Raw genomic sequence first — 69733 nt, forward strand, 5'->3', positions numbered from 1 at the left:
TCCAGTTTCCACCACTGTGAAAATGGAGAAGCTCTCTGTTGTATTCTCCCCTCCTCCCTGAGTTGCTTGCTCGCTTACTTACTTGGGACCTGCAATTCTTAGAAAGTTCTTCAAGCTCCAGGGAAAAAGTTGTGGAAGGAAGATGGGCCAAGGGGGAGAGGGAAAGGTCTCAGCCCACTGGGCTGTGTTTGGAAGGAGAATCCAAAGGGAGGCAGGCTATGGCCCGCAGCCACAGCTGCACCTGCTCTCCTGGGCCTTGCCTGGCCCTTTGACCCCCGAGGACTGGCATCCACAGAAGTCACTGCATTTCTTACCCTGCTTCATGTGGTTCTTGTCAGGGGTGGAAGAGAGTGAGGAGGGCTTAGAGCCTCCTTCTCACCCTCCTCTCACTTCCCCTCCTGCCTAGAGCTGCCTCTTCCTCCTTTTCTCTGCTTTTCCACCCACCATGCTCTGTTCCGTTTGCCTTGGAATCCACCCCCACCAAACCTCGCTCCATGCAGACCCCCCACAACCTTGACCCAGCCCCCCACCCCCACCCCGAGTCCCCCCGCAGACCTGGCCCGCAAAAGATCCAGCCTTCAGGGCTGTCTCTCTGACAAGTGGCCGCCCCATTGGACGTGCATTCACATCGCTGGTCTCATTTTGTCCTCACCACATTCCTGGGAGTGAGGAGGAGGCCGGAATTGGTCTTCCCATTTTACAGAAGAGGAGACAGAGGCCCGAGGAGGTGAGGTGATCTGCCCAAAGTCACACAGCCTGCCAGGGGATGAGCTGGGGCTGGTCCCGCCACCTCCAGGATTGGGTGGAAGCAGGCCCTAGTTCCTGGGGTTGGTATGGCTCCACACCTGCTCCCTGTGCCCAGACTCACTTTCTATTACTTTTAGCCTCCCGAGACCCACCCACTCAGGTGGCATTTTATTAAGCTAGGTGGGTGGGAACCAACCAAACCCTCCATCACTGCTCGGGGTACAAACAGAAGAAACAAAAGAGACACAATCCCTGCCCTTGAGAACCTCACAGGCAAATGAGGGAGGCAGTGACAAAAAATAATGAAACAACAGCTTGCAAGAGCAACTATAAATAATGAGCCCAAATGGATAAATATGCAGTGATGGTATATATCAAGTACTCACTATGGGCCAAGCACTGGGGAAAACACAAGATAATCAGATTCAACACAACTTCTCTCTCACCGGGCCTCACAGTCTAAGAGGTGTTTTATCCCCATTTAACAGATGAGGGAACTGAGGCGCAGTGAAGCTAAGTGACTTTTTTGTGGATTTGTTAAGTGCTTACTAGGTGCCAGCCATTGTACTAAACGCTGGGTAGAAACAAGATAGTCAAGTTGGGCATGGTCCCTGTCCCACATAGAGCTCAAAGTTTTAATCCCCATTTTACAGATGAGGTAACTGAGGCTCAGAGAAATCAAGTAATTTGCCCAAGGTCACACAGCAGGTAAGTGACAGAGCCCCTACACGGCTAGTGGAGCCAGGATTAGAACCTGGGTCTCCTGACTTGTAGTCCTGTATTCTCTCCATTCGGTTACAACAAATGGACAGCTAGATAAAGATACAGAAGCAGCATGGCTTAGTGAAAAGATCATGGGCCTGGGAATCAGAGGACCTGGGTTCTATTCCCAGCTCTTCCACTTGTCTCCTGTGTGACATTGGGGAAGTCGCTTCTCTGTGCCTCAGTTTTCTTCTCTATAAAATGGGGATTAAATCCTACTCTCTCCTACTTAGACTATGAGCCTCATGTTGGGTAGGGACTGTGTCCAACCCGATTATCTTATACCTACCCCAGCACTTAGTACAGTGCTTGGCACATAGTAAATGCTTAACAGATACCATAAAAAAGCACTGTACTCATTGCTAGGGTACAGACAAGATCATCAGGTTAGACACAGTCTCCGTCCCACACGGTACCTTGATAAATCCATAATCAGTTAATCAGTGGTATTTACTGAGCGCTTTCTGTGTACTGAGCACTGTGCTAGGTACTTGGGAGAGAACAGTGCAGAAGAGTTGGTAGTCACGTTCCCTGACCACAAGGAGCTCACAGTCTAGAGTATTCGAGTGTTGTTGTCACACCCTAGAGTGAAAGTTTGCCCTCTAGACTGTAAGGTTGTTGTGAACAGGGAATGTGTCTACCAACTCTGATATATTGTACTCTCCCAAGTGCTCAGTACAGTGCTCTGCCCATAGTAAGTGCTTAATAAGTACGATCAATTTACAGATCGATCGATCGAAGCGGCTGAGGGGGAGGCCTGCCTTGTCCGGAGGAAGGATTAATCAGGGCAGGTCTCCTGGAGGAGATGATTTTCTAGAAGGAAGTAAGGTTTGGTAAAGTTGAAGGGGAAGGGAGCTCCTGCTGGGGAAGAGGCAGGAGCCGGGGTCAGAGGTGGGAGACTTTGAGAGAGGAGCAGTTCGTGAGCAGCTCCGGAGTAGGGAAGAGCAAGAGCCGACAACGGGACTGACTGGGCTGGGTGGAAGGAGCGAAGAAGTTGGAGGAGGGTTGCTTGTCAGATTCCCCCAGAGTGGGGCAGGCAAGACTTCAGTATGGGGAGTCACCCTGTTGCAGGACTGCGGGGAGGGCCGGGGGGGCGGGTCCCTTGGATGCCACGGGCCTGGGCTGGGATCCCCTCCGTTATCTGGTCCAACCCCCGGTTTCTGAGACCAGACTTGTAGCTCTGTGATCCAGTTTGCTCTTCCAATAACTTCCAAAGGTGGTATTGAGTGGTTTGGGGGGCCACGGGGTCATGACTTTTCCCAGCTAGCCTCCAGTTCTTGCAGCACCTCCCCCGCAACCGAGTCCCCTCTGGCTGCATTCAGGGTGGGGTGAGGGGTCTCAGCGGCTAGCCAGTGACAGGCTCACTGCTCCACTATCTCCTGTCTACCCCACTGCTGCTTTCCCCTGGTAGAAGAGGGATTTGGGGGGAATCCCCCGGTCCCATTTTGGTGGGGTGGGTAGATGGCCAACATTTGGAAGTGTCCTGCCTTATGAGGGCCTCCTGGCCACCTTCCTCAATGGCCTGAGAAGATTCGCTTCCCACTGCCAAGGCCGGGGAGCAAAGGGCTCTGGCCTGGGTCTGGTGCCTGGGAACACTGAAGGCCCTCCTGCTCTTACACTGACTCGGCTGCCCTTCGGAAGGTGAGCCCACACGGCAGCAGGGGCTTGCTCTTGTGGATCTGGTGGAGGGCATCCCCTGGGTTTCAACTGAGGGTCTATGCCTCTTGCAGGTCCAGCTGCCCAACAACACCAGCCTGGAGGCCCTCAAGGAATTGCAGTTGTTACCCCGGGGGGCTGCCGAACGGCCCAGGGGATCACAATGGGAGCCCAGGGGGACATCTTCCCATTCTCCGGCTCAGGGGCACATGCCAGGGAGAGGTTCTCTTCTGTAGCTCCAACGAATCCAACTCGGTGGTTAATTGCAGTGTGTACTCTCCCTCCTCATTGGGAGCCCCAGGGGAAGCTGGGTAATTAATCGATGAACATGCCAGGACAGCACCTTCAACGTCCCGCCGGAATGGGGGTGTTCCTGCCAATGGCGGTGGATTGGGGCATTCTGGCTCTGGGGAGGAAACCGATCCTCCCTGACCCCATGGTCCTGTGGCACAGAGCAGGGTCAGGGGCCGCTGCCAGTCCTCTCTCTCCTCAACTGCTTCACCAGCTCCCACACTGGTTCTGGTCCTGCCTGCCCCACTCTGGGGGAATCGTCAACCCCATCATCATGCCATGGCCAGTACCTCAGCCCCGGTGGGGGTCAGGATGTGTGGCTGCCAAGAAGGAGGAAGTCCCTTTGTGGGGACCAGGGGGTTCAGCCACTCTGTGCTGCCACCAGGCATTATGGGAACCATTCGAGGCCCAGAGAGGGAAGGGCACGTCCCCACTCCCCACGTCTCACCCCCCCATGCCCGGCCCTCTTTTGCCCAGGCAACGGGGGATGTCAGACAACCCCGTGACTGCCTCCTTATTAAGCTGCTTGCTCATTGTCCCCGGGACAATGGTTTCCGGCGGCGGCTTTGTGTGGGGCTGCCAGCCGGCGTTATTAACCAGAGGGACTGTCTTTGAGGGACATCCGAGCCAGAGGTGAAAGGTCGCCTAGGGCAGCAAGGGGAGCGGAAGTGGGAGGGGGAGTGGGGACAAAAGAAAAGGATGAACAACCCCCTTCCCTTGCCCCCCCACCTTCCTCCTGGAAGTCCAAACAGAGGAGGATGGGTTGTGGTGGAGGGGTGTGTTGACTGGGGGAAAGGAGAGGTGGGTCCCTTCAGGCCCGTATTAGCAGGTCCCTGAGAGCTGGTAGTTCAGGCAGGTCCCTGGGGAATCAGGTGTCCGGGACCTCCGGGGAGGAGGGCTTGGGTAGGGAAGGGACGTTAGAGCAGGGGGTCCCGACTGATAAAGTGACTTCTGCCTGGGAGGCCGCTCCCGGCTCCACACCTGGGGCCCCATTAGCTCGGTCTTGGGGTGGTAGAGGGACAGCCCAGGTCTCAGAGGGGGAATTGCATCCTGGAGCCTTAGGGACCCCACTGGGAAGGGTCTCAGATTTCCCTCCCTCCGGCTGGGGACGCCAAAGAAAAATTGGGGGGCAGATGATACACCCCCGCCCCTCCTCATGGATCATTCAAGGGTTCCAGGGCCGATGAAGAAGGCAGAAACCTGGGCGGGCGGGTGGCCGGGCAAGTGCTGCCGGCAGAGACGGTGCTTGACTTTACATCCGTGATGCTGGAGGTTGTGGAGCTAAGCTTAAGGTGAAGGTCGGGGGTGCCCAGAGCCATGCTCTCTCAGAGGCCTGGGGCACTTGTTCATGCTTATTGACACCTCTGAGCTCACTGTTGGCTTGGCATGACCTGAGGTGCCGTGGCCCCAGGGGCTGGTACCAGACTGGGTCCAAGACCAGACTGGGTTGGCCCACACCCAGGCTCTCTGGCCCACGAGCAGATGTAACCCAGTGGTCTGGCCCAGCCTCATAAGTCCCCTGCAATGGCTTGGGGTGATCTATCTGGAGGTGACTGCTGGCTGGGACTCAGACCGGCCCAGCCCTGGGAGCATCCGAGGCGGCCAGTCATTGAGGTTGGAGGTCTGGAAGAACACGGACGCTCCCAGTCCCTTCAGGCTCAGGGCCACAGGAGGCGAGTAACATAAAGCTGGGCACTTCTTTGAGAACTTTTTGAGTCATATGGGGAGTCCCACAGCTGGGGCCCGGCCACCCTCCCAGGCCAGGGAAGTTCAGATGGAGCATCCATTAGACTGTAAACTCCTTGAAGGGACATGTCTTTCCTTCTTTTGCACTCTCCCAAGCCCAAAGGACAGTGTTTTGCATTCATCAGGGACCCAGCATGGCGCCCCACATATAGTAAGTTGTTCAGCATCTCAGGGGAAATGTCCTGCTCAGTTCCTTCAGGGTCTCCTGGATGCCTCTCGGGGGACGAGATGTGCTGGGTAGGGTCAGGGGATTCAGGGCCTTGTACCCAGTAATTGGTGTGGGGCACAGGTCCTCAGGAGACCATGGGGGGCCACCACACCTCAAGGTCTCAGTTGAACTGTCCCCAGGGGTTCCTGTGTTTTGGCCCAGAAAAGGGGACGGGGCCAAGGGGTCTTCCAGGCACTAGCTGGTTGAGTTCTGAAAATACGGCACCCGCCCTCCACCCAACCTCCCAAACCCCACTTGGGCTCCCTTTGCTTCCTTGTGTTGAGCTGTGGGGTGCTCCAGAAAGGGTGTTCAGACAGGTGGAAAATCATGGCTGTGGTTTCCCCCTTCCACCTCCCAGAGACCAAAGTTTCAGAGTCTGCCCTGCTTCTTGGCCCTAGGACTCTCCTCTGGAGTTGTCTCCATCCCCCACCATGCTCCTTCCTTCCCTCCCTCCCTCCCTCCTTCAATCAATAATCAGTGGTATTTATTGAGTGCTTACAATGTGCAGAACACTGTATTAAGCGCTTGGGAGCGTACAATACCAGAGAATTAGGAGACATATTCCCCCCCTCCCTCTCTCTCCCTCTCCCTCTCTCCCTCCCTTCCTCCTGACTTCAGCCTTTGTCACTGAATTTCCCTAAATTGTGACTTACCTACTGCAAGTCTTCCCAACAAAAACCAGCAACCTGAACCTCTAAGAGCTTGAGTGAATCCAGAGCTAATGCCAAGAGGGAGGTGAGCTAGGGACAGGGAGGAGAGTCTCTCTCTGTGTCTCTGTCTCTCTTTTTCTCTGTCTCTCCTCTCTTGCTCTCCTCTCTCTTCTCTCTCTGTCCCTCTATAGATGTTTGACTCTGACTCTCCCTTCTTTATTCTCTGCCTCTCACTCTCTCTTTTCTTTCTGTCTCTGTTCCTGTCTCTGAATTTATGGTTATATATCTCTGCCCCTCACTCTCTTTTTCTCCCTCTTTCTATCACTCTCCTTCCTTTTTCTTGCTCTATCTCTGTCTCTCTCCCTCTTTGTCTCTCATTCTCCTCTCTTTTCCCCACTCTAGACTGTAAGCTCCCCTTCTAAACCATGAGCTCGTTGTGAGCAGAGAATGTATCTACCAACTCCGTTGGATTGTAGCCTTGTACCATGTTCTGCACAAAGTAAGTGCTTAATCAATTCCATTGACTGATTTGGTGCAGAGCCCTCCTCACAGTACTTGTTTAAAACAGTTTTCTGCACACAGTTGATGCTCAGTTCAGTGCTCTGCACCCAGGAGGTGCTCAGAACAGTACAGTGAATACTATTAATTGATTGAGTGGTTGGACCCTGGGACTAGGAAGCCCTCGTTGTGGAGGCCGGCAGGAAGAGTGGCCCCCAGAGGGCCGGTGGAGACCCCAAGGATCTTCATGCACACTGATGCCGGGCCAAGAAGCTGAAGTAGAGTGGGAAGGCGGAATGGTCCCAAAGAGCCTCGGGTGGTGTGATGTCTGTGAGTTCTAATTCTCCCCCAACCCCAAAGCTTCCTTTCCTCTCTCTACCCCCCATGGGCTCCTGTCCTCTTGCCCCCGGCAATCCTCCAGCATCCCAACTCCTTTCTCTCTGGCTCACAAGCCACTTTCCCCCCTTCCCTCTCTGGCCCTGACCCACAAGTCTGAGTGAGGACTTTGGTGGGACCCAAAGGACCTGGCAGCTCCCCATTCTCATTTCAGTCCTGCAATCCCTCGGCCCCTTGGGTCAGCTCACCGGACAGACATCCCGGAAGCCCAAACTTACCGTTACTTCGGACAAGATTAAAATCCAGGCAAACAAGGGGGTGGGTGGGATGCCGATGAAATGTTAAAAAAAAAAAATTTGAGCAATACTTGCATTCTCATTAGCAGGAACATGTGAGATGGAGCGCGTTATGTTATTAGGCATTCTCTCGATTCAGTAAACACAAGCTGAATAAATTTATAAACATCAGCATTAAGTGAGATTTAACGGAGAGCTGTTTATCTTCCGACTGTCAGGCCCAGAGGAACGCTGCCTTGTATCACTCACCGGCCACACAGTCCACTACTACTCCTGGATGGGGCAAGGCGGGGCGGAGCCACCAGCTGGGACGGAACAGGGAAAAATGGGCATTGGATCTTCGGTGACCACAGTTGCCTTCGTCACTCTGGGACCGGCCTCTTCTGTGTCTCACCCCTTCCGCCCTGGATGGCAGGAGAGGGCAGGGAGAGGGGGGAGAAGGGGAGAAGTGGAGGGGGCCAGGAGGAGAGGTGATTTGTCCAGAGTCTAAAGTCTTAACGTATATGGAGGCTGGGATACTCCCAGGCCAGCACCCACCTCACTGGGCATCAGACCAAAGAGACTATAAGACCGTGGGTGATTTCCCCCAGCTCAGCCCCACCATCCTTCTTGTCCAGGACTCCGACAGTGGCACCAGAACTTTTGTAGGAATGGTATGCTGGGTGCTCTCCTGGACTCCCACCTCATGGTTAAGAATGGGACCTTCCAACACCCCTGCCTCTCCCCACTCCTCTGACTCTCCCTCAGTGACCCAGCCCAGACCAGTAACACTGTCTATTCCCTCTCCACCCAAGTGACCCAGCCTGGACCATCCAGTGCCCCCGCCTCTCCTCTCTTCTCCCCACCAGTGACTGACCACAGACCATCCAAAACCTTTAATCCTATGAGCCACAATAACCCATCATGGCCAATCCTCCAGGGGAGCTCTCTGCCTGGGTTTCCACTATTGCAGATTAGTGGGGGGAACAGAGGAGAAGGCAAAAATGTGGGAAATGGTGGGAAATTGGGCAGTCAATCTGAACTCCTTAGTTGACAGGGTTTCTTCTGCTCTTCCAGACCTGTGACAGCCTGGTGGAGTCCCCATCCTGATTCTGGCTAAAGGAGAAGCCAAGGGTTTTCCCGCGGTCCTGCTACCTGCTGCCTGCCCTGTGTCCACTGAATTCTGTACCTGTTTCATCCACCCAGGCATGGGGAGGTGAGAATTAAACTGTACCCACTGGCCGGGGGTGGCCGAGGGCAAGTAGGGGGCTTTCAGGGAGCTGCTGGGGCAAGATTGGCCCATCTGGTATCTTTGCCCAAGGTGCCCATGCTCACATTTCTCCCTGATGACCTCCCAGAAGATCCTTTTTCCAGGCACCTGACGGCTGCTGTTGGTGGTGGTTCAGGCGTGGCCTAGTCCGGCCCAACCTGGAGAACCTGAGGTGTTGGAGGTGCTCCGGGCCAGTCTGGGAGCCCAGGGTCCACTGAGAGCCCTGGGAATGTGGTGAGCTTAGAGTCATGCTAAGTCTCTGCTGAGGTGGAGGGGGAAATTTATAAAATGTGGAGATGTGTGAGCCTCCAGAGAAAATCCATCTTAAACCCACAGTCCAATCCAATCTGTCAGTCAAGTGTATTTATTGAGCACTTATTGTGTGCAGAGCACTGTACTAAGCCCCAGCCCCGGCTCCAGCTCAAAAGTTAAGTGGTGGCCAGGCCGGACCATCCAAGGGGCAGACCCACCCTCCACTCATCAGGTGTTGAGTGGAGGGGAAGGGAGCCGACAGGGGCACAGTGAGATGTGAGGGGCCAGAGGGTTCCATCGCCATCCATCCCAGTGTCCTGAGCACTGAAGCTCCGGGCCTGTGTGGCACTCCAGAGAGTGGTGTGGAAGCAGTAGTGATGTTTGTGATGGATGCTTGGAAGAGTACATCAGACAGAACAGAGCTTAGAATAATGCCTGGCAAATATTAAGTGCTTAACAAGTACCATAAAAAAAAGACCCATTCCCTGCCCACAAGGAGCTTACACTCTAATGGGAAAGACAGACTTGAAAATATTTACGGAGAGTGATCAAAATAATTGAATATACAACTCTGTTGTAAATACTTTTATGTGTCCCTCTCCTATTACAGTGTCAGCTCCTTGAGGTCTGGGAATGTGTCATTTTCTTGTTTTGTACTTCCCCAGCCTGAGAACGGCAAAGTGCATCCAGAGGGCACTCATACTATCCACTACCACTAGTGGAAACGTGTGGGACTAGGAGTTCATGTTCTAGTGCCTGCTTTTGGGGGGGTATTTATTGAGTGCTTACTGTGTGTAGAGCTTGGGAAAGTACAGACAATAATAATGTTGGTATCTGTTAAGCGCTGACTATGAGCAGAGCACTGTTCTAAACTCTGGGGTAGATACAGGGTAATGAGGTTGTCCCACGTGAGGCTCACAGTTAATCCCCATTTTACAGATGAGGTAACTGAGGCACAGAGAAGTAAAGTGACTTGCCCACAGTCACACAGCTGACAAGTGGCAGAAATGGGATTCAAACCCATGACCTCTGACTCCCAAGCCCGGGCTCTTTCCACTGAGCCATGCTGCTTCTCTAAATTGGTAGAGTTGGTAGTTTGAGATATCTGTCCACAGGGAACAAACAGTTCCCAAGGTTAAGAGACATTAAAGTAGATTCTGGATGAGGGAAATAATAGAGTATAGGAATATATGCATAAATACTGTGTGGCTGGAGAATCAAAGTGCTCTGCCACCAGTCTGCTGTGAGACTTGACCTCTCTGTGCCTCTGGTTTCTCATCTGTAAAATGGAAATAAGGCACCTTTTCTCCTTTTCTCTTAGGTCATGAGCTCCATATGGGACAGAGACTGTGTCCGATATGATGATCTCAAATCTATCCTAGTACTTAGAACAGTGCTAGGCTCCTAGTATGGACTCCATAAATGCCATAACTGATTCTATATCCCCTGCATTTCCTTGGAGGGTGCATTGGATGGAGAAAAGACCTCTGTAGAGTGTTTTTCCAGGTAGAGGAAAGAATCGCTGGAGGATGGGCTGAGCAGGAGAGTGGGGTCAGGGCCTGGATAGCAGGAATGAAGGGATTGAAGAGCTCGGAGCTGGTAAAGATGAGCCCATTCCAGGTGATCAGGGAGCTTTGATCCTGATCGACGTGGCTATCCCAGGCGGGGAAGGTGGGAGTTAGACCCAGGAGTGATCTTGGGAGGGGAGGAAGAGGAGGAGTGCCTGGGGAGAGGAGGTGATCCCTCTGGATGTTAACCCCAACTTCCTGACTCCTTTTGGGGTCAGGGCCAAGTTCCTTCCATCCCCTGCCCCATCTGGTTTCTGGTCAGTAAAGTGAGGTCTTTGCCCCTTTCCATCCCCCTCCCCAATCCATCAGTCACCCCTTCCCTCTTGTCAGGAACAGTTTCTCCCCTTCACTTCACAAAACCACATCCCTCTCTTTCTTCAAGACATGCCTACAAAAGTCACCTCTACCAGAAGGCCTGCCCTGAATAATCCCTCACCTTTCCACTCATGCTTTCTCATCAGCCACCACAAATCTCTAATATACTTACATGTTTGTTATTGGTTGACTTACCCACTTGGGGTGATTATTTCAATCTCCTCTCCATCAGTTATAACTTTTATTTTGTCTACTTATGTCTGCTTGTTTTCTCCATTAGACTGTAAACTCCTCTGTGGGATAGACCACACTGCCTCTCAGTGCTGTTGAGGATGATAGTGATCGCAATGAGTTCTGACTTTCTTAGGAGAAAAAGACCTTGGGTAAAGAGGAACTAAAATTGTTTTGTCTCTAAGTCTGGGTCACAAGGATCAATCTCGCCTTTGGGAGTTTTCATTCTCCAGAGTTTCTCCTGGGGCCAACTCACAGTAGAAAAATCACCCCATAGGAACAGCAATCAGTTCCAACCTCTGGAAAGTGGCAGGAACAAGTGATGGCGGTGGAGGAGGAGGATGGTGTTGAGGAGAGACTTGGGTTTGGAGGCACGTGGTCATGAGGAGAACCTTTGGACTGCTAAGAAATTGGAGTGACCTTTGAATTGCCCCATGGGCAGCCCGGCCCTTCAGAGAAAGACGTCACTGCAGAGAGGGCTGCAGAGGCTCGGGGTCCTGCTGTTTGATCCTGGCCCACGGGGGCAGGGCTTGAGGGAAAGGGGTACGGTCATTATGGGGAAAAGTTGGAGGTGGGCATCCTGTCCCGGTCCTTTTGCCGCTGAACCCTAAGTGCTCTCTTACTGGGCCTCATCAGGGCTGCTGCTGCCAGCCTGCCCTAGTCTGAGCTTTTGGACAGTGAGGCTTTAAAGGAGGCATCGTCACCAGCAAAAGAGGTGTGGCTTGGCCGAAGCCCAGCACGGCATAGCACAGTAACTTGATTGTACTGTTTTTTCCAACCCAGTTATCCTGAAATGGTCACATGATTCCCGGGCATGAAGGGCATGACCTTTGCCCAGTGGCTCCAAAATGGAACCTGCAGGAGGCATCCCTTGCTGGGGAGAATAAGGGGGTGCTCAGGAATGAGGTTTCCAGAACTATTCTGGACAAGTTCTTTGTAGTTGGAGATCTAAGCACTACCCTTCAAGTGGCCTGGTCCCCTTGGTATGGACCCCCAAAGTACTGCAGGTGGACTCTAAACTGTGAAGAATGGGGTGGCTCAGGTCATCCATAGTGTCAGGGTTCAAATCATCTGTCCCTCTTTCTTCCTCCTTTGGGAGGCCCAGAGCCAGCCCCAAACTTTCTCCCAGGGCCCCGTCCATCCTGAGCTGGGTCCCATGACTCTGGAGCCCGGACCAGACCCAACCCCTGACAAGGCTGGCCATATCCCAGCAGCACATGGGAACACCTGACTATGTGCACAAGACCCAACAGCCCAGGCTCAGGGCAGTTGTTCACGTTCCTTTGGGAGAGTCTCGGGACATGGGTCTGTCACACCCTCCCTTGGCTGTAGGAGCCTGCTTCTGGGACTTGGAGCCAGGCCGGCTGAGGGCCTCCTTCTTGCCGTGCCCCACCATGGGAAGCCACACTCTCAGGGGGGCTCGATACAGATTACCTGATGACTACTGTTTTATTATATTCTCCCAAGAACTTAGTTTAGTGCTCTGCACAAAGTAGCATTCAAAAAATATGACTGACTGACAATGGCCGGTGAGTTGACCACCTGGTCTGAGGAGCTGTGGCCAATACCCAGGGAGGTGGGTGAACACACTCTCACTCAGCTGGGGTTTGGTTTGGGCCTATTGCCAGTCAAGCAATTGGCAACACTGATTGAGTGCCTGCTTTGGGCAGAACTGTGCTAAGCGTTTAAGAGAGTACAAGTGGGACAGACCACAAGAACAAGGAACTTTCCATATAGCGGGGAAGTCAGACATAAACTAAGTGTCAGTTAGGGAGGAAGAAGGGAATCAGAAAGGTAGGTATCTGTAGTATCTCGTATCTATCCCAATACTTAATATAGTGCTGGGCACATAGTGTTTAGCAAATACTATTATTAATTAATGATTAATGAGGAAAGTCGGTATTTTTGGAAGGGCTGTAGGGCATTGTAAGTGCAGAAGTGGAACCAAATGGATGAGGTGGTAGTTGGCAGAATATAACGTGAGGAGAAGAAAATCAATTGTGAATGTCCCCTTTGAGAGGGTGGGATTTCAGAAGCAGACGAGATGGAGGCGTCGCAAAGCCTGCACCGGTCCGCTCCAGGCTCGGAGTTCAGGAAGGGAGAGAATCCTGGGGTACAGGCTGAGGCAGAACAGCCAAGGGCTGTTGATACCAGGTCAAAACCAGGGGCTAACCAGGGGCTGAGCTGTTAGGGATTTTGGGCCCACCTGGGTGAGGCAGTCAGGTTAGAGCCAGCAGCAGTCAATCAGGGTCACGCCTGGGAGCTGTCCAATTAAATCCATTGGTCACAGCTGGGTGGGAGAGATTAGTGAAGGGCTGGAGGCAGAATGAGGGTCTCTCAGTCCTCCCTCCCCAAAGTTGGGTAGGAATATCTGTCTTGTGGGAGGGTCTGTGAGGGAGGTTGTACCTAGGAGCCCATAAGTATGTGGGAGATGTTATGGTGAGTCAGAGTGCCTTTCCCCCGCCCCCCAACCCCAGGTTGTGTCAGGAGCATAAATTACAGAGGCTACAGTGATGGTTCCACATTTGATATGGCACAGAGCAGGAGACAGTGCCTACAGGAGGAGCTCAGGTAGCCCCAGTGGTGAATTCAAGATGGATGGTGGCTGGTCAGGAGCAGAGCTGGAAGCAAAAGTGGGTTTTTGCCTAACGGATGCGTGCTCTTTCTCCTACATGATTCCCCAAAGTTTTTAGAAAAAGTGCACCTGTATCGTATTCCCCACCAAACCCCTGCTGAGACCACCCTGCCTCTGAATTCCTGTGCCCGTCTCAGGGCTGCCTCGGACTGCCCCATCCCACTTTCCCATCAGTAGCCACTTATTCTCTGGTCCAGACCTTTACTTGTCCTCCTCTGCCCCTGTTGGCAAGCTGCTCTCGGCAGGGATGTCTTATTCTGTTTCCTAATCAGTCAGTGGTATCTACTGACCATTGTCGGAATGCATGGTGCTGTACTAAGCTCTTAGAGAGCACAGCAGAAGCTCCCCGTCCTTAGGAACCGCCAACCCGCTCTCTGTACTTGACGGTGCCATTGCCCAAATGATGTGGACGGGGAAACCGGCCGGTCAGTAGTTAAATTGGGAATGAAGCCCAGTCGGTGAGTCAGTCCCTACCTCATCAATAACCCCCGTTGGGTGGAGCTGTGAACCAGTCTCCTCTGGACAAGAGACTGGTGTGAGCCTCTCACCGGAGGGGTTTGTCCTTAACTGTGAGCCCGCTGTCTTGGCCCCTGGCTATCCCATGGCCCGAGCTGTGGGGTCACACTCTCTTCTGGACCCCAGCTCCCTGCTGATAATTGGTCACCCTTTTCCCTTCTCCCACTTCCATCTGTGTCGCACTTGCATGTAGATTTTCACTGATTATTCACCCTTCCCTAACCTGTCCCAGAGCACTCATGTACAGATCCATAACTTATTTCTATTAATATTTGCCTCCCTACTTAGACTGTAAGCTCGTTTTCTACTAACTCTTATATTGTACTCCCTAAGCGCTTAGGACAGTGCTTTGCACACAGTAAGTGCTTAATAAATAAGACTGATCTCCCACCCTTTCTCCTGCTTTGTAGAAAACAGGAGCCCTGCTGAAACCATTCTTTGAGGCTTCACTCACCAATTTGTTTTTCAATGACACTAGGAGCAGGATTCCCCCCCCCCCCCCCCCCCCCCCCCCCCCCCCCCCCCCCCCCCGCGGCTCCTCTCAGCCTATTTCTTGCCCTTCAGGAAGGAGCTCTAGTTTTTGAGGACTAAGTACACAACTATCCTTAGCCCATTCCTGGGGGTCGTGGTCCCTGGGTTATCCCCCCCCCCCCGCGTTCCTGCTCTGGGACGAACGGGAATGGTGAAGCCGTACGGGATCGGTTGCCTCCTATGTCTGATGAAAGTTCTGCGTTTGGGTTTTTTCCTTTGGCATCGAACCAAGCTCAGCCAGTGGGAGAGGCTGCACACTCCAGTGCCTTGGGCGCCGACTGGGGAGTTGGGATTCTTGGGTTCTGACTCTTGTTGTTTTAGGGCTGGGGGGTGTAGAGAAGAGAATTCTTCCTGGGGGGTGACTAGCAGGAAAACAAAGCTTTCCAGCCATGCTGTGCTGACTCTGTGGGGGTGGTGGAAGCTGGTGGACCCAGGTGCCCGGCTCTGGGGGTTGATGGAAGCTGGTGGCACCAAACCTCTGGTTGGGGAGTGTTGTGGGCAGGTGGCCTAGGTCCAGTAGCTGTGGGATTTGTAGGGGCTGGTGTTCCGGGCTATGGGGAGACGGGCGCTGGTAGCCCCAAACCTCTGGCTGTGGGGGGTTGTGGAGGCTGGTGTTCCTGCCTGAGGGGTTGAAGGGGATCTGTGTTCCCTGAGCTCCCAGCTGTTGTTTCTCCCACAGCTACCTGGGCCTGGCCTCCATCTCTACTTACCTCGGGTCTCGCCTTGAGCTAAGAGTTTTGAAGCAGGACCAGAAAAAGCCCAAATCAGTTCTCTCTAAACCATTAGCTCTCTGTCTGCCACTTCCTATCCTGCCCTGCTTGTTCCCTCTCCATGCCCCACACACTGACAGGGAAATTGGCATCTGCCTACAGTCTGACCCCTCCCTGGACATTCCTATGGGCCCAGTAGCCCGAACCTCCTCTCAGGGGGCACCATCTCCCTCCTAGATTAGGTTGCCTGGGATTTAGCCCGGGTACTAAAATTCAACGAATAATAAATCATCCCTAGTGGGGATTGCAGGCTCAGCCAAGGGCAATACCTCAGGAAAGAGAGGAGACAAACAGCTCTCTCTCTCTCTCTCTCTCTCTCTCACTTCATTTCACTTCTTCACTTCACTGTTCCTTTACTTTGCTTTATTTCACTTCACTTAACTCCACAATGTGGCGGGAGCATTTTGGGGCAGCCAGGCAAGGCTCCTGTCCAACAGTTAGTGTGCCCTAGGACCGGAGGCCTAGGTCTCAGGGATGGAACACGGGGCTCATCTCACACCCTGGGCACTAACTCAGATTCGGGGACAGGCTTAATGATGAACGATTGCGACATTTCCAAACCAGCGTCTCCTTTGACCTACCAGGACCTGACTTTGGAGCCTCGGGGTGTCTGGCTTTCTCCCGGCCACAGTTGGCAGAACCGGGAAGCCCCAGTAGCTGAGTGGAGGCCACCAGAGAATCCTCTCTCTAGGCAGCCTGGGGCCGGCCGGCTCCATTTTCTGAAGGCATTAAATGTTTCACTGGCCTCGATCAAAAACTGTCTTTAATAAGGAAATGGTAGGCAGTTCTCTGTGTGGGTGAGCGTATGTGACTCGGCTGGTGTAAGATCTGCAAGTATTCTGGTCGGGTCGGGTAGAAGGACAGAGGACCCAGCCTCGAGCCTTCTCTTCCAACTGGCCAATTTCCGCAGATGGAGGGATTTGTCCAGTCCTTTCAAGACCCCAGGTCCCATTCAGGTGCTCCTTCCCAGCCAGGAAGGAGCCAGCCCCGTCGCCATACTTCGAGAGGTGGCTGGAGGCCTCTGTTCAACAAAGGCCTTGCCTCTGGGACTGCATGGGGAGGGTTTGCTCAGAGTTCCCTCTCCTGGGCTCTTGTCACTGTGCTCAGCCTTTCTGGAACCAGAGCTTAGCCCCCACCCAACAGAGAAATGAGCCTCCTCCCTCCCTCCCGACCCATCTACCCTAGTCATACTTCCCACACCCACTCTGATCTCTGCCCCCATGCATCCATCATATATATCCATCTGTTCTCCATGAGAGAATATGGGGGTGTGGGGGGCAGGGCTGGTATGGGGGGAAGGGGTTGTCTTACTCTATGGCCATTTGAGGCCCAGTTTCCCCAGAGAAAGCCTCTCATTGCTTTCCCAACCCAGCCAGTCCCCCACCTCTCACAAACTCGGTCAGGCCCACTGCCCTTCTAGAGCATCTTTCAACTTTGGGGGTGCCATGGGGTGACCCCCCTCGCTTCCCTTTGCATCCTCTTTCTCTGAAACTTAAGGCCTGTCCCTGGGAGGCACAAGGGAGGTCCAGGAGGTCACCGATCTGGCAGTGGCAGGATACCAGAGTGGATGCTGGTCTTCAGGCACACCTCATGGACCGATGTCTGTCCTTAACTAGGGGGTCTCTGCCCAGGTCAGGATGGGGTGGTCCCTGCCCTCGGGTGGAAAGGGAGAAAGGCAGGATCTTTGGCCCTCAGGGAGATGGGGCTGCCCTGCCTCATCCCTTTTTTACTCTCCCTCCTTGGGCTCTGCGGGGGAGAGTTCTTCTGCCCAGGGCTGGCAAGGAGTCTGGAAGGATCCTGTCTGCCCTGTCAAAAGTAGTAGGCCCCTACCAGGCTCTCGTGGCAGCGAAGGACCGGAGGCCTCTCTAGAGAGAGAGCGCGGGTCTCGCCATCCCGGGGGGACCCAGGGCCATCCCGGGGGGGACCCAGGCCCGGCCCCTGCCGCCTCTGCCCCAGCGCCCCCCTGGGCTCCCCAGGTCACTCCCCACCCCCTCCCGGCCCCTCCTGGCTGGCAGCGGCAGTTCCAACGCAGGGCTCCTCCAACTCCTGAGTCCACTCAGCCATGTCCCCCTCGCAAAATCCTCCCCTTCCCCGCGCCCCCCTGCACCCAGCCAGCCAATCCGCGGCCTGCGAGGCGCGCCGGGCCCAGCTCCCCGGGCCTCGGCGGGATAAAACCGGCCGGCGATGCCGGGCGCCGGGAACAAACTTGGAGCAGCGGAGGGCCCACCGAACCGCACCGTCCCGGGCGCAGCAGGCGGCGGAGGGGCGGCCGACAGGTAGAGCCCGGGCCGGGCCGGGCAGGGTCGGGCCGGGCCGAGCCGGGGGGGCGGGGCGGAGCTGGGCAGCGGGGATGGGGGTCAGGGCTCGAGAGACTCCCCCCAGGCCGAGGCCAGGGGGTCGTGGACTGGAGGATTTGGGGGGCCGGGGGATGGGGCCTCCCGCCGGCCCGCCCTCACCCCGGTGTCCGTCTCTCTCCAGGACAGCTGCGAGGCGGCGGGCGCCGCCGGGACCAGGTGTCCGGGACCCCAGCGCCCTCCTCACTTCCCGGGGCCGAGCCCCCTCCCCTCCGCGATGCCGCACAACTCCATCCGCTCCGGTAAGGGCCGCGCCGGGGGGCGTGGGAAGGGGTGGGCTACGCGGGGGACCCCGGCCTCCTCTCCGCCCGGCCTTCCCTCCCAGCGCAGGGCCGGCCGCCCGCTCCCGGGGGCTCGGCGGGCCCTGTCGGTCGGTCGGACAGAACCGGACTGGGCCGGGGGGCGGGGGACCGATCGATCCGAGCGGCAGGGGACCGGCAGGCGTCCGCTCGGTGAGCTTGGAGGCCCGTCCCCGCTCCGCTAGGTTCCCGCAGCGCCTGCGTTCCCCCCGAGGGGTCACTGGCGGCGGCGGGCGCAGTGACCCCGGTCATCCCACTCGGCCTTGCCTCGGCCCCCGAGCAGGAGTAGACCAGGGCCCGGGACGCGATGCCCCGGCTCTCGAGGGCCCCGGCGAGGGGCCCTGACTGCCGCTTGTGGGTTGTGTCGGGGCGTGGACTGGGCAGGGCACGAGGTTGGACCCGGACTAGGCCTGGACAGATGGGCCTCCGGTGGACAACCTCTCCCCGCCCCCAAGGCCGCCCCCAGTGACCGCAGGCGAGCCGCCCTCTTCGGCCCCCCCCCCCCCCAGGGCGCAAGCAGGGGGACCCAGCCCCGGGCCGGAGACCCTAAAGTCCCCGGGCTCCCGAGGGGATCCGGTGGTCGAAGCCCCGGCCTGAGCCGCTCCGAGCAGTAGCGGTGTCCGGCCCCCCGCCGTACGTTGGGCCCAGCAAGGCCCGGCCCGGCCGAGAAACCGGGTCCCGGTTCCTGAGGAAGGACCGGCGGGCCTTGCCCCGCAGTGGCTCTCTTCTTTCTCTGGACCCGCCGTTGGCCCTCCGAAGTGCCCCCTGCCCTGTGCTACCGGGTCCGTAGGCCCCAGTAGATCCGGCCCAGACCCACGCCTCGAGCGTGGCCCTCTCCCCGTCCCTCCCCGGCCGTGCCAAGCCACCAGGTAGGTAGCCAGACAAAGCCGGGCATTCCGCTGTCTGCCGCCAACGTGAAAGCCTCCTCCGGCCGGAGGGTGACCCGGCGCTGGCGGGGTTGGCACCGCCTTCGGCCCTGGCCCAGTGGGCCCCGGCGGCGACCCCGGGGCCGGTGTTCCGTCCGGACTCAGCGGGGCCTCCCTTTGACGCGGGGCCTTCCCACCTGGGCTCGCTCTGGAGAAACTCGGAGTGGTTTCTCTTCCTGGCAGCCCCTTGCCCCCGGTTCAATCTTGTCGGGGGTCAGGAGTGGCGGGGCGGGGTCCCCAAATGAAGCCCGGCCGGACAGCCCCCTCTCCACCATCCCCGATCCCCGCCGCCGGTTTTTTTTTCCTCCCCGAGTTCATTTTCGGAAATTTGGGTCGGCGATGAGCGATGTTTCTCTGCCTAGGTTAGAGCCGGGCACTGCCCTTCCCTTGCCCCCTTCTATCCCCCGGAACCGTTTCCAGTGTCCGCGAACCGCGGCCAACGAAAACGGAGCCCGGGGGGGAGTCCGGGGGGCGAGAGAGACCGAGCTTATATACCACACGGCCCCCATTCACCCCGGAGCCCGGCCGGGGTCGGCGGGGCCAGTGGGACCGGGCAACTCTTGCCCACGCCAGGTTTGGGCAGAGCTGCGGGTAGGGTCCGGGGAAGACCAAGCTTCCCCTCCACCTCCAGCCTTCTCTCTCCCGGCCTTCCCGGGCGAAGGGTGGGGATTCGGTCCCTGCCTGGACGGGGGGTATCGGGTACCGGGGCGGCCTTGCCAGCCGGGGAAGCGGGGGGACAGAAGCCACGTTGGAGGTTTTCCGCTCACCTTTGTTTCGGGGTGGGGACAACGGGGAGGGGGCGAGCCAGCGGAGGGGAAACCTCGTCTTCTGACCGTCCTGAATGAAAGTTAATTAGGAGATAATTTAGCTACCTTGGGAATTAGCTCGAAGATAAGTATCTTTTCAAGCTTTGTCACTTTAATTGCCCGGGTGATGGATAAGAAGTCATTATTTCGGATTGACACTTTTTTGATGTCTCTGGGAGGCTTTTATTTTGTTTTGAGTTCGGAGCGGGGAGGCCGTCCGTTTCAGATCGCCCCACCGCCTCTTATTCCGTCCGTTGGAGAGAAGCCGGGGCAGAGAGGAAGGGTCCCGCGATTAGAGGTGTGTGTGGGAGGGATAAATTGATAAAGAGCGATCCCTCTTTCGGCGTAGCTGTTGCTGTTGCGACCGTCTTTCGGCGACGTGTTGCGGCCGTCCGGAGCCGTTTCCATATTCATGAGCGCTGGGTGTGTGCTGGACTCCCCCGGACGCTGACCACTCTCCCACCCGAGGGGCGGAGGGGGAGGGGGGACGACTCCGGAAATCGATCGATTTTCCCAACCTGGCACAAAGTCAAATCGTCTGGGACCGTTTCGGCTGGAAAACGGGCGTTTTTCCGCGCGGGACTGGCCGCGGCCCTCGTCCTCTGCGGAAATTACCGGTGGGGCTGGGGACTGGAGGCCGGGCACGGGGAATTCCCCCTTGTTTTGTCCGCCTCCTCCGCCCCCTTCCCTCACATGCCAGAGCTCCGATGTAAGAGGTTTAATCATTCACATCCTTAAAGTTTTATGGGGAGGGAAAGAAAAAAAAGGTGGGGGGAGAGAAAGAGGTCAAGAACTTAGGTAAAACCTGAACGAAATTGGGAGATGCTAGGCTTTTCGGGATAACGTAAGAAAATCAAACTCACACATTACCCACATCCACCAACCGTATCTCTCTCACGTTTGTACGCCACGGAGAAACACCCGAGCCGCCAAGAAGTAGTCCGAAATCTCGACTGTGGGTATTGGCTAGCGGCCCCGAGAGGAGAGAGTTAAATTTGGGGGGTTTGTCGTTGATTGTTTTAAAGCTTTTGTCAGATATAAAAGGGAACGCGTCTACCCGACTTCTGTTGTATTGTACTCTCACAGGCGCTGAGTCCAGGGCTGGGCACCCAGTAGGCGCTCAGTAAATACCGTTGGTCGATTGCTCTAAAAACGTTCCACGGTCGAGCATCCCCGCCCACACACCCAAACCGGCATCCAGACATCCATCCTCACCCTAAACTTCGTTCACGAATAAAACGTTTGGCGCTATAGGGGCGAGTTTTTTTTATCAGCGGCCCCAGTTTGGAGGCCGCTGGCTAAATTATTGACATAGAAACAGGTCCTCTTTCAGCATCGGGGCTGTCAGATGCGAGAAAGCCACCAGAAGGATGAAAGAGACTCGTCCCGCTGCCTTTTCAAATGTCCAGGTGGCAGAGCTCAGAGCCTAGATCCCACCCCGGCCGGATTCGGGTGTCTGGCCCCCAGTGAACGGACTTTTATTAGATGGACCTCTATTAGCGGTGGGCTTGGGGCTGTTTGTTTTAACCGGGTACGGCTCCCAACCGGCTCCTTGGCGCATTCTCGGCTTCGGACCTCTTGCTGTCTCGGACCAGTGTCCGAGACACTGTCCGCAGCGCCCTCCCCGACCCTCCCACCCACCTTTGATCGTGGGGAAATGGACGCTTGGAGCATCCTCAGCCCAGGCCTTTGGTCGAACCTGAAGTTGCGGAGGGGGTGGACCGGGTGGAGGATTGGGGGCGTCCAACCAGGTCAGAACCCCTCGGGGCGACTCCCCGAAGGGGGCTAAGCACTCGGTCAGCTCCGGATGGCGAGGCGAGGCGAGGCGAGGCGAACGGATTCCCGCATCGTTTCCCGCACCGTCGCCCGCACGGTCTCCCTCACCTTGCGCAGTCTCTCCCCGGAACAGAGGGGAAGGGCTTGGCCTTGCCTTTGGACCGAAAGAGGCCTCGAGTCGCCCCCGCCCGGGTCCGGAGCTCGGAGCGGTCGGTAAAGGCTCAGTGGGGCGCCCAGACTCCAGCAACCCTCAGGGTCCTCTCCCCCAGGGCCCAAACTTTCCCAACAGATGAGGAAACCGCCCCCATCCCCCGAAACCAGCGAGATAGAACCAAACTGCAGAGGACCAACTCCCCTCCCGCAACCGGGGTCGCTCTGCGTCTGCCTCTCTTCGTGGGCAGCTTGGGAGGGGTCGGTGCTGGGCGGCCAACGAGCCGTGGTTGGCACCCAGACGGCGGCCGGAGGGAGCATTCACCGAAGGAAAACCTAGCCGTTTGAGGTCTTCTTGGGGGACTCCCTGGAAGGGCCTGGGGAGGAAAGATTCCCCCCGCCCCCCGGGCAGGGAGTCTGGGCAAGGCGGTTGGTCGCCCGGCCCCTGGAAGACAAGACAAGATTCGGGGCAGGTGCTCGAGGTGACCGTTGGGAGACTTGCTTCGTCCCGACCGGGCCGGGTTTAAAGTCTGTTTTTCCCCAGGGGACGAAGGCTTTCTTTGGGTGGCCGCCCCGATGTGCGCCGGCTGCCCCTGAGGGCGATCGCGGCTTGTGATGGGGTGAGACACTTCTCCCGGACACGCACTGTTTCTGGGGCCCGGGGTGCCAGGAGTCGGGCGTTCAGCAGGTTCGCCCACGGCGCCGGTTGGCACCGAAGACACGGATCCAGCCCGGCCGGGAGCCCCGGGAGTCGGTCCGGTGGCCCTTGGAGGCTCTGCCTCCCCGCGATTCAGGGCCCAATCGGCGCCTGCCCCGGCGACCTCTCCCCTCTGCCCCTCGGGCTGGACGTTCCCTCCTCGTTGGCAGAGCCGGCTCCTTTGCCACGGTCATTAGGGACCCGTGGACCAGGGCCAGAGTACAGGCAGGGCCTCTTCTGCCCCACGTCCTGGTCTCGTTACTGTCCCCGCAGCACGGGATGCCCCTGCTCGGCCCTCAGAATTCCCCCCTGTGAAGCGGGGCGGCAGTGCCCACCCCATCGGAGGTGGGGGAGATGAGGTCGAACGGGACTGATGAGAGACTTCCTCTCCCCTCCCTTCCCAGTCCCCTGAGGCTCCCCTGCTGCTGACCACCTCCCTCCCGCGGCCTCAGTGCTGCGGGCCCTGGGCAACGGTGGATTTGTTGGCATTGGTGGCAAATGGCAGAAAGCTTGGGAGGTTTTCTGGAACCGAGGTGAGACCAGACCCATGGGCCTCTTCGAGGGCCTCAGAGGAAAGAGGAGGTGTATCCCGCCCCTGCCCGTTCTACCCGCCCCCCCTTGCTGTTTGTGGAAGCGGTTCCCTGGGTTGTGTAGACTGGCTACTGCCCACTACAGGGATTTTGCCCATGCCCAGCCTGGCAGATAGATGGTTTGACTTTCCCCCACCTCAAGGCCTTCAAGGGCTCTGAGGTGGGCACCATCGGGACTCAGGGAGCCACATGGCTTTCCTACCCAGTTTGAACCCCTCTCTCTCCTGCTTGTCACCACCTGCCCCACAGGCTCCCCAGCTTCATCGCCTCCTCTGGTTTAATAATAATATAATAATAATAATGGGATCTGTTAAAGGTTTACTGTGTGTCAAACAGCTCTTAGTACAGTGCCTGGCACATGTAAGGGCTTAACAAATACCATAATTATTAAACGCCATTCTAAGCACTGGGGTAGAGACAAACTAGTTAGGTTGGACACAGTCCCTGTCTCACATGGAACTCACAGTCTTAATCACCATTTTACGGATGAGGTAACTGAGGCACAGAGAAGTTAAGTGACTTGCCTAAGAACACACTGCAGACAAGAGGCAGAGCTGGAATTAGAACCCATGACTCCTAAGCCATGCTCTATCCACTAAGCGACACTGCTTCTCTGGTTTCTTCCTCAGCCTATCCTCCCTGACAAAACCTAGGACTGAGTTGGATCATCAGTCACTTCTTGGACCCCTTTCTTCCCGCTCTTCCCTCTCCCAGCTGCCAACCTTGATGGGCCTCCCCTCGCTCCCATCTGAAGGCAGGAGTATATCGTACCCGTGCAAACCCCATGGGGGACAGCCTGGGAACTGGAGGAGTGGTTGTAGGTGAAGAAGGAAATGCCGCAACTCAACATTATCGTTGTCGTTGTACTTATTTTCTCCCATGTGGAAGTGCCTTTCTAGTATGGGCCATCTTTTTCACTCAGCTCCCCTAGGTTTTGGCTTCTCTTCAACCCTGGGTAAATATTGGGGAAACTGAGGCATCAGGTGGGAGAGGGAAACCATGGGAGAGGGGAGGGAAGCACCAAATTGGGGAAACAGAACTATGAAACTCTGTGTGAGACAGTGATGGTGTTCGATCTCAATTCTTAGCTCAGGGCTTGGCTCACAGTAAGTGCTTAATCAGTAATAGAAGGAAAGGTATTGGTAGCATTTATTGAGCACCCACTTGGTGCAGTGACCTATACTAGACACTTAGGAATAAAGAAGTGACATGTTCCCTTCCCACAAGCACTTTACACTCTAAGGGGGAGACAGAAATAAAAATATTTATCACTAGAGTGGTCAAAATAAATCAGTGAGTGCTGAGGATGCAGGTGTATAGGTTCAGTGGAGAAGCAGCGTGGCTTGGTGGAAAGAGCATGGGCTTGGGAGTCAGAGGTTGTGGATTCTAATCCTGGCTCGGCCACTAATCCGCTGTATGACCTTGGGCAAGTCACTTAACTTCTCTGTGCCTCCGTTTCCTCTGTAAAATGGGGATTAAAAGTGTGAGCCCCATGTGGGACAACCTAATTACCCTATATCTACCCTAGTGCTTAGAAGAGTGCTTCGCACTTAGTAAGCACTTAACAAATACTATTATTTTTATAAATTGCAGAGTTGGCTGAGAGAATTATATGGCTCAGGGTGCTGGGGGATTGACCAGTGAAGGCTTGCTGGAGGAGGAGAAATTTAGGAGGGCTTTGACTATCGGAAGAGTACTGAACTGTCTGATGTGGGCAGGGAAGGAGTTCTAAGCCGGGAGAGGGGGAGAGAGAGAGAGAGAGACAGAGAGAGAGAGACAGAGTGTGTGTGTGTACGTACACAAAATGAACATATCCTCCAATCCACAGTTCTGGGACCTGTATTCCTATTTGTCAGATGCCATCATTGGACAGTCAGAGAAAAGGCTACAGAAGTCATCAGATTAACAATTTCAAAGTACAGAGAGACTCTTAAATGTCACAGGAAGTCCTCTCCTACTCAACTCCCTGGACAGACCTTATCTCATCTCTCCCCTTCTGCCCCACCCACTCAGCTGGACCCAGTAATAATAAGAATAATATTTGAAAAGTGCTTACTACGTGTCAAGTTCTAAGTGCTGGGGTAGGTACAACTTAATCATGTTGAATTCAGTCCCTGCCCCACATGGGGCTCACAGTCTAAGTAGAAGGGAGAACAGTGGCTTGAATCCCCATTTTCAGATGAGGAAAACTGAGGCACAGAGAAGTTAGGGGACTTACCCAAGGTCACACAGCAGGCAAGTGGCAGAGCTGGGAGTAGAACCCAGGTCCCCTGACTCCCAGGCCTGTGTTCTTTCTACTAAGCCATGCCGATCCTCTATTAATATCAATGATATTAATGAAAAATTAATAAGGTTTATGAGGGCCCAGTGCATGCGATGCACTGCACTAAGCGTGTGGGAAGAACAGAACAAAGAAGCGATGCATTTTCCTCAGAAGGAATTTACATTCTAATGGGGGAGACAGATATAAAAATATTTCCAGAATAATCAAAATAAATAAATAATATGTACCAAAGTGTCGAGGATGGGATCAACCCATAATTGTTAGATCTGGATTGTTCTTGACAAATATGGTAGGTGGGTTGGGCCCTGGAACTGTGAGGGTGACGGGGGCCCTAGAGACCAGGACTGTTGAAAGATCTGTTGTTGGAATTGGAAACGGGTTGGAGCCCAGATAGGAATTGGAGGATGAAGATGGGTGCCCAGGAGATTAAGCGAGTGAGTGGCCAGGCCCCTGATTCCTGCCAGCTCCCCAGTGCCAGTGTTGGAGCCAGAGACCTGGACTGGGTGGCCGGAGAGGCTGACCCGGCACTCCCAGTGCTCTCATAATCTCATCCTCTGGTGGTCCCTATCAAGGATGCTCAAGAGAAGTGGTGTGGTCTAGTGGAAAGGGCATGGACCGAGGAGGCAGGGGCCGTGGGTCCCTTACCCACTGTGTGACCTTGGGCGAGTCTCTCAACTTCTGTGCCTCAGTTCCTTCATCTGTAAAATGGGAATTCAATAACCGTTCTCCTTCCCACTTGGACTGTGAGCCCCAAGTGGGACAGAGACTGGGTCCAATCTGATTATCCGGTATCTACATCAGTGCTTGGCACATAGCAACAAACTAACAAATGCCACTATTATTGTGATGATGATTATAGTTAGGTGAAACAAGACTGGTTGGAGCTGGGATGTTGGCAAGGGCTCCGTATGAAGCAAGGAAGGAATGGGGTTGGGTTTGCGATGAGCAAAAGCCTAATGCTGAGCCTGGAGTTGGTACCCGTGTGGTGCTGTGAGCAATAAAGAGCGTGGGTGTTGGGTCTGAGGTGGCACTGTGGCAGCTCCACCTGACCCTCCCTGGCCATTGTACCCAGGGCAGAGCGAACCGTACCGTTCTTGAGTTAGCAGCTCCCTATTCCTCCCGCCGCCAAGGACAGAGTCTGCTCAGGAGAGGCTCACAGAACCAGGAGGGGAAAAAAAATCAGACAAAATAATTCAGTGAAGGCTGTGAATACAGAAAACAAACAGCCAGGTCAGTGGGAGAACAAAAGGTCATTTGTCATGAACAGCCACCCACAGCACAATAAAATAACCAATAAAATAAAGGAATCATCTGCCCTCCTAGAGGAGCTAAGCTCCAGACTTGTGATTCCCACTAAGGCTTAGCTTAGGGTCAGCGTGCTCCGGCTGGGCCGGAGTGGGGCTACGGGGCAGGGTGGCTGAGGGTTGAGGGGCCCGTCGGCGGGGGACAGGGCTATTCAGCTAAATGCCTTTGGGTGGCTGGCAACTGCAATGTCTATCTGTTTAAGACTCACCTCTTCCCCTCTTCACTCAATGCAGTTGGTCCAGCCCTCAGGGAAACAGCTCCCTGCACACAGGGTCAGTGTCAGGGGCTCAGGGCAGAAAGTCGGAGCAAGGTGGGGATGGATGGATGGATGGAGGAGACTTCTTGCTCCAGGGATTTCTGGGACATGGAGTCCTAACAATGAGGGCTGGAAAGTAGTTTCTTGATCTCCATGTCCCTTCTGGGAGAGGGTTTGGTAGGGGTAGCAGGGTCCTGGGGCTACACAAAAGTGCCTGCCTTTCCACTGCCATCTCGTGTGGCCACCGTCACTTTTGCCATGGGGTCACAGGTGCCAGCTCTGCCGAGGCGATGGGGGCCCCCCGGATCCCAGCCTCGGGGGCGAAGCTACCGTCCCCCAGAGCCAGTTGGTTTCCCAGGTTTGCTCACCCTATGCCTTTGACCTGACCCGAGAGCTTCTGAGAGAGACTGGAAAGATTTAAAATCTGATCCTTTCTACCCCATTAGCTCTCGGCCTGCCCGTCACCAGCCCCGTCGTTTTCACTGCCCACTGGCAGCCCTCCCAGTGTGCTGGTGTCCCCGGCATCTGGGGATGGGCAGCAAGCAGAGCCCTGCCACATCACCGTGAGTTTCTGCCGAATGTAACGGCAGCGCAAGGGTGGCGGAGGCTTGGGACTGCTTCCAAGTGTGGAGGTAAGCTCGTGTGTGAAGCTTGACCTGTCCTCCGGTCAGCCCTCCCCACCTCTTGTGGGATCCAGGAACCCCAAGCCGCCCACACACTAGGTCCTCGGATTTGTTTCTTTGAGAATGAGAATGACATCATTGCATTAGGGAACGTTTTGATGCGAATTAGAGTTTCTTCTGAGTCTGCGACCCGATTTGCCGCCAACGCCAAACTGATGGTGAAGCCCCACCTGCTGTGTGTATTTTGTTGCTCCCACGGCAGCTGTCCTTCCATCCTTTCAAAATGAGATCCAGCCCGGCAGCCCTCTTCCCCCCAAATCCCCTCTCACCACCCCACCTGGCCTGCTGCTGCTGGCACTAGGAGGGAACTAGAGGCCTATAGCCCTCGCAGAGAAGAGCTTCTGGATTAGAGAGACAAAGGCAGAGACCTCTGCCCTGGGAGCGAGTCTGTTGACTCCTTCCTGGGCAAGAGCAGGAGTTGAGGGAATCCCTAGGAATGGGAGAAATGGTTCTCCGGTCCCAGGACTGGTCTTCGGGGCTGCCGAGCCCAGTCTTGGCACCTGGCGCATCCTCTGTAATAGAGGAGGGGGGTTGACTGATGCTAGGCAGCTGTGTCAGCTCCACAGGGCAAGGTGCTCCCAGCAGGAAGGGTGTCTAGTTAGAGCCGAGCAAGGGCGGGGGCCGAGGTGGAGGGACCCTGATTCACCCTCCATTTCTTCCTTGTGAGGGCCTGGCCCACTGCAGGTTAAATAATAGGAGGATCGGAGAGTGGGGTGTGTGTGAATGTGGGTGTGTTGTGTTTGGGTGCTCCTAGAAATCACATTTCAGCTCCCTGCTCTTCCACTAGACTGGAGGAAGGGGCAAAACTGGGAACCAAAGTGGTGGGGGACATGGAAATCTGACAGACCACAGAACATCATTAAAGGGCTGCTTAACCGTTCCCGCTGCTGCCGCCTGGATCCACATCACTGTCAGCGGGGAAGAGGTGCTGGGGAAGGTGTTGAGGGTGAAGAATCTCTTTCTCCCAGTGCAGGGGGGCTGGAGGACCAGGAGTGTTGGCAGGGTGTGTGGCCAAGCCGGAAGACCTGTTCCCAGATTGATCCTCCAGAACACAAAGTCTCTGCAAGGCGCTTATGTTCTATTCATAAGAATTAATTGCGGAGAGTTGTTTACGTGGGGAGTTACGTACACAGTACCGCACAAGGACAGTTATGCATACTGACTTATGGATCCAGATAGTTGTGTACCCAGAGAATGGAGAGTTGTATATTGAGTTGTGTTCCCAGAGAGTTATTGATGATGATGGTATTTGTTAAGTATTTACCAAGTACCAAGCACAGTATTAAGTGCTGGGGTAGATGCAAGATAATAAGGTTGGACACAGTCCCTGTCCCTCCCAGACCTCACAGTCTTGAGGGGGAAGGAGAGCAGGTATCGAATTACCATTTTTATAGATGAGGAAATTGAGGCCCAGTCAAGCGACTTGCCCAAGGTCACACAGCAAGCAAGTGGCAGAGACAGGATTAGAACCCAGGTCCTCTGATTTCCAGGCCCATGCTCTTTCCACATGGCCATGATGCTTCTTTAGCTTTATGCATTTAGAGTTGTGTCCCTGAGGGGTCATGTACAGAGTTGGGTTCCCAGGGAACCGTGTACATGGAGCATGGACATGGCTGATATTTTCCCAGCTGCCACCCAGCCAGCAGCACGACTGTAGGTGGTAGCAGGAAGTGGGAGCCATTCCTGTGCTTCTGTGGACCCGGACAGAGGTAGAATAAGATTTTCCTGCAGGGCTACATCCTGACATCTGGCCGGGGAGGAGGGTGCCTGTCCTGCGGTCTAGAGCAGCCCTGAGGAGACCCTAGCTGGTGAATCAGGGTCAGCATTCCAGGCTGGCAACTGGCTCTTCGGGACTCAGGAAAGGCCCCGGATGTGTGTGTGTGGGGGGTCCCTGTGTAGTTGCCAACTGCTTGTGGTGACTACAAGGGCAGATGCAGTCAGAGAAAGGAACCAGGCCTGAGGAGGACAGGCAGCCTTCATAGGGCCAGCAGGCAATCGTCTTGTCTTATGCCATTGAGTCGTTTCCGACCCATAGAGACTCCACGGACACATCTCTCCCAGACACCCCGCTCTTCATCTGCAATCGTTCTGGTAGTGTATCCGTAGAGTTTCCTTGATAAAAATACGGAAGTGTTTTACCATCGTCTCCTTCTGTGCAGTAAACTTGAGTCTCCACCCTCGACTCTCTCCTGTGCCGCTGCTGCCCAGCATGGGTGAGTTTTGACTTGTAGCAGATGGCCTTCCACTCGCTAGCTACTGGCCAAGCTAGGAATGGAATGGGTATGCCTCTGCTTGACTCTCCCTCCCGTAGCCGAGACTGGTAGAGTCCTGGAAGCTCTCCAGGTGCGACCCTGAGAGGCTCCAGCGGGCAGAGAGGCCTGCTTAAGACCTTACCAGTCCTATTCTGAGGCCTGGGGTGAATGAGGCTGGAGGTCTGGCCCCCAAAACGATGCTTCACTCCACATCTCCCTTCCATATCCTGACCTCCTCCCAACTTTCTCATCTCGGTCCGTGATACCACCAAACTCCCAGTCCCGGAAGTCCACAATCCCGGTGTCTACCTTGAGGCCTCACTATCTTTTGCCTCCCAAAGTCAAGCTGCTACCAAATCTTGCCGGTTCTTGCAGTACATCGTTGCCCACCTTCGTCCATCCCTCTCTGCCCAGACTGCTACCATCTTGGTCCAAATCCTTGTCATATCGCACCTGGAATCTGGGGGAAAACAACTCCGCCATCCCCATAGAGTTGGTGCCCCGCCCTAGGGCACGGTCCCTGTTGGTCTCCAGGGGTGGAAGACACTGAGGTTAGAGTTCAGGGTGGAGAGGAACCATCTTTAACAGGTGGCTCGTTGGTCTCTTCAAACTGGCAGCCTCCTTGGCTCAGGAAAGAGCTCTATGTCCAACCCGATTATCTCGTTTTTACCCCAGTGCTTAAAACAGTGGTTGACACATAGTAAGCACTTAACAAATACCATAAAAAAGAGCCCTTCTGAGGAGAGAGGTGAGAGGGTTAATTTAAAGGGGAAGCAGCTTGAGGTAGGGGCTGGGGAGGGCGAGAGCTGGAAGAAGTGAGGGGGCAGGCTTGAAACCACATGGTGAAGCCAAACCAGATTAATAGCGAAAGAGAGACGGGGGTAGACCATTAGGAAGACAAAGAGAAAATCAGGCTGGCTCAATAGCGAAGGAAATCTAATATCAACTAGGGAAAAATAAATGGAGATTAGGGCAAACAAATTAGCTTTAATGGGTTCAGTGCTAATACAAGAATAACAGCAGAGACGCCGATGCCTCTGAGGGGAAGATGGGATATGGAACCTGCACAATCACCCAGCCAATAAAGATTATGCAGGGAGAGAAAATGGCTAGTGATCTGGGGCGCGGGGGGAGAGAAGGTGACCGGGAAAGGGAGAACTGGGGAGCTGGCAGAATATGGGAGAGGAGAGACCAAGGAGCTCAGTGGGGAAAGATGGGCGATGGGGAAGAGGAACGGGAATCCAAGTGAGGAAAAGCAGAATTTGAAAAAGATTAGACGAGGGGATGAGGGAAGAAGGAAAAGAGAAATAGAGAGAGAGAGAGAGAGAGAGCGTGCTCAGAGGAGCGAGAGAGAGGGGCTAATGGGAGTAGCGAGCAGAAACAGAAGGGGGAAGCAGAAAGAAGCAATGTAGACCCAAGCCAAGCTAAGATCCTAACCAAGAGGGCTGGGCAGAGGGTCTCCCAAGGGCAGAATCTCAGAGACGGAGCAGGGGAAGTGGGAGATGGCCCTATCCAGTTTGGGGTGGAGGCAGTGGCAGGTGGGGCTTGGGCGCTTGACTCAGTTACAGCTCTGTTATACTGTACTCTCCCAAGCAGTTAATACAGTGCTCTGCACCCAGTAAGAGCTAAATAAATATGATTGTTCAATTGATATCTGTAAGCACCCCGGTGGAGGCCTGGCTCCACAATATTCAGGGGCAGATGGCAGTTCACCCTGGTCACACCCCCAAACCCCACCAGCAGTAGGGCTGTGGTCAGACCGGGGGCATTGTGGGTGTCTCTCCAGGGGGTTAAGAGGAATGACCGTCCCCCTGGTATTAGGACTAGAGTTGGAGGGGCTTGAACCCTAGGTCATCCCCCCAGTCCAGAAAACCTTGGAGTGGAAACCGGAGGTGTCTCTAAAATCCTGGCTGAATCCATCCCCAGCCTGGTCTCCCTGCAGATCTGTGGAATGGGGAATGCCCGAGAACCCCCGAGGGTCGGGCAGATAGGGAGTGGATCTGGCAGGCGGCCTCTGGTCCGCTTGTGGCCGAGTAGGGGTCTTCAGGCCAGCCTGTCCCACCTATGTAGGAGCAGCTTGCTGAGAGCTGAGGCAGAAAAGTCTCCCAGACTCACCCTCCCTTCTGCGGTGCTCACGGAACTTGCATCTGTATCTCTTAAGCACTTGATATTCAGTCCATCTCCTCCCACTCAGCATGAATGTACATATCCTTATAGTTTGCCGTTTCCCGTATCTGTAATTTATTTTTAGGTCTGCTTCCCCCTAAAGACGGTAAGCTCCTTGTGGGCAGGGAGCGGGTCGTCCAGCTACATTGTACTAAATTCTCCAAACTACATAGTTCAGTGCTCTGCACTCAAAAACACACTCAGAAGCAGCCTGGCCTAGTGGCTAGAGCATGGGCCTGGGAGTCAAAAGGACCTGGGTCCAAATTCCTGCTCTGCCACTCATCTTCTGTGTTCCCTTGGTCGAGTCACTTCACTTCTCTGTTCATTCATTCATTCAATCATATTTATTGAGCACTTACTGTGTGCAGAGCACTGTACTAAGTGCTTAGAAAGTACAAATCAGCATTGAAGAGAGACAGTCTTTGCCCACACCGGGCTTACAGTCTGGAAGCAGGGAGAGAGACATCAAAACAAGTAAACAGGCATCAATATAAATAAATAAGATTATAGATATATACATATATACATAAGTGGTGTAGGGTGGGGAGGGGGGGTAGAGCAAAGGGAGAGAGTTGAGGCAACATGGGGAGGGGAGCTGAGGAAAAGGGGGGCCCCTCTTTTTGTCTGGGGTGGCCTGTGCCTCAGTTACCTCATCTGTACAAAAATGGGGTTGGGGATGAAGACCGTGAGCCCCATGTGGGACATGGACTGTGTCCAACCTGATTAGGTTGTATATACCCCAGTGATTAGTCCAGTGCTTGGAACATAGTAAATGCTTAACAAATACCACAAAAACTCACTGATCGGTGAATTGATTAATATAGTTCCCAGCAATGGATGCAGGAGAAAACGCTGCTTGGCGGTGGATGGGCTGTCCACAGTCAATTTTCCAAACTTCAAGTGGAAAAAGAAAATGATGGAAGACTCAGGCCCCTCTCCTCCCTGCCCCAACCCCATCTCGACTTTGTCTCCACAAGGAGTTGCCAGTGCCCTGGCCTTGCCCTCCAGCGGCTTTGAATATTAAACTGGCCACATCATCCGCAATGATGGGGGAGAAGGGCCGAGTGACAGGAGTCCATGGCCAGGAACAAACTGATAAATACGGGCATCACGTTTGGCGTCACATATGGGTTATTGTGCCCAGGGGTGTGAGCTGGGGCCGTCGGCTGCAGTCAAAGAGAGGAACCACACGGGGCTGCCAGGGGATGAGGCAGGGGGGCTTTCTGGAGGAGGTGAAGCCGCAGGAAGGGAGAGGAGACCCATGGCTCCAGTGTTCCAAATGGGGTGTGAGGGGAGGGAAGGGGCAGCGTTGACGGAAGGGAAGCGTGGACAGAAAGGAAGCCACCCTTTGACTTGTGCCACGGGATGGTGGTCCAGCCGGTGATGCTGGAGCTAGGCTGACCTCCAGCCTCTGTTACCCAGCGCCATGGGACTGTGGCTTCACCCGGAAGCCACCTCAGTGTGGGAGCGTCAGGCCTATTGGGTAGCAGAGGGTGGGGAGAGCTGTGTGGTGGTGGAGAACCCCAAAGAAGCGGGGGCTGACCTCCAGGCCAGGGGCTCATCTATACGCCGGATAATAGGGCTCCAAGCAATGAGACGGTCAGTCCTCTGCTGTTCTGTGTTGGGCAGAATGACTCAGCTGGAGAATGAGAATGTGGGTGGGTGATTGAGTGAGTGAGTGTGCCGTGTGTGACTGTGGGTGTTGGTGAGCGTGTGTGAGGGACTCAGCTTGCTCTGCAGACCAAGCCCTGCAGCCAGGACTCTTCAAGGGGGACAAGGGATGCTGTGAAAGACAAGTGCTCTCAGCCACCCCCAGCTCCTGGGGGCTGTGGGATAACCTCCTTTTGGCAGCTGTGGAGCCTGAGGCCCAGGGAGGGAGACTGACCCAGCCGTAGGCTGCTCCCGCACCTCGGACTTGAGCCACCCACGCTGTCTCCTGGGCCTGCCGGGGAGGGCTTGGGTGGCCAGACCGGTCCATCCCCTGGTTTTCCATGATTTACCAGGAACACCACCTCAGCAGATCGAAAGGAAGCCCCTGAGAGAGACCTCAGACCCATCAGGGAGAAAGGAGCTCAACAGAGGGAACCTCTCTTACTCCCGGGACATGCAAAGATCCAGGTGCCACCTTCACAATGGGCCTAGAATGAGCCTAGAGCTCGTTTCTAGAGACTGAGACCAACGGGGCACAGGTCTTGGTGCCACCTCGCAGGAATCAGGACCATGATAAACAGGGGAGAAGGTTGGGTGGGAAGCTGGCAGGGCCATGGCTGATGTGGGTTCCATTCCAGAGCCCAGGTCTGGAGCAGCATCCAGAGGCTTGGCCTGGAGGGCAGCCAGAGAGAACAAAGGTTGTACTTTGGAGGCAGGGCCAGAAATCCAGATTGGGGTCAGATGATAGTGGTGGTGATGATGATGATGATGATGAAGTCTCCCATAGAAATGGTGGATCAACTGATCAGTGAAACAGTGTATTTACTGAGCACTTACTATGTGCAGATAGCACTGTACTAAACACTTGTACAATACAACAGAATAGGGATTGAGCCTCAGAACTGAGACACAATGAAGGCGGATGCAAGGAGACATCGGGGCCAAATAGAGCCATCGGCTATAAAATTGGCCCCATGGGGGCTGCTGGGTGGCAATTTGGCAGTAACTCAAGGGGCCTGGGGACTGTTTCCCAACCACACTTTACAGGGCAGGGCAGAGAAGAAGGTGGGGTGGAACATCTTTAATCTCTCAAACCTCCATTCCGTAGGGCCTCGTCCTGTCCTATCGATGGACCATTCCCCAGACGCCTTGGAGGCGGCCCCGATGGGTGAAGGGGACGGGCGGGGAGTTGGCTCTGCTTCTATGGGAGAGACCCAGCAGGACTCAAATCCTCACCTTTGACCTCACACCTCCTGCTTCTTCCTCCCGGAGCCCAACCCCCGGGCTCTGATGCTGTTTCTCCTGGGGTGGTCGTCGTCTGGTTTCGACCTGGGTGATTTGCTTTTTAGCTGGCCTGCCCAGAACCCCTTCATCACTAGGTACCTTATAAGTCTGGTAATTTTGTCAGGGGCAGCCTCACTCGTCCTCGGCTCCTGTGGCCTTGTCCCCCGGCTCAGAAGCGGAGCCCACGTTCCCGGAGTCCCAGGCAAGGAACGTGATGGCCCCGGAGTGGGTGTTGGGGTGGGGTTGGGGAGCTAAGGGTCCATCCAGGCATACGCTCAGTCACTTTCGTTCAAGGGCCTTTTCCATGGCATTCTCCGGACGGCCTTATATAATGAGCCATAAGTCACGATGCAGCTGTGTTTCGGTCGTGTTGTCAGCGGTCATCTTCCTGCCCGTTTCCCACCAAAGACTGATGAACATCGCCGGGGATGGACAGAAATGCAGAGCCTAGCTATTCTTTCAAATATCCTACCACCCTGGTTTCCATTTTGGCTATTTTTAATAGTTATCATTTATTCATTTTTAAAAACGGGGGTGGTCGGCAAAGGGGGTCCGGGACTTTTTTTTATGCCATCAGTGGCCAAGCTAATTTCTTCCCTGGCCACACCGGAGTCCTTCGGCCCCGGGACCCTCAGGCAAAGACATTGAGGTTGGGGGCAACCGCAGTAGCCGCAAATGTGCTGGAAAACTCCATGCCCGGTGGCATCGTGGAATTGAGTGCTGCCCAAGGCAGAGTGGGAAGCTGGGCCTGGGGCTCTGACAGGTGAGAACCTCTGGTGTTCAGCATAGGACATGCTCCTTCCCTTTCCATGCAGAGGGATCCTGCCCGCACACACGAGTGGGTGTGGGTGAAGACACCAATGTGCCCTGACATCTCATTCCTCCCCCAGGAGAGCCACCCACTGCAACTTCACCCACTCATCCTAAAAAATAGGGAATTGCTCTGTTGCTTCTCTAACGCTAACCCTCTCACTGTGCCTCGATCTCACCTATCTCACCGCCGACCCCTCACCCATGTCTGCCTCTGGCCTGGAACACCCTTCCACCTCAAATCCAACAGACAGTTACTCTCCCCACCTTCAAAGCCTTATTGAAGGCACATCTCCTCCAAGAGGCCTTCCAGACTAAGCCCCTGCTTTCCTATTCTCCCAAACCCTTCTGAATCACCCTGACTTGCTCCCTTGGTTCTTTCCCCTACCCAGCCCCATAGCACTTATGTACATATCGGTAATTTGTTTACTTGTATTGTTGTCTGTCTTCCTCCATCTAGACTGTAAGCTTGTTGTGGGCAGGGAATGTGTCTGTTTATTGTTGTATTGTACTCTCCCAAGCGCTTAGTACACCGCTCTGCACACAGTCAGTGCTCAATAAATACCACTGGATGGATGGATGGATGGATGGATGGATGGATGGATGGATGGATGGATGAATGAATGAATGAACTGCCCGTTGATGCCTTGGCCCCTGTTGTGCTGTTGCAGTTTGGTCTCCCTTTATCAGGACTTGAGGCTTAGCTCTAACATCATAAGACATGCTGGTACCCACCGATCCCCCCCGTCCCTTGCTGTCATGTTCATATAGATGTGGAATCCGTTCCCTAGGAAACTGCAGCCAGAAACACCAGCAGTCGGAGAGGGGTTTACATAGATCCAATGATGAGAAGCCAGGGATGGAGAGGGGAAAGTGAGGGGTGTTGGATGGTCTGTGCTCGGTCAGTGGAAGAAAGTCAGGGACAGGGGTGGGGGAGTCAGGGGTGTTGGATAGCCCAGTGCTGGGTCACTGGGGAACAACTAGGGATGGAGAGGGGAGAGTCAGAGGTGTTGGCTGAACCAAGGTGAACAAGGTGTTGGGAGTCTCAGGATGGACCAGGGAGAGTCAGGGGTGTTGGATGGTCCATGCTGGGTCACTGGATATTCACCCCACCTTCAGCCCCACAGTACTTATGTGCATATCTGTAATCTATATTCATGTCTGCCTCCCTTCCTGGGCTGTAAACTCCTTGTGGGCAGAGACAGTGTCTACCAACTCTGTTGTACTGTTCTCTCCCAAGCACTTAATACAGTGCTGTGCACACAGTAAGCGCTCAATACATACCACTGATTGATTGATTGAGTCAGGAGTGCTGGACTGTCTGTGGTTAACCAGCACTAGTTTCTTCCAAGCGTCCCAGAACCGACTCTTGGGCCAGACAGACCGGGGGTTGACCTGGGAAAGATGTAGATCACGTTCTGATATTGTTGCTTCACGGGTATAATTTCAGCTGCGTCATTCTTGCTTTGGTTAGTCATTGTTGGTTTGCAGAAAGTTAAAAATGCTCGAGACTAAGCATTTAATGAATTAGAGGGTCGAGGGTCCAGGAGGTGGTAAGAAGGAGCAGTCTCTTTTGCACAGAGGTGAGGACTGTAGTCCCCAGCCAGGGGCAGGTGCCAGGCCAAAGGACACTCTTCCCTGATGCCCCACGTCCCCCGGCCCCTTCCTCTCTAGGTCACGGCGGGCTGAATCAGCTGGGAGGAGCCTTCGTCAACGGACGTCCCCTACCCGAGGTGGTTCGCCAGCGTATCGTGGACCTGGCACACCAGGGCGTGCGCCCCTGTGACATCTCCCGCCAGCTGCGGGTCAGCCACGGCTGCGTCAGCAAGATCTTGGGCAGGTAAGCACGAAATTCACCCTTTACCTCTGCCCACCCTCCCTGGGACCCTTTTCCTGGGCACCCCACCTCCCCTTGTCCCAGAGGCCTGGCGTCTTTGGCGTCCAAAGAGCCTGCTCAGTCCAGCCAGATGCTGCCCAGGTCCCTTAGACGTCTTCAGTCTCCTCCTCGTCTCCTCCCTTTCCCTGTCCTAATTTCCCCTCTTCTCTTTGCCTTCGCCTGCCCCTCTCTTCCCCGCTTTCCCTTTTTCCTTTAATGCCCAGGAACGGGGCTAGGGTCTCCCCAGGCAACAGCCCCTCTCCTCCTCCTGCCCTGCGGCTAGGGAACAAAACCGGCTCTGGAAGCACCAGGCAACAGGACCCTGGGCAGTAGGGTGGCGGGACCCCCCGGCAGCAGGAGTCCCTCCAGCCAACAGATTCCCCAGGTAGCCTTGAGCAGAGAGGACCCTCACTTATTTATCCCCAAATGGCCCCTGGTTGAGAATCTGCCCGAGGGCCCACGATATGCCCCCTGCCAGCTCTCAGTTGCGTTGGAACCAGGTCTCTTCAGTGACAGAGCCACCTTCCAGGCCCTGCGGGGAAGTGAGTCAAGGGAGGGGACTCGAAGCTAATCCAACAGAGACCTGGCTCCGGTGCCTGCCCGTGCCCATCCTGGCCCATTCCCACTTGCTTACTGGGTAATTCTGTGGGGTTCTCTATTGGAGTAGGTACTACGAGACCGGGAGCATCCGGCCTGGGGTGATCGGCGGCTCCAAGCCCAAGGTGGCCACCCCGAAGGTGGTGGAGAAGATCGGGGATTACAAACGCCAGAACCCGACCATGTTCGCTTGGGAGATCCGGGACCGGCTCCTGGCTGAGGGCGTCTGTGACAATGACACCGTCCCCAGCGTCAGCTCCATCAACAGGTGACCGAGAGAGGCTCTTCCCGCTCATACTCTCCCCAGTCTGGGAAATGGGAACTGCGGCCTTGCAGGAAAGGGTGCCCCTGGACAGGGGTCGTGCACTTCTGAGCTGGGCTCCCTCCAGTCAGGGAGGAACCGTGGACTGGACCACCCCAAGAATTCACTGCAGTCCTCACTTTTAGCACTCCCTCCTCCAACTCCATCAGACAGGAACCAGCTCAGCCCCCTTCTGTGGCTCTGGCTCAACGTCACTCCTGCCGGTATAATCTACCAAGCTGAGTTCCCCAGGGCCCGTGCCCTGCCACTCTCAGAATCCCCATCCCTGGTTTAGGTCTTGATGACCGTCCACTCCCCTCCAGTTGTGGGGCCCTGGGCGAGAGAACCACCTGGCCCAAGGCACACACTGGACATTGACTGATCAGTTTCCCTTTGCTCGATCTCTGAGGGAGAGCAGGAACAGGGCTTGGGTGAGATGGAGGCAGCTTGAGAAGAGGAGCCGGATTCCATCACTCCTGTTCACCCTCTTCTGAGGCCTCTACGGACTCCCTGGTCCTATCTCCTAGCCTGGAGAGGATGTGAGCCCACTCGCTCTGGGGAGAGCTGCCGAGCCTAGCAACCCTCCCCTGGACAGATTGATTTTATGCTAGGAGGTTTGCAGGGATTCGGCGCAGGAAAAGTGCCTCTCTTTCAATCAGTCAATAGTATTAACCGAACACCTACTATTTACAGAACACTGTACTATGAGCGTGGGAGACCGCCAGACAACGAGGAGACGTGATCCCTGCCCTCAGGGAGCTTGCAGTCTACTGTGGGGGACAAACATTAACCTAATGGAAAATAGAAGGAGCACGGTCTAGTGGCAAGACCCCGGGCTTGGGAGTCAGAGGCCGTGGTTTCTAATCCCGGCTCCACCACTGGTCTGCTGTGTGACCTTGGGCAAGTCACTTAACTTCTCTGTGCCTCAGTTAACTCATCAGTAAAATGGGGATTAAGACTGGGAGCCCCACGTGGGACAACCTGATTACCTTGAATCTACCCCAGTGCTTAGAACAGTGCTTGGCACATAGTAAGCACTTAACAAATACCATAATTATTATTATTATTAGTCCAAGCCTGGGAGATAGTGGACCTGGGTTCTAATCCCAGCTCTGCCGCTTGTCTGCTGTGTGACCTTGGGCAAGTCTCTTAACTTCTCTGTGCCTTAGTTACCTCATCTGTAAAATGGGGATTAAATCCTCCTCCCTCTGACTTAAACTGTGAGCCCCATGTGGGACAGGAACTATGTCCAACCTGATGATCTTCTATCTACTCTAATGCTTCATTCAATGCCTGGCACAGAGTAAGCACTTAACAAGTACCATAAAAAAATATATAAGAGGAAGCAATAAGTTAAAAGATATATACATAAATAGAGCGAGGGATTGTGACTGCTTAGGTGGCCCAGAAATGCTGAAAAGACAACTGGGATAACGCCAGATGGGGTTTTTAGAAATCAACCGGAGAAGGTCCCCTAGAGGAGGTGTGATGTCAGAAGGACTTTGAAGATGGGAAGAGCAGTGGTCTGCCGGATGTGAAGGGGAAGAGAGCTCTGGGCAGGAGGGAGGGCGTGAGCAAGAGGTTGGCCGCTGGACAGATGAGAATGAAGCCCAGTGAATAGGTTTGCCTGAGAGGAATGAAGAGTGTGAGCCCAAGTGCAGTGGGAAGAAAATGGGTAAACAGGAAGGAGAGAGACAATTGCGGGCCTTAAAGCCAATGAATGAGAGTTTCCACGTGATGCCAAGAGGCATCAATGTGTTGATTGACCCCCTGGTGTGGGTATCTAGCACAGAGCCTTACACAGGGCACAGGCCAGGCATGATGCATGCTCACTGCTGCCTCTGCCTTTGCTAAACAGGATCTGAGGGCGTCTGGGTTCACATTGCACTGTCTGGTCAGCTGGTCCACTCACATCAGGAAATCCGGCCCTAGAAACTGCTCTTCCCCACCTCTCCGACCCCACGGCGAGGCTCCAGGATTCTCCCCAACTTGGTCCCTGTGGTCAGAGGCTGGCAGCCCCCGGCCCGGCTCCATGTGCCCCCCACCTGGACCATCCCCCTTTGTTTTTCCCAACAGGATCATCCGCACCAAAGTGCAGCAGCCATTCAACCTCCCAATGGACAGCTGTGTGGCCAGCAAGTCCCTCAGCCCGGGCCACACCCTGAGTATGCACTGCAGCCCCTCGTTCCCCTTCCTCCTTCCCTCCTACCTATCCATGGGGGACAGGTGGTCCTGGCCATAAGAGGTCGGGCATGGATTTTGGGTGGGGCATTGAGGGTCAGGAGAGGCCCATGTTTCTTGGACCCCTGGGGGTGCATCCCAGAAAAAGGCCAGAAGCCACATCAGGAGGGAGGCTCTGGGCCCTGAAGAGGTGTCTATGGGGGTGGCCTTCAGGCTGGGGGTTCCTGCTGGAAGGTCCTGACTCTTCTTTCTACCCCGTTCTCTCCTCTAGTCCCCAGTTCAGCTGTGACTCCCCCCGAGTCCCCTCAGTCCGATTCGCTGGGATCCACCTACTCCATCAATGGACTCCTGGGCATCGCTCAGCCCGGCAATGACAGCAAGAGGAAAATGGATGACAGTGAGTGGAGAGGCAGAGCTGGCCCGGGGTGCTGGATGGGACCAGACACAGGGGCTGAAACGGGAGTGGGGTGGAAATGAAGCTTACCCAGTGGGTCGGGGGTTTCTTGGAGACTTCTCCAGCAGGACTTCACTTGGGGGCTCTCTCTGAGAAGATCCAAGTTTTGCCAAAGAGGGGCTGAAATCAGGGGTCCCTGTCATGGTCTGAACATGTTGGCCACCCCTCCAGGTCAAATTCCCACCTTGTGGGGCAGGGCACCTCGCTCTCTGGAAAGCACCCACCCTCGAAGCCATGTCGCTGGGGAGCCGGGTGACCCCAGACCTTCCCTCTCCCCCCTCCCCCCAACACTTCTATATCGGGGCGGTAGCCCTGTGCAAGGGGCAGAGACCAGAGTGGGGGCTACAGTCACATGACAGGCACCCCAGACCTAGCGCAGGGCAGGTTCCCAGAGCTGCCCGGGCAGGGTCAGAAGCCCATGCCACCTTTGAGGACAAGCGAGTGGCAAAGAAGGCCCTGGGCCCTGACGGTGGCCTCCTCAATGTCCGCAGGTGACCAGGACAGCTGCCGGCTCAGCATCGACTCCCAGAGCAGCGGGGGTGGCCCGCGAAAGCACCTGAGGACTGACGGCTTCAGCCAGCACCACCTGGACTCACTCGACTGTCCCTTTGAGAGGCAGCACTACCCAGAGGCCTATGCATCCCCCAGCCACACCAAAGGCGAGCAGGTGAGCACCCCAGTCGAGAGAGGCCCTGCCAATCTTCCTGACCCCAGTTGTGAGAGAGCCCGCCTGCTTCTCCCCACCCCCAACCCCTCACCCCTATGGTGAGAGGCCCCTCAAGCTCCACAGCCCGCAGGGGAGAGTTGATGGGGCCCAGCCTGAAAGGCTTGTGTGGGCCCTCGATAGATTGTAAAGTCCTTGAGGGCAGGGATTGTGCCCCCTGACTTCCCCTCTCCCAAGTGCTTAGTACAGTAGTCTGGACAGAGCAAGCACTCAATAAATACTATTGACTGATCAAGGGCTGCAGGGTGGGACCTTGTGACTCCTCACACTAAGATGCTAATTTGGCTCCTTTTTGTAAATGGTTCCCACATGTTCATTTAATCCCCTGACCTCCTCTTCCTCCACCAGGGCTTCTTAACCCTGCATCTTCCCCATCACCCGCCACCTGTACTGGTCTACCCTGAGAAATGACCAGTCAGAGCAGGAGAGGTTCAGTCTCTAAAATCCAAAGGGCCTAAGGTGGGATGGGGAGAGAGAATAGGGCCGAAGCAGCTGGGAGGGGAACGGGGAGGAACGTTTGGGGAAAAGCCAGGCAGAAGTCTTGGCTGCAGATCCCTCATCCCAAACCAGGATTCCTGCATCAGCTCTTAATCCAGGGCTCAGACAAGCAGTCCCATTGACAGCAGCCTCTCCCATCTCCAGACCCTTCCTACTGCCTTTCAGCTTTCCTACCCATGAGGATGGGGTGTTTGTGCTCCGGGGAAACCAGCTACCCCTTTTCACAGTCCATCCCCAAGAACCTGCAGGGGCAGTTTCTGAGCCAGAAAGGGGTCGACAGTTTCACAGTCAGCTCGGACTGTCTTTAAGTCACCGGTGACTGGAGGAATGGTGGTCAATAGCTCTTGGAGGGACGAGGAGGGTGTCAGCAAACTGTCCAGGGTGGATGAGGCTCCAGAGGGGGCCGTCCACAGACACAGGGAGGAGAGGGAGATATTCATCAACATGTCAGCAGGGAAGGGGACATTGAGTCCATGGAGGAAAATGGGACCACATCAATGAGTCGTCCAGAAAAACAGATATATGTGAGTGAGTCTGCAAGGAAGACTCAGGCACCCAGAGAGCCCGCAGGGAGAAAATGCCACCACGCCGCTGAGTCTGCACAAGTCTGGTGATGGAGTGGCAACAGAATCGACTAAAGATTGGATTCGCTTGAGGCAGCAGAAACCAAATCTTCCTCCTCACGCCCCAGAGAGATGAGCATATTCCAGTCTGGCCATTGGCTGGCATCTTAAGAGAGTGGACCTCGCCATTCCTGGGTTGTGGCCCGTGGCCTATCCAATTCCGGACTCGACCTCCAACAGCAGCACCAGGACGCTTAGGGAAAATGTGTGTTAGTTGCCCTTCTGGACACCCAACCTCACACTCTCCTCTCCATTTCTGATTTTCCCCCTCAGTGACTCAGCACAGACCATACACCAACCTGGCTCTCCCCTCTCCATCCCTAATTCTCCCTCTTTTGATCCAGCACAGACCATCCAACACCCCTGACTCTCCCCTCTTCATCCCTAACTCTCCCCTCTTTGACCATCCCTGGACCACTTGTCCATGAATTATGCACACCTTTCTTGGACCTGCTGATGTTTCAGGTTGTCCAGTTTACCATGGGAATACATTCCACTGGGAGAAGAAATGTTTTCTTGGCTGTGCTTTGACCTCAGTACCTCACCTAAGTCACCAGTGCTCAGCACAGCTTCAGGAGACAGAGAGGGCAAAGAGTGGCACCCTTCCTCATCAAACCCACCCCCTCGTACCTCCAGGGACAACAGAATTAATTGCCATCTAGCATCCCAAATAGGACCATCTCGCATAAAAACTTCCTCAAATTTCACTTCGGTGTACTAATTTATTGTCACATCCAAAGATTCATAAGTCTCTAGTGGGAATGAGTGATCAAGTTTATCTTCTCCATCCTCTTCCTCCTCCAACTTCGAGGCATCCCAGGAGCCTCTCAGAATCAGGACAGTCCTGCTCATATTTATTCTTGTGAGATCAGAAAAGTAACACCTTGTGTTTGGAGAGGATTTTTATTTCTTTGGAGCTTTTACATCTATTATCTCATTTATCCTTACAACAGCCCCTTGTGGTAGGGATAGAGAGGTAGCGTTGCCAATGGTATTATTCAATAGTATTTCAATAGTATTTATTGAGCGCTTACTATGTGCAGAGCACTGTACTACAAGATGATTGAGGCACCGAGAGGCTGACTGACTTACCTGGAGTCACCCAGCAGGCCAGTGGCAGAGTTGGGATTAGAACCTGAGATCCCTGGCTCCCAGGGCTATGTTCCATCTAGTAGACCTGCTTTCCAATTAAAAAAACAAAGTCACTTGGCAGCCCTGTAGAGCAGAGCTGGGGTATAAAGACCTGCTTTCCAATAAAAAAAGGTCACTTGGCAGCCCTGTAGAGCAGAGGTGAGGTATAAAGACCTGTTCTCTCCTAAACTTCACTAAAGAAAACACGCTATTCTCCAGATAAGATCCCACTCTGGATATTTCAACTAAAAATTTCCTTGTCCTTTGCAGGCACAGCCACTGTTTAAAACACACACACAACCCTCCCTCCCCCCCGCCCCCAAAATAACCATTTTGCCACCTTTGCCTGGGCAGTGCTTGGCCTATGTCTTTGCCATGGCTGCAGCTCGGGAATAATCCTCCCAGGTCCCTCAAGGGTCTGGCTCCAAGCCCCGCTGGGCCCTCCTTTCCAAACCCCAATCCAACTGTTTGCTAGCCCGTTTGGGACCTTTGATAAACCCACCCTCAGAATAACACACTCAGTTGCCCCAGCAGATTGCGGGCTTGTCTGGGTACACTACCGTTTGGTTAGCAATGCTCTTTAGACAGTGAGTATTAGCTAGCTCAATTTTAGAGGGAAGCATAATTCAGCCCCCTGGACTTACTCGACGGCCGTATTTCTCAGGAGAGGCGGGTGGGTTCGTTGGTTCATTTAATCGTATTTATTGAGGGCTTACTGTGTGCAAAATACTACACTAAGTGCTTGAGAGAGTATAATATAATAATAAATAGACATTCCCTGCCCACAACGACCTTGGGATGAGAATGTCATACGGTCTAGGCATAGGAAAGACTAAAGTAAGCTGGTAAGTACGAATGATCACGTCTTCAAGTGCAGGCGGCAGGAGGGCTTTTCTGCTTGGATGTTCCCTCGACTTGAACATTCCCCGTGACGAGGGTAGTGGATCGAAGGCCACAAGGGGAGGGTGGAAGGGGGCAACATTTCTCCGTTAATGGCAGGAGCTGGTGTCAGTCTCGCACCTCCACCTGCCCGGGGGTGGCCGGGGCCCCGAGACTACAGTCTCAAACTGCGCCAGGTATTTATTTCACTCGTATTTACTGAGCGCTTACTAGGTGCAGAGCACTGTACTAAACGCTTGGAATATCCAATCCGGCAACAGAGAGAGACCATCCCTGCCCAATAACGGGCTCACGGTCTAGAGCGGGAACACTGGAGCCAGAGGCAGATGCTGTCAAGTGGCAGATGCCATAATGAATAATAATTAAATGCCCCCAAGGGCGTCGGAGTATTTACCCCTTTCTCTCTCCTCTCTAGGGTCTCTACCCTCTGCCCCTGCTCAACAGCGCGATGGATGAAGGGAAGACCACGCTGACTCCTTCCAATACCCCACTCGGGCGCAACCTCTCGGCCCACCAGACCTACCCGGCGGTGGCAGGTACGGTGGGGGCGGCCCGGTGGTCTTCCTGGGGGCGGGGAGGGGGAACTCAGGGGCTTTGGGCTCCCCCAAACCCCCGGCAACTGGCCCGTGGGAGCGACCGCCAGGCCCCCGCACCCGTCCCGGACCCCAGGACTAGTTAGGCCCAGGGCTCTGCAGCGAGGCAGCTTCCAGGTCCCCCCAGCTGGGGGGGGGGGGGGGAGGTCCCGGTCCCCGGCGCTGCTGCTGTTGCAGCTCCCGCTGCAGTTGTTGCAGATAACGGTGCAGGCGGCCCGCCCCTCCCCCGCCCCCCGCATCTCACTCGCCCGTGTTTGCTTTGGTGTCTGCGTCCCGCTCATCCCATCTCACGGCCCTCTCTCCTTGTTTGTCTCCCTCCCTCCGGCAGATCCGCACTCACCCTTCGCCATAAAGCAGGAAACCCCCGATGGGCCCAGGTCTAGCTCCACCCCTTCCTCTTTATCTAGCTCCGCCTTTTTGGATCTGCAGCAAGTCGGCTCCGGGGGCCCGGCCGGTGCCTCGGGCCCGTCCTTCAATGCTTTTCCCCATGCCGCCTCCGTGTATGGCCAGTTCCCAGGCCAGCCTCTCCTTCCAGGTACGGACAGGGAGGCCCCGAAGCCCACCCGGGGGGCGCCGGGGGCAGCCAGCCCACCTCCTCCCCGCTTCGGGGCCGCTCTCTTCTTGGCTCCTCCAAGGCCGGCTGGACGGGGGCGGGGGGCTCGCGGGAGGCCCCGGGGAGAGAGGGGCAGCCGGTAGGACTGGGGTCGGGGACCCGCAGGTGCCCCGGAGCCCATCCCACCCATTCCCCGGAGCTCCGACTGACCGTTGGGATTGTGGGGGTGGGAGTACCAGGCAGGCTTCGACGGGCCACCTGCCAGGTGGCGGAGGCCCGGGCAGATACCCCCAGGCCTTGGAGTCAAGCAGGGGACCGAGACGGACCGCCTGGACACCGATGTGGGAGAAGCGGTGGTCGTCCCTCCCCCCCCAATCCTGGGGTGCCTCCCGTCCTTTCGTGTTGCTGTGCTGGGGACCCCCAGGCACGGTCCTCTGTGTGAGACATAAGTGCCACAAGGGCGCCGGAGAGTCCTTGGTTTAACAGGGGGCGAGGGAGAGGGCTGCCAGTGGGAACACTTGGCTCTTCTTGATCCCTCATTCAGTCAGGGGTATCTAATAATGACAATGCTGGTATTTGTTAAGCGCTTGCTATGGGCAAAGCACTGTTCTTAGCGCGTGGGGATACAAGGCGATCGGGTTGTCCCACGTGGGGCTCACAGTTTCAATCCCCATTTTACAGATGAGGTCACTGAGGGACTGAGAGGTGAAGTGACTTAACTAAAGTCACACAGCTGGCAAGCGGCGGAGCCAGGATTAGAACCCATGATCTCTGGCTCCCTAGCCCGGGCTCTTTCTACTGAGCCGGCGCTTACTGTATTTATTGAACACTTGTTCCGTGCAGAGCACTGTACTCATCCCGTGGGACGGTACAGTACAAGAGTTGTTAGACACATCCCTTGCCCCCAACAACCTTACAGTCTAAAGAGGAGCTGGAAATCTACATCTTGGGGCATTGGCCCGTGCCAGTAGCCATAAAGGACGAGGCCTCCAGGGCCCCGCCTTTGCCCACCAGCAGTGCCAATCAATCGATGTGATTTATTGAACACTTACCGTGGGCAGAGAACTGCACTAAGGGCTTGGGTGAGTACAATACAACAGAGTTGGGAGTTGTGTTCCCTGTCCACAGCAGGTTTACAATCTAGTGCTCTAGGGTGAAAAAGCCCTAGAGAGAGTATGTGAATTCCCAGCTGATCCAAGGGACGATGTTTGTTTCCTTTCCCTCATCCACTCATTCTATCCCGGGAAGGGCGCGGTCTCTGTGTTGTCATCATTGTCGTCTCCCGTTACCCCTCCGGCTGCCGTGCTCTTCATCCTCTCCCCACTGAGTGGAGGAAGAATGAGTGTGAGGTGCTAGACCAACCCACCTTTAGCCATTGACTTCAGGAGGGGTTAGGTGGGTGATTTGGGGAGATTAGTCAACTGTGTAGGCATGTGAGGTTAGGAACCTATTAAATTATTCAACATAATTAGAGGAGGAGTTGAGAAGGAAGGGAGGGAGAATCAGGGGGCGAATCTGCACCACTCCAATGCCAGTCCATGCTGTCCCCACCCTTTCCCAACTGCATTCATTCCCCCTTCCCAGCTAACCTACTCCTCCCCACATTCCTCCTACTTAGAGAAGCAGCATAGTCTAATGGTTACAGCAAGAACCTGGGTGTCAGAAGGATCTGGGTTCTAATTCGTGCTCTGCCACTTATCTGCCGTGTGTCCTTGGGCTAGTCACCTCTATTGCCTTATCTGTAAAATGAGGATTAAGACGGAGAGCTCTCTATGGGATGGGACTGTCTCTGACTCAATTATCTTGTATCTAACCCAGGGTTTAGTACAGTGCTTGTCATATAGTAAACACTTAAATACTGCAATTATTTTTATTATTACTCCATCTTTCTCATTGCCTGGATGCCATTCTACAGATCGCCCTCATTTTATACAGGTTATTTCTTCCCGTGTTCAGACCACAGCATGGCTTAGTGGATAGAGCAGGCACTGTGTGACTTTAGGAAAGTCACTTCCCTTCTCTGTGCCTCTGTTACCTCATCTGTAAAATGGGAATTGAGACTGTGAGCCCCACATGGGACAGGGACTGTGTCCAACCCAATTTGCTTGTACCCACCCCAGCACTTAGTACAGTGCCTGGCACATAGTAAGCATTTAACAAATACCATAATTATTATTATTACTTTTTATTCCCCTAAGTCACTTCACACAGAGGTGGTTCAACGGTATTTGGTTTTGGCAGTGGCTCAGAACACTTGGGCAGACTCAGCCCACCTCGGGTTTCAAGTGGTGAGGTAGAGCCTCTCCTCTTATTCTTTGAGATGGGCTGAAGAGATCACAACCTTATATGGCTCAAGTCTGCTGAAATTCTTAACATGAGAGCCTCAAGGTTTAGCCAAACATGGTGCCCTTGCAGTGATTCACTGAACCACCTCTGGAGATATCCAGTCATGGGGTCGGGGAATGATAAAGATGGATTTGGTCCAATCAAGTTTGTTCTGGGTTATGACCAAATAGCTGTGCATAATAGCCATAATAATTAAGGTACTTGTTAAGCACTTACTATGCACTTACTATGGACTGGGGTAGATATAAGTTCATCAGTCTGAAGGCAATCCCTGTCCCATATGGGGCTTACACTCTTAATCCCCATTTTACAGTTGTGGTAAAATTAAGTGACTTTCCCAAGGTCACACAGCAGACATGCGATAGAGTCAGGATTAGAACCCAGGCTCTTCTGACTCAGGCCCATGCTCTCTCCACTAAGCCGTGCTGCATGTGGAAGATCTGCTGGGCCCCAGGAAGCCTAAAGCAGCATTGGATTGGAGATGGTTTTAGGAGGCTCAACTGGACCTAAAGACACAAAGTCTATTTGGGAGTGAATCTAGACTCCCAACCCTTTTATTTAATGTTAAATAAGGTTTTCTGCACACAGATTCACTATGCACTGCCTTATGGTGAAACTAAATGCTAAGGCAAAGGATGCCGTCTTGCCAGAGTTCCTCCCTTCCATCCTCCTTTCCTTCTTTACCCTCTGTTGTCTACCCTCCAATCATCTGCTGCTTCCTCCAAGGGGTGGGAAAGTAGGAGTCTGTGCAAACATCTGGACAAAAGCCTAAACTTTTGTATCAAATAGTTGCTAATGTGCATGTTAGCTAGCTCAGTGACACTTGGTCCAAATGCATAAAAATTCCTCAGCCTCTGGTCTTGCCCTTCAGTTCCCAGTGCTCGTGGCCTGTACCCTTCCCTTTTCGGGGTCCCCCAGACATAGATATTCATTTGATTGTATTTACTGAGCATTTACTCTGCGCAGAACACTGTACTATGCCCTTGGGAGAGTACAATACAATAATAAACAGACCCATTCTCTGCCCACAATGAGCTTTTAGTCTAGAGTGGGGGAGACAAACACCAACACAGATAAGTTACAGATATGTCAGGTTGACCCTGGTGGTGGTCAGGCAGCCAAGGTTTTTGTTATTCTTGCCTGCTGCAGGCAAAGCAGAGTACTAAATTCCACAGGAAATACAAGGGAGGAAAAACAAACAACCAACCCACTTTTCGTGCCCTCAAGGAGTTTATAATCAGGCTCCAAACTTGAAAACACTACTGGTTGGTTTCTGGTCTCTGTTCATTCACAATCCTCTTGCCCTGGGCAAGGCTGGGCAGATGGGCATCACCTAGATAGTAGTGGGGTATCCTGTTTGCCTGCCCTCCACGATGTTACCCAAAGAGCCTACTGTGCTGTAAGGGGGGACAGCCTATTTGCCAGTGCTTCATTCTCTACTCTGTGCAGAGTAGTGTACTGGCTGCCTGCTGTTTGCAGGGCACTGCTGTACTAGCTGCCTGCTGTATGGAGGATATCTCTGAGAGCCAACTGTGTGAAAGGAGCTGTACTGGATGCCTTCTGGATGCAGAGTGCTGTAGTGGGTGTTTAGGAACATACAGTAGACATGTGAGACAGGATCCCTGCCCTTGAGGAGCTTACAGTCTAATATGGGACCAACTGAACATTGCGTACTCTCCTTGGTGGAATCATGGGGACTGAAGCAGGGATTGTGGATGAGAGATTTAGCCTAGAGTCTGGTGGGGAAAAGGGAAAGGGATGTTAGGGGGTGGAGCTTGGGAGGGAGAGGGAGCTTGAGAGTGAGAGACATGGAAGACAGAGATGTGGAGGGAGCTTGGGGGAGAACCCATGGTCCTCATGTCCACTGAGGGGCAGGGTCATGATGGGTCACTTAAGGAGTGAGGAGAACCAGCCTACCAGAACTGCAAGGAGAAGGTTCTAGGTCAGAGCAGTATGGGAGAGGGGGAGCCAGAGCTGGCTTGGGTCTGATGGCAACTTGTCCAGGTGGCAAGGAGAGATAGAGTTTGGGGAAGGTGAGTTCCCCCGGTGGACCAGGAAGTGGAGAGTCAGAATACATCCCCGGATTTCTTGCCTTAGGTCCAATTCTGGTCGTCTTGACCTCCCGTGGTGTCATACCTTCAACCAGGACCATCGTGGGCACAGGCTGCTAATCCTCATTTGAAGAATGGTGTTGCCGGGGGTTCCCAGTCTCACCCCAGAGCCGCCAGGAACGTGTTCCAGGGCATAATAACATGGCCCTAACTGAAAGGCTCCGGCCTGGACATGCTGTTTTGGGAGAACACCAGGCTGTCTTCATGTTCAACCTCGGTCTTGTGCCTGGGACGGGGTCAAGGGGGCTGAGGGCGAGCTCCCGGCCCCCCAGAGGCATGAGGCTTCCAAATCAAAACCAAACTTCTGTTGGCCTCTGAACTCTGCCGCAAAGCAGTTCTGGGGAGTTTGTAAATTCCCACCCAGCCGTGCGACTGAGGGTTATGTCCCGGCTGTCTGCGACTCGGGCTGTTGACCGGATTATTCTCTGGGGACTCGAGGACCCCACCACTCCCTGCGGGCCGGAACCCAGAAGGGGTGTTGGGAGAGTTGGTGCCCTTGCCAAGCCTGGGACCTGGGCTCCGCCTCCTCTGAGGCTCAGCTATCCCTTTTTCTTCTCCTCCAGGGCGAGAGATGGTGGGCCCCACGTTGCCAGGATACCCACCCCACATCCCCAGCAGCGGGCAGGGCAGCTACGCCTCCTCTGCCATCGCAGGCATGGTGGCAGGTAAGGAGAATGGAGACGGGTGGGACCCCAGTGGAGGGGTGGGAGAAGGGTCAGCTGGAGCCTCTCACCCAATGCAGGGAGAGCTTTCCTCCCCTGGGTCCCCATCTGGGGTGGGAGATAGAACGATGCTAGGAGTCCTGAATCCTCTGCCGTGGGCCAGGGTCTCCTCCTTCTTTTCCCTTTCCTCTGGGATGAGCTGCCCCCACCCCCTCACTCAGCTCTTGGCATTGTCCTCACCATCCTTTGGAGATCAGCCATGGCTGGGGGACGGGCGGCGACGATGGGGTGTTTCCTGTCTGTGGGGAGCCTTGGGCTCCACCCAGGGGAGCTACCCTCTTCCTCCCTTCTGGCCCGTCTTTCTACCTGTCATTCGATGTGCCCCAGGTCTACTTCTGAGAGTGCCCAGAGAGAAGTGTGTGTGGGTGGGCAGGCGGGGAGGAAGGCATGGACCCCTGGGGCTGGGTCACCCTTCTTCAGGCCCAGTGGGATTGGCACAAAGAAGGTTTTGATTCCTTGGAGATGAGGGTTTGCTCTAGCAGCACTATTGTGAGGGTGGCACTTTGTCTGCCCGCTGCAGCCTCAGGATCCCATTCAGGGGCAGACAGAAGGATGGAAGGCCTTCTGCCCTCTCCCGGGTGGAGCCAAATAGGGAGCCCGGAGTTGCTCGGCTGGCGGGGCAAGGCTGATGGGGAGGTGCCTGGGGGAGAGGCGGGATCCACCGGTCTCAGCCCCAGCAGTGTTCATTAACCCACTGTCCCCAGTGAGGGGTTAATTTTTGCCAACCGCTTGACCCGCGCATCCCGCACCGAGGCAGGTAGCCTGCCCTGGTCCGGCAGCCCCCGCTGCCGAGCGCTCTCCCTGGGAACCCGCTGAGCCGGCAGTTGTGGCTGCTGCGTTACCGTGGAGATGTGCTTAATGCAGCGTTGCAAATACAGACTCCAGACTCCCTTCGCCCTTCCTCCCGCCCTCCCCCCCCCACCCCCTCCCCTGGAGCGTGAAATGAGATTGGTCAAGATAAAAAAGGAAAAGATTCGGTTATTTTTTTTAACTGGGTGGATAATGGGGCCTCTCAATCAAAATCCCAGATCCTGGCCTGCTCCCCGGCCCCATTCCCTTCTCCCACCACTGGCCGGGGCAGAGACCAGGCCGTCCTGCTGCTCTCCTAATTGTGAGGGCCAACAGAGGGGCAGAGGGGCTCCTGGGGCTAGTGTGTTGACATGCCTGGGGTGGTGGCAGGCCGATTGGCCACCCACTGATGGGGACCACCACGTTTCTCTTTTAGACAACGTAGAGCACTGGCTGGCTGGCACAGTAGGCTCAAATGGCCCAAGCCGCATTCAGGTGGCCTTGACGTGGGGCAGGAATGTGAGTGGAAACTATTAGGCCATGAACAGCCCCAGGTTTCAACCCAGCGTCCAGGCAGGGTACAGAGTCAGAGTGACACGGAGTGGTCTCTAGATGCCCCAAAGCGTTATAGTGGGGGAGGGGAAGGAGACATTTTTCCCCCTGCCAGTCTGGGGCTGAGACCTGCTGTCAACATTGAGCTGCCCCATTCCATGCCCTGCCCCACCCCCTAGCCCATTCCATGCCCTGCCCCACCCCCTAGCCCATTCCAGCCCAGTGGACCTTCCTGGCTCGGTTCTGATTCCCACCCAGGGTATCTGGGCAGCCCCGGGTCTCAGTGGCCATTTTCCTTTCCTTTCCTTTGCGGCTAGCAGGAAGCGACTATTCTGGAAATGCCTACAGCCACTCCCCATACTCCTCGTACAGCGAGGCCTGGCGCTTCTCCAACTCCAGCCTGCTGAGTAAGTCACCTTCCCAGGGTACGGGTAACTGGGACCCAGGGCTGGAGGGAGGGATGCTGCTGCAGTCGGGGGGCCCTGGGGTGACCGGGGTGGTTGAGAGCATGCCGCCATCGATCCGGGGATTCGGAGAACATTTGATCTGTTCTTGGGCAGTCCAAGCTGGGGACCCTCCGAAATCCATCTGGCTGCCCCAGGCCAAACTGGCACCCAGAGACCAATCAGTGGTATTTACTGAGTGATGACTGCGTGCAGAGCACTGTGCTAAACACTTGGGAGAATACATTACAAACAAGTTGGTAGACACATTCCCTCCCCATAGCGAGCTTTCAGTCTAGGTGTTTGATGAGAGGTGCTGTCAGCCCTCAGAGTACACTGCTTCTGGGGAAGGACTTTTCAATCCAGACCCTGCTGCCCTCCCTGACAGCGGAAAGAGGGGGTTCTGACCATTGTTCCTTACCTCATTGACTGGTTCCCTACTGGCACCTAGATGTGACCCTTTAACTCCTCTGCGACCTTGAACCTTCAAATTCAAAATGCTCCAGTGGGAGTTCTAGCAACTAATCAGGGAAGAAGGGTGGGGCTAGGTGGCCCTTTCATGGCCACGGTCAAGGACCAGGAAGCCCTTCAAGAGGCACCTTCCAAACCCCGATGGCCAGTTTGGGTCTCTGAGGCTCCTTCAGAAAGCCACCACCAGAAGCCATAAGCTCTCCCGACTCCAGTGAGACAGTTGAAAACTTTTTCACCCTCATCTTTGACCTTGTCTTTTGACCATCTCTCCTCCCGTGTCCGAGGTTGGGCTCGGAAGGGGATCGGGGACCAAGGGATCAGTGGACCAAGGGATCGGGGGCAAAGCCTCCTTCCCCCGAGACAGAACAATGCCCACCAGCCCAGAAACTCCAAGGTGAGGCGGTAGGGAAAGGAGGAGGAAATGGGTCCCAAGAGGAGTTAATCTTTGATGATCAGATAGGAGAAGGGTCAATGATTAACTCCACTGTCTTAAAGTTCAGCAGAGGAGGGCCTGGTGCAATTTCCCCTCCTGACCAGTGCTGTTGTTATGATTTCTTTAACTCCGTCCAGGCTCCCCATATTATTACAGTTCCACATCAAGGGCGAGCGGGCCTCCCGCCGCTGCCGCGGCTTTTGACCACCTGTAGTTTCCATGGGGACGTGGGAGCCACTGTACAGCAGGAGGACTCGGGCCGGGCCGCAGAAGGCACACAAAGGAATCTTTTATTTATTACATGAAAAATAACCACAAGTCCAGCATTTCCACTCCCCGTGTGGTTAATTTAATGACCCGTGAAGGACACGGTGACCCTGGGGAAGTCAGAAACCTTCCTCCAAGACGCCTCAGTAGGAGGCCGGACTGTGGGCGGAGGAGGCCCTCGAAGAAGCTGAGCGAGAATCGGAGGAGGAGCTGCAGCCTGTGGCAGGCTCCTGGAAGGAGAGAAGACGGGGAGACCGAGGCAGGAAGACGTGGGAGAGGAGGGGCTGCTCAGCCCCATCGGCTCTGACGGGGAGGGCTGACGAACCCATCCAGCACTCCGACCTTCAACTCCCTTCCCCGTTGCAGTCTTCTCTGGTCCCAGAAAGACGCCTCCCTTGCTGTCTCTCCTTCCCCTTTCCTGCAAGGGGCTTGTACGCTCTCCTTTTCCCCCAACCCCATTATTCCAGATCAGGCTCTCCCTTGCCCTACTTCCCCGGCGTGGACCAAAATCTGCCCTGTTCCCTGCCCTCCCAGGGGGTCGAGAGGAGAATCTTGTCCTGCTTTGGGGATTGGAAGCTAGGCAGAGAGAAACCATCAACCTTTCCCGTGACTCCACCCGAAATCCCAGTCCTCAGTCTTCAAGGCATCTCTGAGAAGCTTGGCTGGAACTTCACCTGGGAATACACCCCTCCCCTCCACGCCCCCTCTCCCAGTTCCCCCGGAGGTGGAGGAGGAAACGGGGTAAAGGCCGACAGCCTCAGGGAGGGGCTTTTCCACGTGTATCTATCTGCTTGTCTCCTTTGGCTTGTCTCTGTAAATACTGTAAATGGATGCGTTTCCCTCTTCACGCACTCAGACCTCTATGCCTCCACAGTTCGTCTCCCTGCCGCATTGACCTTTTCCCTTTTGATGCTTCTTTTTATTAAAAAAGCCCAAACGCACACAAGCCCCCCTCAGTCCAACCCCCGACAGCAGTCAATAAACCACTCTTTATTTCAAACTGTCTGGCCTGGCTGAGGCACTTGTGGGCCCTAAGGGGCTCCTCCCTGGTCCCTCTGTTCCCCTTCACCACCCCCGGGCCTGGCACCTGGGCCCGTTGGAAACGGGAGGGATTCAGGCTTGGGACTTCTTCTAGGCTAGCGGGAAAAGCAGGTGACTTTGGAAGGGTTCTCTGAGCCTCCTTCCAGCCCGGGCTGTGGAGGAGAGTGAACGAGGAGGAAAGGGACAGGCTTGTCCTTCCAGTTTCTGAGGAGTATTTTCCAGGAGCAAATTCTGTTTTGAGTCTGACTCTGCCTGACGGCATCCTCACACTGAATGAGTATCTGACGACCACTGTCCCCCACCAGATAGGCAGAACAGTCACTGTGGAGTTAGGAATCCTCTCATCCCATAGAAGAACACTGTCCGGTATCAGCCTGTCGGCCTGTTGGACAGACTGCGTTTCTACTCCCTGCTTTGTTGCGAACTTGAAGGGTCCTCCGTAAAGTTCCCAGCATCTCCATAAATTGATTGTGAAAGTCCAGAGCCACCGGCACTCTAAGGTGGCCACCGTCAATCAGGGATTCCTGGACCAATCAGGAGATAGGCACTAGGAAGTAATTCCACCCTAAAATAACCCTGATGCCACCAGCCCCACCTATTGCTTTCAGACTGGTGCTGGTGACCCAGGCCTAATAGTAAATCCCCTTTTCATTCACTGGCAAATGGTTCAACAGACACCCACCTCGTTCAGAAACAAATTTCCTGGTCTTTCTCAGTTTGGCTTCAGTGTAGACTCATCTGGAGCAGACTCCATCCACGCTATACCCTTCTGAATGGATCTTTGAGGTCTTAACAGCACTGAACCGTGGGAAAGGGGGAAATGGTAGTTAAGCTGACCCAGGCCTGATTCCCCCCCACAACTTTCCCTGTCGCATGCACACACACGTCTACTTTCTGCCACCCAGCAATGAATTAGCAGGGAAGGTGAGGGGAATAAAGAGAAGAGAACTGAGCACTGTTGCAGAGTCAGAGCTGGGATTAGAGCCCAGGGGTTCTGATTCTTGCAGGTATGCTCTTTCTATACCTCCCAGGCTTCATCCTGCTTTCTCTCCTCTAAGTGATCTACCCACCCTCAAGGGGTATAACTGATGTGGGGTCCAGAAGCAAGAGGTTTGTTCAGACAGGGGCAAAGCTCTCCCTTGGGAGGAGTAATGGTCAGGCTTGGGAAGAATTGGGGGCTCAGACCTGTGAGTAAGATTTGAGCCTTGGGACTTTCCTCCCAAGGAATTGGGCTCCCAGACTCAGCATGAGAGTCATTCTCCTTGCCCTCGCTGTTCTGTTCCTGCGTGCGGGGAGCGTGCTGCTTCCCTCCTGCTCCTTGGGCCCCGCTCGGCCGACACTACTTTCTTCTATGTTGGGGGCTGCTACAGAAACCCCTGAATTTGTTTGAGGGGTTTGGATGTGGGTGTGTATATGTAGGGGTGTCTGAGAGGGTGGGGAAGAAGATGTGGAAGTGACCCGATGGAGTGCCTTCCCTATGGCTATTGGAGGCATTGAGGTGCCCAGCTGGGCAGTGCCCTCAGCCCCCACGGGTGGAGGATTGGTGCGGATGCTGAGAGTGTTTTATGCCATCTCATAAGTGCATGCTCTTGCTCTTAACCCTGCTGCCCAGCAGACCAGTGGCCCTCCCTCTCTAATGGCGGGCACCGTACCTGACCTGGACTGCAGCTCAGCCCAACACAGCCTGTGACCGAGGCTCAGGACACGCTGTCCTCCCTGAAGCTCTCTGCTTCTGGGATCCTTCAGTCCCACTCCCAGGCCACCCTCCTTCAGCCATGCCAGGCTGGTTCCCGGCAGCAGAGTCTTTGGTGGGCAGCCCCGGTGGGCAGCAGGTGGTAGCCACTCTAACTGTGAGGTTGAGTTTGGCCTGGGACCGGAGTCCAGAGAAAGAATCCCTCTAGATGCCCTGGGCCCCAGCAAAAGTCTGGCTGTCCCCGGCCACTGGACCTGGGAGGCCACCCAACTTATGGAGAATAGGGGCTCTGGGCCTGGTAAGCCCCACCTGGGCCACAGGGTTCCCTTTTGTGGGCATTGTAGAGCAGCAGTTCCAGCCTTCTCAGTAGCCTCCTCTGTGTCCCCCTCCTTCCCAGTTCTAAAGGGCAGCTTGCCCTGACTCACGGTGGCTGCTCTCTCAGAACATTGGAAATTCAGTTCTCCCTACTCCCCACTGTCCTAAAGCCTTACAGGGGCCTCTTTCCAGCTCACAGGACCTCATCGAGCAGTCGCCCCTTCTGATTCCCAGAGAGAGGGCAGTCACTCCCAAGGCAGCACAAGCTACCTGAGGTCCTGGTAGAAGAAGGCCAGAATGCTGGGAAATACCCCTCCTCCTCCTTTCTTCCATCTCTCAGCCCTCCTCTTCCCGGCTCTTCCTTTTCCTTCTTATCCCATATGAGCTTAGAGGCTGTAATAAATACCACATCCTGGGGCACCTCAAAAAGCTCCCTGTGGACAGGTTTTGGGGTGCAGAGATCTCTGAGCTCTCTTCAGACCAGTAGGGGAGAGGTAACTGCCACAGTCCTGGGAATCCCAGTCAACTACCCAGACTCCCTGGGAGACTTGGGAGTTCATCGGTTTTGCCTCCCAGTTTGCATTTCATCAAAGATGATGGTGAGGTTTATTTTGGTACTTGTTAAGCATTTACTATGTGCCAAGAACTGTACTAAGCACCAGGCCAGGTACAAGATGATCAGATCGGAGACAGTGTCTGTCCTTGTTGTTCTAGTCGAAGAAGCTGACAGGAGGGGCAGGGTGGGTGGCTGGTCTGATGGATTCATTGAAGGTTTGACTCCATGCCCTGAGCTCCAGAACATTCCCCAGACACGACATATCCTCCCCCCACTCGTGACTCCCCCTCAGACATAAAGTCTGAGCGCTCCTCTCTGGTCTACTGGGTTCCTAAGGGATTTATATCTCTTGTGAAAAGGAACCATTGCAGACTTGTGCCTTCCCGGCAGGAATGGTTGAAACGGTTTCAACCGGCCCTGAGGGAGCAAAACCTGGCTCCTGGTGTTCCCGAATGGGAGAGTCGGGATGCCAGTCTGGTGGCCCCGCTGCCCAGGTGGGTGGGAAGGTCTGTCCTAGAGTTGCTAGGCCAGGGGTGGGGCTTGAAGGAGAGGTGGCTGAGCATCCTGCCTGGTGTCCTGGGTTAAGGTCAGGGTCTGAAGGCAGCTGACCGGGGTCTGAGATGGGAGATGACAGAAGTCTCGACCCAGTGGAGGGAACACTGAGTTCCCATTTCCTGGGCTTCGTCCTCTCAGGGCCTCTTCAGCTCCCGCATCTCTGCTCCAGGCCTGAGAGAAAGATGGATGAGGTGAAGTGAGAAACAGCATAACCTAGTGGAAAGAACACGGACCTGGGAGTCAGAGGACCTGGATTCTAACCCGACTCTGCCAATTGCTTGCTGAGTGACCTTGGGCAAGTCACTTAACTTCTCTGTCCCTCATTTCTCCTGTTCTCCTTCCTATTTAGACTGTGAGTCCTATGTGGGACAGGGACTGTGTCCAACCTAATTAACTTGTGTATACCCCAGTGTTTAGAACAATGTTTGACACATAGTAAGTACTTAACAAATGCCATAAAAAAATCTCAGAAGCACCGGGACACACATTGACCTCTACCCAGTCCCTGAGTTGTGAGAAAAAGACCTACAGCCATTGGAGTTTTTATTACTGGGAAAGGAATTAAAAGGGACTTCAGATTCATGTACTGAACATGAGTTCCAAAACCAATCAGAAGTACTTATTGGGTACCTACTGTGTGCAGAGCACTGTAATAGGCACTTGGGAGAGTGTACTAGCCTACCCCTTCTCTCCATATTCTGGCTCTGTGGTCTCTCTCCCCATCCCTTCTCCCATTTTTCTCCCCCTCATTGGGTTATGAGGGCAGAATGGTGAAATCTGGGTCTCAAGCTAAGGCTGGAGCCCAAGAGTTCCCCAGGAGGAGGGAGATCTTGGGGGGAGTGAGGACTTGGAGGGGAGGGAGGTCTTGGAGGGTCAGAGGTGCTGGGCATACAATAAATGCTCAATAAATACCATCGATTGATTGATTGAGGTCCCGAAGGAGGTGGGGGAGGGGGCCTGGATAGAGGGAAGCACTGGGGTGAGATGAGGAGGTGGAGGGAAGAAGCAGATTTGGAGAGGCAGGGAATGGCTGTCTGCCCATGATAGCCACAAGTCAAGCAAGCCAAACCGGAGCCCTGCGTTTTTTTAATATGGTAATTGCTCAGTACTTACAATGAACCAGACGCTGCACTAAGCCCTGGGGTAGATACAAGTTAATCAAGTTGGACACTGTCTCTGACCCACACGAGGCTCACAGTGTAAGTCAAAGGGAGGATGATTTAATCCTCATTTTACAGATGAGGTAACTGAGGCCCAGAGAAATGAAGTGATTTGCCCAAAGTCACACAGTAGACAAGTGGTAGAGCTGAAATTAGAACCCAGGTCCTCTGACTCCCAGGCCTGTACTTTTTCCACTAGGCCACACTGCTGCGTTTCAGGAGTTTTTGTGGGGAAATGTGATGCCCTCTTGAGTGAAACGGACTGTGCAGCCTGGAAATTGGCTGTTTTCTGCCCGCTCACCACTACTGTCCAGGAACTGGGCCGGGCCCCGCGGGAGGCCTCCCTTGGCCCCGGAGTCCACTGTGTGCAGCCCTGGGCTCACAACTCATCAAACAGGCAACAGCAGGAAACCAACCCCCCACCCCTCCTCTTTCCCATCCCTCCCCAGCCCCGCCCCTCCCCCTCCAAATAACCTTCCACCCTGCCCGGCGCCCCCGGGACCATTGATAACCTGGAGAAGTGGATCTGAGCCCCCTCAAATCCACCAGGCCCTCAAGCCCCGGAAGTCAAATGCCATTTTCCCAGGCCAATGCATCTCCCCCTTCAAAATGTCCACGTCTCCTGCCCCTGACGAGCCCAAGCCCCCGATGCTGCCCGGCTATGGACCCCGTTGCCCCCAATGTTACAGAGAAGGTGAGGACACAGCTACTCCCAGAGAAACTGTTCAGTGGAGAAGCCCATATGGAATGATCCCCCATCTTCTCCCCGTGCTCCTTATATGCAGCAGGAAATAAATTGCCCGTAAAATAGATGCAGTGGGTGTGAATGAGGCTGTTTCCCAATGTAAGAGAGGCATTGGAGAGTGAGAGAGGAATGAGAGGGCGAGAGAGAGTGAGAGAGAGAGAAAGAGGGAGAGAGGGGAGTGAAGCGAGATGGAGTTAGAATGTCTAATTAAAACGTGAAACATTTTTATACATGAAATATAACATGATTTCATCCATCTTTCCAATCTGTTTGTCTTCTTCATTCCAGTGGATATAGATTTGTTGGGGCTATAGAAAAGGAGTTGTTACTGCACATTATTCTGTAATGGGTGAAATTTGTGGGATTTATTAGATTCCATTTAGTACCATAATAATAATGAGGAGGAGGAGGGTGATGATGCAATTAGTAGTTAGGATTTGTGTTTTTATAGTCAGACCAGGTCTTCATGAGACAAATGGGGAAATATCTGGATTGAAGTTTAAAACTCCTGGGTTTTTTTCTGAATCACCAAAGGAATTCTTGTTAGGGGAGAGACGGCACTCTTAGGATCAAAGCAGGTACCCGTCTTGGTTTAGGAACCCGGGGGGATAGTCAGATTTCTTCTAAGACTGTTTTCCCCCTCCAAAAATAGATATCTGTCCCTGTCTCTCTAAGGGCATTGGTGTGGAATAATAATAAAATAAGGTGTTTATTAAGTGCTTACTATGTGCCACGAACTGGTATATTTACAAGATTATCAGATGAGACACAGTTCCTGTCTCGCATGAGGCTCACAGTCTAAGGGGGAGGGAAAAATGGGAATTTTATCCCCATTTTACAGATAAGAAAACTGAGGCCCAGGGAAGTAAAGTGACCTGCTGAAGGTCACACAGCCAGACGGGAGGCAGAACTGGGGCTAGAACCCAAGTCTCCTGACTTCCAGTCCCATGCTCTTTCCCTAGGCCACATGAGATGCATTGACAGATGGGAAGCTTCCTCCTAAAGGAGAGGCAGATTCCCAGGCGGGAGGCGAGTTACTGGAGGCAAGCCTTCTTGCTGCAATCCTTTCCCATCCCTGTGTTTTAATTGGCATTGCAGAAGTTTATGTTACAGATGAGCCAACTTTCAACATGCTCGTTGAAGCCAATGGCAAAGTTAATATTTGTTGAGAAATGCAAATGTAGAGGTAGAGAATTTGTTATCTGTCAGCCTGGCATGTGATGGGCCAGTGTTCTGCCCTCCTTGGGATGGGGCAGGAGCCAGTCCGAATCTCTGCCTCAATTTGAAGAGAAGCAGTGTGGTCTAGTGGTTAGAGCACAAGTCTGGGTGTCATAAGGCCTTGGCTTCTAGTCCTAGTCTGTCATTTGTCTGCTGTATGACTTTGGGCAAATCATTTCACTTCTCTGGACCTCAGTAACCTCATCTCTAAAATGGGAATTAAGACGGTGAGCCCCATGTGGGAAATGGACTGTGTCCAACCTGATTAGCTTGTATCTACCCCAGTTCTTAGTACTGTTCTAGCACTAGAGAGTAGTAAGCTCTTGACAAATACCATTAAAAAAATATAGATGCCAAGAAAATCTGTTTGGAAATAGGAAATGTACATCCTTCATTTCCTGGGCTCCAATCAAACAGGGGTCTTCACTGAGTACATGCTGAGTGCTCGGCACTGTACTGAGCGCTTGGGGGGAGAACAACAGAAGCAAAACCCACATTTCCTGGTGTTAAGGAGCTTCCACTTTAATGTTGGGAGAGGGAGAGATGGAGACTATTTACAGACAGTGAAAGTAGAGGAAGCACACAAAATCAAGCAGGAAGCCGCAAAACACATCAGGACAAACAGCTGAGCAATGACCGAATATATGGATAAATAGAAATATCTAAAAAAGTTTATACCTATGTCCATGAGTAGTTGTTTTTTTTTAGTGGAACTTGTTTAGTTCTTACTTTGTGCCAGGCGCTGTGCTGAGCATTGGGTTAGATATAAGCTAATCAGGTTGGACCCAATCTATGTCCCACGTGGGGCTCAGTCTTAATCCCTATTTTACAAATGAGGTAGCCAAGGCACAGAGAAGTGAAGTGACTTGGCCAAATTCATACGGCAGAAAAAGTGGCAGAGCCAGGATTAAAACCCAGGTCCTCTGACTCCCAGGCCTAGGGTCTTTCCACTAGACCACAATGCCTCTTTAGTTTTCCTCATATTTTGGCAACTTGGAAGAGAAATTGGGGCCCTGCTTGAGTTAGTCATGTGGATCAGGTAGATTCCCGAGGCCTGAAAGGAAACTGCGCTGAAACCAGGCTCAAATTAAGGAAGAATTTACCTCACAGAAAGGGCAAATACAACCTCGAGGATGAGTCCACACATCCTCAGACTAATGTGTTGCCACCAAATGATTCATCCCCCTGTCAGCGGGGGGAGTGTGGGAAATGCTGGCGACACCCGTAGGTGGTAAAATTATCTGGGGGCCAAGAGGTTAAAAAAACTATCTGCGGGATGGGGACAAAAGATGGGGAAATAGCTCATGATCGGCCAGTGAAATGGAAATCCCCTCCCGGGGATGCAGTCAGGCTGGGCTTGTAGCCAAGGGGCCCTCCAGAGGGTCCTCCACACCTCCCGGCTCACAAATCAACCCCACTGACAGGCCCAGTGCCTGGAGGAGACCGTGGAGACTCCATTACTTCTCAGAACTCTCCTGTCAGGGACAACTACCCAAAGCCCTCTCTCCATAAGGCGTGGAGCCAAGGTAGTAGCACTTTGCTGCTGACTCCCTGCCCGCATCCACCTTCTCGTCTGGAACTCCCTCCTCCTCATATATGACAGAGGCAGTATGGCCTAATGGCAGGAACCCGGGCTTGGGAGTCAGAGGACGTGGGTTCTAATCCCAGCTCTGCTACTTGTCTGCTGTGAGACCTTGGGCAACTCACTCCACTTTCATTCATTGAATAGTATTTATTGAGCACTTACTATGTGCAGAGCACTGTACTAAGCTCTTGGAATGTACAATTCGGCAATAGATAGAGACAATCGCTGCCCATTGATGGGCTCTCAGTCTAATCGACTTCTCTGAGCCTCAGGACCTCATCTGTAAAATGGGGATTAAGACTGTGAGCTCCACTTGGGGCAACCTGATTACCTTGTATCTACCCCAGTGTTTAGAACAGGGCTTGATATAGAGTTCTATATTAGAACAGTAATATAATAATATTATTATTATATGACAGACCACCATTCTCTCCTCCTTTAAAATCCCCCTAAAATCGCATCTCCTCCAAGAGGCCTTCCCCAACTAAGCCCTCATTTCCCCTACTCCCTCACTCTTCTGCGTTGCCTAATACACTCGGGTCTGGTAGACAGGGGAAAGGTATGTCCTAGTGGTCTTCAAGTAGTGGCGATGGTTTGCAAGGATCCGTTCACACTCTCTCATCCAGTCCCCTTGAGTCCGGTGGCCACAGAATAGAATATCTCTGAGATATTCTCAACAACAGCAGAAAACATTGTGCCACCAAACAAAAGCCCTATGGAAAGGTACAAAGCTAATGATTCAGACCCGATCCTGGCACATAGCGGGCACAGGACTCAAAGGGGCAGGTACTGCCACACAGTGAAATGGGAGAGAAACACCGAAGGGTAAAATTCAAATGAACAGCGCAACAGTTCAATAGTGAGGGTCCTTCAGTGCTAGGAGAGAATAGTCCTTGGATTTCTTCCTTAGTTCTAAATGAATCGACAGTATTGACCCAGTTCCCCTTTTGCCCAGAACGCTGCACTAAGTGGTTGAGAGAGGCCAAAGGAGAGCAAAGAAATGATCCTTACCCTAAAAAAAAGCCTACATTCTAATAGGGGAGACAGACACAAAACAATCAACAGATAAGAAGTGTTTAAATAGTAGTTTGTGTAAATCCACATGTACAACGAGGACTTTCCTAACTAAGCATTCACTTTCCATATTCCCCCTCCCTTCTGCATCACTTTCCCTATCAGACCTCTCTTCTGCATCTCCCACACAATTGGGTCTGTAACCCTTTAGCACTTTGGTTTTCACCACAACCCCAGAGCACTTAGTATGTAGCCACCTGTCATTTATTTTACTGTCTGCCCCCCTCCATAGTCTATAAGCCCCTTCTAGGCAGGTATCATGTCTGCCCACTCTATTTTATTGTACTCTTCCAGTACTTTTAATAATAATAATCACAATAATAATGGTATTTGTTAAGCACTTACTATGTGCGAAGTACTGTTCTAAGCGCTGGGGGGATACAGGGTGATCAGGTTGTCCCACATGGGGCTCACAGTCTTAATCCCCATTTTACAGATGAGGTAACTGAGGCACAGAGAAGTGAAGTGGCTTGCCCAAAGTCACACAGCTGACAAGTGCCGGAGCTGGGATTAGAACCCATGACCTCTGACTCCCAAGCCCGTGCTCTTTCCACTGAGCCACACTGCTTCTCTACATAGTCAGTGTTCAAGAATACAACTCATGAATATTTATTCATGTTTAGTGTTGTATTGTACTTTCCCAAGCACTTAGTATAGTGTTTTGCACACAGTAAGTGCTCAATAAATATGATTGAATGATTGAATGAATGAATTTCAAAAGTATTAAGGGTGGTTATAAATAGCCATTCCCTATCCCCTTTAGCTAAATAGTGTGTGTGTGTGTGGGGGGGGGGGTGTTGGGGTTCCTACCGGCCCTGGTCATGGGGGAGGGGCATTTGGGTCCCCCAATGGCTCAGGGTGGGGGTGAGAAGGGGAGGCCCGGAGCCCCGACAACAGGAAAGCTCAAGACCACGTTGGGTGGGGATGGGGGACGATGGGGGCCAGGGAGAGGGATGCAGCTGTGCACAGTGTGTTTCACCCCTCTCACCCCCTTTAGACCCAATTAGGCACCGATCTTTCTGACAGTCCAGATTTTCGGTTGCCAATCAGTCATGGAGGGTGGGGGGATGTCTTCATTGGACAGAGTCCAGGAGGCACAGAGTCAGTGCTAAGGGCACTTGAAAAGCAGCACGGCTTAGTGGAGATAGCACGAGCCTGGGAGTCGAAGGACCTAGGTTCTAATCCCGGCTCTGCCACGTGTCTGCTGTGTGACCTCGGGAAAGTCACTTCACTTCTCTGGGCCTCGTAAAATGGACATTCAGACTGTGCGCCCCATGTAGGACTGGGTCCAACCCAATTATCTGGGGTCTTCCCCAGCGCTTAGTATGGTGTCTGGCGGCATAGTAAGTGCTTCACATATGCCATTTTTTAGGGGGCACTGGACGGTACCAGGCTTTGGGGAGGGGTGCCAGGACTGCCCAGAAGGGAAAACTCAGTTCTCAGCCCCTCCACCCCTACCCCCGGGGCCAGGGAACGAGTGAAAACCAGGCCCAAACCCCTTTGATGAAGAAGAGTAAGCCAGGAGTGGCATTTTCTTGGTTCAGTTAGTGACATCAGGAAGGCACTTGTAACGAATTAACAGGGCGTGTGGCCAGTGGCGTTAGGGTGGTCCTAGGGATGGAGCCCGGCCCACCTGCCCCTGCTGAAGTGAGCAGGCGGGCAGAGGGGACGAGGTTGTCCTGGTCTTCAAGTTACTTGCCGGCCCCGCGCTGACTTCGAGCATCCTGCATTCATTCATTCAATCGTATACTGTGTGCAGAGCACTGTACTAAGCGCTTGGAAAGTACAATTTGGCAACAGAGACAATCCCTACCCAACAACGGGTTCACAGTCTAGAAGGGGGAGACAGCCAACAAAACAAGTAGACGGCATCAATAGCATCCTGCCCCCAACACCCTCCCGATGGGACCCAGTTTCTTCCCCATGGGTGTCTGGCCTGGGCCTCGCTCTGCCAATAGGCACATCGTGTGCTTGGAGCCTGGCAACGCCCACCCCTGGGGTTTCAAGAGTGCCAAATCTGGATGCCCCGACCGCCCCTCCCCTGAAGGCGGGGTGTTGTGTCAGCCATCAGGACGGATGTGCGTCTACTATCCTTGAAGACCTGCCGACTGATGATTATGGTACTTTTTACACGCTTACTATGTACCAAACACTATTCTAAATGCGGGGGTAGATACGAGTCAAGCAGGCTGGACAGAGTCCCCGGGCCACAGAGGGCTCATGGCCAAGTAGGAGGGATCAGGATTCAATCTCTGAAGCGTCATGGCATAGTGGATAGAGCACGGGCCTGGGCGCCAGAAGGTCCTGGGTTCTAATCCCAAGTCCGCCACTTGTCTGCTCTCTGACTTTGGGCAAGTCGTTTAACTTCCCTGTGCCTCAGTTACCTCATCTATAAAATGGGGATTAAAACTGTGAGCCCCACATGGGACAACCTGATTACCCTGTATCAACCCCAGTGTTTAGAACAGTGCTTGGCACATAGTAAGCCCATAAATATCATCATCTGTAAAATGGGGATCGAGACTGTGAGCCTCACGTGGGACAAGGGACTGTGTCCAACCCCAGGGCTTAGTAGAGTATCTGCGCATAGTGCTTAACAAATGCCATTATTATTATTGTGCTTATTAATGCCCATTTTGCAAATGAAGTAGCTGAGGCACAGAGAAGTTGTGACTTGCCCAAGGTCACACAGCAGCTAAGTGGCAGAGAGGGATTTGAACCCACGTCCTCTCCCTGCCTCGGGATTTATCCACTAGGCAACCCTGCTTCTCTGCTCCGCAAACCCTCCCCGCACCCTCCCTCCGGGGTCATGTCATCCCATTCGTCCTTCTTCCGTCGGAGCGCTTTGCCGGGACCTGATGCCCCAGTGGCCAAGCATCCCGTCTGGGCTCTTCAGCACTGAATATCCGGGGGAGGGGTACAGGGGTGAGGCCGGGCGGCGTTGGGGCCCAGCTGAGCTCGCCCGCCTGCTAACAAGCAGCGGTGAGAGGGAGGAGGGGAGGGCGGGGAGGTGAATAAATAATAGGAAATAAAACTTCATGAAGCAGAAAATAAAAGGCAGATTATACAGATGTGGCAATTTGAAGGATCATTGCCTCTGTCCTCTTTTTAACTGCTGCATCTGGAGTTTTGAAGATGCTTCCCCCCCTCCCTCCGCCCGCTCCGCCGGCGGGGGATGCCAACGGCGGCTCCCGGCAGCCCTCGCGGCCCCCCGGGGGCACCCCTGGCACAGCCCTTGGGCCTTCAACCCCAACTCGGGATGGGTTTGGGATAGCCATCTGCCTGAGGAAATAGAGGGCAGACTCCTAGTCCAGTCCGACTCCCTCATTTGACACCATGCCCGCTTGCCTTGAGTCAGACGGGCCTAGCCACGGCCATCTCTAGCCCAGAGAGGGGCCTACACCTGCTGAGTTCACACGGCACGTGGAAGGGACCAGCCCAAGGACTCGCAACGTGTCGCAGGGCCGGCTGTCGGGGACGGGGCTCATGAAGGCGACAAGACAGGACGAAAGCCACAGCTTTTTCCAGATTAGATGAGTCATAAAAAGCTGACGGAACCGTGACACACCCGTCATATTTTTCGTTGTCTCTATTTCTCTCAGTTTGGGTTCCTCTACGGGACCCTGGCCGTGTGGTCTCATGGAGGACCTCTGTTGTAATCATTTGAGAACTCCTACCCGAGCTCTGCTGTTGGTCCAGTGGAAAAAGCAACTGGACCGTGAGCCCTAGTCCCATTTTTTCTTCTGGGACTATGCCATCACTGATTAAAGTTTCCAACAGAAGAACCACCCAGGGAAGCAGTATTGCCTAGTGTAAGGAGCCCAAGCCTAGGAGTCAGAGGACCTGGGTTCTAATGCCGGTTCCACCACCTTGGGCAAGTCACTTAGCTTCTCTGTGCCTCAGTTTCTTCAATCATAAAAGGAGGTTTAATACCTACTTCGAGTGAGCTCCACACGGGACAGGGACTGTGTTTGATCTGATTTCCTTGTATTGATTCCCTGTGCTTAGAACAGTACTGGAGACGTAGTAATCCTTAATGAATACTGTTAAAAAAAACACTCTAAGGTGTTCAGCAGGGAGGAGAGGCCCGGGAGAAATAGTAAAAAAAAAAAAAGTTGGCTGACAAGGGTGGAGAAGTCTGCACTGGTACTTCCGCAACAGCCTGCTGGCGTCGTAAGACACGGCATTTTACGCTGCAGTCACTTTGGTTCATAAATAGAAAAAAGAAACCCCTTTCGTGCATTTCACAGCGCTCTCCTTCCCTGCCTGCCAACTCACTCGTTGCATTCCATGCCCCAGCGGTAGCACGACTGGCAGGACCAGAGAGTGTGAGTGACACTGCGCCAACCTCTAGCACGTAATCAGTTCCTCAGCATGAGTCCTTGGGAGTTCGGCGCTGGGGAAGCGGCGTAGCCTAGTGGAAAGAGCCCAGGTCTGGGAATCAGAAGACCTGGGTTCTAAACCTGGTCTGCCTCTTGCCTGTGTGACCTTGGGCAAGTCACTTCTCTGTGACTCTGCTACTTCATATGTAAAACAGGGATATGTAAAACCTGTTCTCTCTCCTTCTTAAACTGTGAGACTCGAGATTATCTTGTGTCTATCTCAGCATTTAGCATATAACAAGGGATTAACAAATACCGCAAGTCAGAACCAAGGCTCGTATGTCGTTCCCAACTGGAGACTCTGTCATCATCATCAAACTAGACCTTGAAATGCTTGCTCTATGCCACCACATCTGCAGTTTATTTGGGGCCTGAGAGTAGTTGGTCCTGTCAAAGGTGGGGGCCTCAGGTGTAGTGTCCATCTTAGACCTGTTTCCGGCTCTGTTAAATCTTAGTTCCATCCTTGTACCCTAAGCCTGTGGAAGCTTAATAAGTGCTTTCCATTTGACAACCAGTTTGTGGAAGACGGTAGGACTGGGGTTAGGGCAGCAGATGCACAGGTGCACAGATGAGGTGTTTCTGCTGATTTAGAAGCTTCAAGGAATGAACCAAATTTCAAATTCAATAAGGAGGAAAAACATCCGTTTGAAGGCACATAGCCCCACTCCCAGACAGCCTTGGCTGACTGTGACCGCAGTCTTTTCACTGAAACAAAGACAGCACAGCAAGACAGCGCTAATTCCACATTTGATAATTCCCCTGCTATGGAGCCTCACATCTCACTTCTCTTCACTCGTAGGAAAGCAGTGGGATAGACCAGAGACACTCCTGTTTTACAGGCAGGAAAACCAGACAGGAGAAGAGTATGGTTTTCAGTTTCTCTGCTATTTTGAAGTACCTTTAGTCTAAAGAAACTTTAATCCATCAATTATATTTAGTGAGCCCTTCCTGTATGTGGAGCGTTGGACTAAATGCTTGGGAGAGTAAATGGAAATAGAAGGCAATCCCTACCCTTAAGCTTACAATCAAGTCGGCAAGATAGACACTAACGCAACAAATGAGAGGAATTGGAAAAAGGGGTTAAGTAGATGAATTATCTCCATTACATTATTGTAAAGGTTCTGGTTTGGCCTTTACCATTTCCCTTTAATCAGGAAACAATATTGGGAAAACACTCTGTATCCTCTCCAGGTTCACCTCCCACTCTGGGGCTTCTGTAGGGCCTCAAACCTTCTTGGGGGCTCCCCTTGTTCTGTGTCATTTTATCTGACCACCGACCTATCCATTTTAATAGGAAAG

The 69733-nt window shown here is 54.0% G+C and overlaps 1 protein-coding gene, 1 long non-coding RNA gene and 1 other non-coding gene across 16 annotated transcripts; 1 reads left to right on the top strand and 2 right to left on the bottom strand.

Moving 5' to 3' along the window:
* Positions 1 to 17441: 17441 nt before the first annotated feature.
* On the top strand, positions 17442 to 60435 carry PAX8 (paired box 8). Of its 14 annotated transcripts, none has more exons than XM_029074959.2 (12): positions 17442 to 17533; positions 17736 to 17853; positions 37220 to 37385; positions 38089 to 38286; positions 40396 to 40484; positions 40772 to 40897; positions 41446 to 41621; positions 45246 to 45366; positions 45831 to 45958; positions 50997 to 51098; positions 52814 to 52903; positions 53981 to 54070. In XM_029074959.2, exons 2-11 carry the CDS (start codon positions 17829 to 17831, stop codon positions 52901 to 52903), a joined length of 1221 nt encoding a protein of 406 aa, XP_028930792.1. In that variant the 5' UTR covers positions 17442 to 17533; positions 17736 to 17828; the 3' UTR covers positions 53981 to 54070. The 14 variants fall into 14 exon arrangements, with proteins under 14 accessions (XP_028930792.1, XP_028930793.1, XP_028930797.1 ...); XM_029074960.2 differs by having other exon boundaries at positions 52817 to 52903; XM_039913446.1 differs by lacking the exon at positions 53981 to 54070 and adding an exon at positions 59630 to 60435 and having other exon boundaries at positions 17451 to 17533; positions 38086 to 38286; positions 45752 to 45958.
* Positions 19802 to 21986, bottom strand: LOC120638678. The gene is made up of 2 exons (XR_005660531.1): positions 20506 to 21986; positions 19802 to 20375 (listed from the first exon to the last, which is right to left on the bottom strand). It is a non-coding gene; the product is annotated as an uncharacterized LOC120638678 (long non-coding RNA).
* On the bottom strand, positions 29607 to 29744 carry LOC114815377. Its single transcript, XR_003763139.1, has one exon. It is a non-coding gene; the product is annotated as a small nucleolar RNA SNORA7 (small nucleolar RNA).
* Positions 60436 to 69733: the final 9298 nt, after the last annotated feature.

This window comes from Ornithorhynchus anatinus, chromosome 11 (assembly GCF_004115215.2).
Source record: "Ornithorhynchus anatinus isolate Pmale09 chromosome 11, mOrnAna1.pri.v4, whole genome shotgun sequence".
In the NCBI taxonomy this organism is placed as follows: Eukaryota; Metazoa; Chordata; class Mammalia; order Monotremata; family Ornithorhynchidae; genus Ornithorhynchus; species Ornithorhynchus anatinus.

What these genes read in the sequence shown, in the direction of transcription:
- PAX8 (XM_029074953.2), top strand. Translation starts at nt 17,829, where the DNA reads ATGCCGCACAACTCCATCCGCTCCG. An exon ending in CAAGAGGAAAATGGATGACA is followed by an intron (nt 40,898 to 41,445) that starts GTGAGTGGAGAG and finishes CAATGTCCGCAG; the next exon opens with GTGACCAGGACAGCTGCCGG. An exon ending in CATCGCAGGCATGGTGGCAG is followed by an intron (nt 51,099 to 52,813) that starts GTAAGGAGAATG and finishes CTTTGCGGCTAG; the next exon opens with CAGGAAGCGACTATTCTGGA.